Raw genomic sequence first — 72,089 nt, 5'->3', positions numbered from 1 at the left:
TCAACATCATAAAATAATATTTTTTAGGACTCTTTTCACAGAGGTGCTTCACAAAAGAAGAAGAGGAAATTAAATGATTGGGAAAATTAAATCCTGCCCTGTGATGTGAACTGCAACAATTTATTTTTACTTTTAAATAGCATTTTGGTAACTGTTTTATGTTATATTTATTTATTTATAATAGTATAATTATGTTACATATATTTGAGTAGCCTATTTATTATAATGATTGTGAATGAATTATTTGAATAATTGAATAATTTTCACTATGGATTCTATTTTCGGGACATTTTTATGTTGATGAGGATGGCGTCTTTTTTCTATGTCATTATACTGCATGCCGACTACTTTCAATTAATCAATTCATAATATGTTATATGAATTGATAATAGCTATTATCTTACATAAAACTAAATTAACATGAACTCGTATTTTATGCAAAACGACATCAAGAACAATTCATCACACCAGTCTGTATGTACAAGTAAGTAATAATAATATATATATATATATTTTTAAGTTCAATTTGAATAGTTTCCTTTTTTAGGAAAAAGCACCCATTAGGTTATTAACCGAAGGGCGTAAATTACACAAACTTACGCGATTATTCTTTTGTCTTCTTGGAGGCCAGATGATGTGCTTCTCTTACACATCTCCTCATGTGTAAGTATCTGCTACGGATGGCAAAGCCCTCCTGCTTGTTTTTCAACGATTAGCTGTTCATCAGAATTACCAGCTCAAATCCAGCAGTTTCACTTCCCGCATTAAAGGGGATGAATATTGATCTGCTAAAGAGGATTTATTTATTTTCATGCTCTATCCAAAGATCAACTGCTACCAGCTTTCGGGGGATCTGCGCGGCTCTTGCGCGATAAAGCTACTGCACACATGACTTTGGACTTGACATTTGGGTGCTGGAAGGAAACCAAACAGTAAATTCACTGCAATAATCCCAGATAAATGGACTGATCACTGCAGAAGCTTAGACAGTTAAGTGGCCTACACTTAAGTCCAGAGACGATGAGAAAAGACTCGACGCAGAGCGATGGAGAGGAAACTCGTGTGATTCGGGAAGCCGCGCAACGGATGCTGTGCTTTAACGAAATATAAATTCAAATCAGCCGGTGCTTAATGCCTAGTTCACACTACACAACTTTAAACGTCGGCAGATCGCTGTGCTGTTCAGACTACATGACTTGCTCTGGAGTCTTTGAAGTCGTTGTGGTGTTCAGACTATGTGACACTACGTAAATCTTCTGCAACAGGGGCTTACACACTACAGGAGCTGACAACAAGTCTTGGCGCATTCCAATGGCAAATGGACGGCGGGACAAAATTGTTGGTATACATATATATATATATATATATATATATATATATATATATATATATATATATATATATATATATATATATATATACACATATATATAGTTGAGCACCGTCATTAGAACTCTATAACCGCAAAAAAAACGTGTTATTAAAATATTTTTAAATTTCTATCTTTTCTATTATAGAGAATGTTTAAATACTAATTAAAAACAATTGTTGACAGTCTGTGTTATTATTGGTCTATACGTTTCCAACTGTAATTGATTCTTTCAATCATTTGAGATAGAAATAAAAGCTATGACTATGATATAGTGATGTGCCATCATTATGAGATTTATTAAACAAATGAAAAACATTTCCAATAATAAACATTAGCAATAAACATTTGCAATAATAAACAATATCATTACCGATAACTGATCGTGCAGTTTAATTACCCCTTGACTGGCCCCAAACATGTTTGATAAAAGAAACATATACAGTGTGTATATATGATGTGTATTACATTTTAGCTCAAAAACAATTGTAACAAAAGATAGGATCATAAGATGCTATATATTGGGTTTTTACCACTTAATGAAGTTTTGTTTTGTAAATCGTGAGACATGATTTTTACCACTTTGCTTTGTAGAAATAATTTATTTAAAACGAATTTCGTTTTGTACAAATTGTATCTTAATTTTAATAAATGTTTCATCAACCAATTGCATGTAGGCCTATTTATAAAATAAAAAGGAAATAGGCAATATAATAACCGATGAGTAATGTCATTTGACTCACGTCATAACCGTCACACCAATTCTGAAACCGGCACACGCACACCCCATATATATATATATATAGGCCTATATTGTTTGTGCAATGATCTGTTTAGAACCCCGAAAGAAAAAAAAGAAAAAAAAGAATATGGGTGAACGGATGGATAAGCACACGCGGGCAGCAGGGATTGTCTGTCAGATAGAGATTTGGAAGTGAGTAAAACATTATAATGAAAAAGCAGCTGCCTGTTGTGGTTTGGCAACGATGGTTACAAATACAAAGGGCTTTTGTAATATCATAACAAGATGATCATTGGCTGTTGCTCGTCGCGACACGTGACACCACAGGCTATCGAGTCGGCCGACAATTCCAGATATTTGGCATGCTAGATATTTTTCTGGCGTCGGCGACGCGTCGGCGATGTGTCAGCGAGGGGTTTTGATGCGTCGTTAAGTATTTCACACTCAAAGATTGGCGAGCGCGGATCACCCGCAGATTTGCACGCGATTACAGCCCGACCTGTCGGCGAGCTCGTTAACTTGCAAATCGGGCTTAAATCGGGCTTAAAATCATGTAGTGTGAACTAGGCATTACTGACACCTGTCCGTTAAGATGGAACTATGTGACTGGTAAGAATTATTTAACAGAGCAAAACGTAATTAAACACAGCAGATGTCCATAATAGGCCTTCATTACAAAACAGACGATTTATATGGTTTGAAAATGGGATAGCTTCTGTTAAAAAAAAGTATAGTAAGGGACGACTATCTATCTATCTATCTATCTATCTATCTATCTATCTATCTATCTATCTATCTATCTATCTATCTATCTATCTATCTATCTATCTATCTATCATTATTTGCATGCTATCGCACTTGTTAATCTGGTCGCAAATTTAATGCGGCAATTACGCGGTACTTCCTGCGCGACATGTGTTGTGTTTATTTAATTTATGATGATGTTCTGGAGAGCACTTCTGTCCGATGTTTCATCAGACAATTAGAGATGAGAGGTTATAGCGTGTGGTCATTTGTCCAGCAGAGGGCACATCACGCCTTCTGAAACGGTCTCACACAGATAGGCTTATTATAGGCTACCCTGTGTATTTTCATCTTAGTATAGAGTAAATCAAACATCAGCCTATTGGACTGTCTGCAAATTACAGTATCATACCAAATGATCAGGTACTTTGACAAGACTATATTATTGATAGTGATATTATTCGGAGTAAACCAAGAGTTAATTTAACGTTATGCATCGGAGGACAACATGAGGTTTAAAATTGTAGAGTTGCCATAACCTTGGTGTATTTTTGCATAGGTTATTTTTTACACTCCTCATGATTTATAGATTTATCACTGAAAATATTTTTTTGCAAATGTAATTTTTTATTCTTTAATTGCACATCGAAAAAAATAAATAAGGCAACAATTACATGCTCAGCATTTAATGTTTGAGCTAAACCATCTGACAACTTAATTTTATATTTAAATGTGCATACAAAAATATTACGTAAATATTTTGTTATTTTTGGTTAGACAAATCTGAAACATTTTAAATGTTAATTTATTACATATATACATTTATTAAAATGCATTTAGAAAATTGATTTTAAACTAAAGGTTTTCAATCTGTTATTGTTCAGTTTAAATATAGTTCTCATTAAAATAAAGTATAAAAAGGGGCAAATACATTTGTTTATGGTCCACTCTAGAAATTTGCAATACAAAATATCTCAATTCACAGAACCTTAATTATATTTCTGGGAATGGATATTTTGAGAACTGAATTATTTTCATCCTAAAACATCTTGGCTCTCTGTCCTACAATAAATCTTAATATTGTGTGCCACTGCACTCTGTCTGAAAGCCAGAAATGTGTCAGTGGCTGTTTTAGAGTATAAGCATGACCTGGAAAAGGCTTAGGCTATTCCCTATTTGTGTCTCCCTGCAGCCAGAGCAACCAGTTTTAACAAATAATTTAGACAGAAGCCACCAAGCTTGCTTGTGAATAACAACAATCATTGCGAATTATAGCAAAACTGCAAAATACATTTTCAGAATCGATTAATAAAAGCATCTGGAGAGTCGAGTTTACATATGCTATGAGGAAGGTTGTCTTGCCGTCTAGGCAAACAAAGGCCACAAGTGATGCAACATTCCAACTGTTGAAACAATGAACAGCTCAAATCTCACCCACACCCTAAAGCTGGGCTTGCCAAGTGTCTGCAGGTCCATTAGGGGTAATTATGGACAATCAGACAGGTAAGCTGTATAGACAATGCAGCTTAAGGGAACCTAAAGCCACCGATGCACAAATACAAAGATGCTAGAGAAAAGGCCGTCTGAACGACATTTGTATCTACTCAAGCGAGTTGGCTATACATCCATTATACCTTTTGATAATTTCAGTCTGAATCAGTGTATCCTTTTGTGGATTTTTTGTTGTTGTTGTTGTTGTTGTTGTTATATAAAATCTTGATCCATGTTAGCGAGCGAGTTTCCCATGCATATTAAAGACCACAGCTCCTGAATTTTGCAGACCCACATACTATGTGCCAGGGATTCACCAAAACAACTAAAGCGTGTGCTTTTGAATCCTTTGGCAGGCAGGCACTTAAAATAAGGAAGTAATATTTTTCACTAAAAGCCAAGCACAACGCCAGCTTGCCTCACCACATGTTAGGTGAAATAAATTACCCCTCAGACTACGTGAAACCACTCACTCATGACTGACATTTGCCCCTGGCCAATACTAGCAACAGAAATAGAGCTAAAGTATTTGAGTGTGACAGTGGAACAGAGCAATTCACAGGTATATGAGATAGAGGACGTTATAATGCGGCTTAAACTGACCCAGACTAATCCGCACCAATCCACCTCAATATGTATGGCTCAGTTTCCTTTGCTCGCACCATTCATTTGATTTCAGAGCGAGTAGCAAGGGAGACATATTACAGTGAAATTGGTTTGACATGACATAGAATGTTAAAGTGGTGTTTTTTTTCAGGAGGACTTATTAGCACAAGAGTAAACCATTATATATAAATATATATTATATATATATATATATATATATATATATAGAGAGAGAGAGAGAGAGAGAGAGAGAGAGAGAGAGAGAGAGAGAGAGAGAGAGAGAGGGAGAGATGCACATATCATATACATTCCAGTTCCGTCAACTCACATCTTGCAGAATCTGCAAAATATTAATTTTAACAAAATAAGAGGGAACAGAACACGAACCTCACTTAAACTAAATCAACAATTAGTAAAAACTTTTATCCTCCTCACAAAACTATAATAGCACAATTTAGTAAACCAGATTTCTTTACCATCAGTCTATAAAGTTAAATGAAGGCCTCCTTTCCTAAAGTACAGAACAGATTTTCAACCATGCATGTTATGTCAGCTTCCCACACCAGGAAAAATACAACCTTTACAAGGAGACAGTCTAAATAACGGCTGATGAAAGATTAATGAAAAGGTTTTGGTCTGAAGGGTAGATCTGCCCATGCAGCAAAAAAAGAAAAAATAGTATGATGTCAGGGAAGCTGCAAAGTTTCTTAAGTGTGGCATATATATATGATATGTTTGCCATATCACACACACGCAAAATCCATACAGCTCAGAATAAGAATAATAAAATAATAATATAAAAAAAAAATTATTACATTAAATGTAATGGAAGACACATAGGACATCTTGATTTAACACTGCACTTAATTCAAAACAAATAAAAATATACATATACATTTCTTTTGACTTTCTGAAGCCTAATTAACACACTACAGTTTCATCCAAAGGCTTGGTTCTTATTCTCCAGTAATCTTTCAGTTCCTAGAAGTAATTGTCTGAGAAAATAATTACTGTGAGGGCTAGTGCTTTTAGAGACGTGGTGACGCCCAAACCTGCCTTGTACACGCCTCAGTCGCGTAATGAGAGAGAGAGAAGAAGAAGAAGAATGAGTCTGTATTAGTGTGTGTACGTATGTGGAGTTTGGCAAGCTGATTGGGAAGGCATTTGAAACAATAGGCCTCCCTGGTGGTTTAAGAGTATATCCATGGATTTGAAGGCTCAGGAGTCTTTAAAGTTGTACGGCAAAGCCATAAAGCTCACCACACCCTAGAGAGAAGAACTACCCTGCCGTCTTTTCTCTTTCAATGCATAGACACACTCACAGTCATTTGTATGTAACCTAAATCACCTTTTAGGTAGTTCTATTTCAACATATCCAAAGGCAGAAACATAATTATATTCTATTATAATCGCATTGTTTATTTTATTTATAATCATATTTGATTTTTCTTTTATACCATGGGCTATAATGAAATCTGTTGACCTATAATTGTAGACGGTCTTAACTTTTCAATAATGCATTTGATTGCATTTCGTAACAAGGATCTTACAGTAAAAGACGTTTGCTAATTTAGGTGTGTGTGTATGCATAAGACTGTACGGGATATCTGCAATTGATTAAAGCAGTGCGAAATGTGTATACTGGGGCTGATTTTCGAACCCAAGCCTGCCATTTGTAAGTCAGCCACAGCAAGGCGAATTATCCTATCTCTCCGCACTGCTGAGGCGCTGGAACGCATCTGAATAACACCGCAGCCTAAGAAAACATCTGCTGGCACATGTAACACTGGACACACCACTGAGTGTTTTCTATTATCACGTCACATAATCTGACATATCCAGAGACCGTCTCTCTCTGCGTCTCACTCCCTCTCTCCCACTCTCATCTGTAGTCTTCCTTTGTCAACATGCTTTCAATATCTTTTCATTTCCATCTTTTGAAATAGCCTATGCACTTAGCCACAGGGATTTTAGGTTTCGTGCTAAATCTGACAAATAATGTCTCCATAGTGCAATATTCCACAGACGATATGCAGAGACGGACCTGACGTACACTGTGATAACTCAGGAGAGTTTGTACAAGCATAATGAATTTATGAGAGGAGCTTGTTTTATGTGTAGTTTCGCTTAGCCGGCCGCTATCGGAGTTTGAAAGAGTTCGGTGTGTAGGAGAACCGAATTGGTTATACAGTGGGGCAGATCACTTAGAATAATGTGCCTTTGTGTCTGAGATTCTGCAGACTATATTTGTTGAGGAGGAAACAAAACAAATGTCACAATTTTTCCTCAGGACAAACTGCTTTATCATGTCGCCTAATTTCACAAGATGCGTTCCCTTTCGAGCTAGCTGGGAAACCGAGGTCTTTTATGTGAGCAGAGAGGCAGATGGAAGGAGCCAGAAAAACACACCGCCACGGGTCGACAGGGACGGATAGGACTCCATGGTAACACAGTTGTCACAGGGCTCTTCCGAGGGTCACGCACTTCATCATGGCTACAGATGCGCGTTCACGCACGTTATAAGTCCCATCTCCCTCCTGTCGACCTCCTCAATCCACTACGAGCTTAGATTCATTTGCATCCGGGCTGGTCAGGGTAGAGAGAGTTGGTTTAAAGGAGGCTATTTGTTGTGCTCTCGGTTAATACCATGCAGAGCTTTAAATACCCATATCAAATCTTTGCGGCTCAACAGATTCAGTTTTGCAAACCTGTATCGAACAGAGGTTCAATCCGGCAGCTTAGAAGAGTACACTCCTTTAAGTTCTGTGATAAGGTAAAACCAATCGCTGGATTAGAGACTGTCTCAGAATGAGTGAGTGTGTGTGTGTGTGCCTCTGTGTGTAAGGTATTATTCCTTTTGTGGTGCTTGTAACGGATCATTTTGCAAATTGATTTAATGTAGCTTTATGACTTATGTACTTTAAGAAAATCTAAATACGTTACATTCTTCTCAATGTGATGCATATCAACTGAACATGAATGGCTGACATGAGAATCACTGACGGAGGGAAAAAAAGGAAAAAGGCAGACTGCTTTAAAAAATGGGTATTGGTCTGCCAGTCCTTGAGACGTTGGAATTAATTTCAGTGTGTTTTTGAAGTTGGAAATGGTCAAAATGTTTATTCTGATGGAAGCATTAGACAACAGACCACAACACGAGTCCCACAAGGGTAGCTTTACATGCCATATGGCTGGCTAGAAACCGCAGAAAAGGAGGATTTCATTCATCCGAGGCAAGAATGCCTTGTGGTCCTCAAGCAGCGTTCCAGAGCCAGAGCTTTCCTCTGAGCAGTGGGAGGTTTTGACAAAGGAGGAGTGGATATCAAAAGTCCTGACAGGTCCATAAATAAACTTTCAGCTTGAATCAGCTTTGAAATATCGCAGTATGCCGATTATGTTATTGCAGAATTAAACCTATTCAACCGCAGTGCAGTGTGGGACTGCGGTAGTCTGACTGAGCCGTTCCATCCTAGCCTCTCGCAATGCGTCTTCCTGTCCGCTCTCGGGCCGGCTTGTTGGCATTGACGAGACACTGTGGTGGGGAAAAAGATTTCGGTGAAATCTCAAGGAGGAGCCATGTGGTTTAAGACTAGTACAATATCACGTGGTTCCCATGATGGTTTGTCTCAAAGAAATAATCATGTGACCCAGAAAAAACATGATGCAAAAGAGCAGCAATTTATGCTTCTCCTTTCAAGTCAGAGTTTGATCCGGTTCTCAATGTCATAGGGTTCTCATTATTGCAGAGGTAACCAGTCATTGTGGCAGGTGACGGTTCAGCATCCTTTAATAAGGTCTTGTGACTAGTTCAGGCATCAATATTGCTTTGAACTACGAGGCTGCAGCAATGCGGTGGAGGAGATCAGAGGCGAGGCCAGTGGCAGCTCCAGCAGCACGAAGGAGACCTTACGTCAGCTCCTGCATCGACATCCAGCTCGGCTTTGATATGCTTATCCGGCGCAATTCCCAATAGTGTGGCCGCATCCCAAGGTGACCCTCCCTGGCTAGGATTCCTCCCATGCCTGCTGCAGTCTGTAGTCACATTCATACTCTTCAATCCTCTCTGCTTCCAAGAGCTTTTATTCTGGCTTATTGATCTCTAAAAGACCCTTAATGTAAGCCTCCATTTTCCACAAAGGCCCTCATCATAATCCCCGTTTGGAAAATGAACAGTGCAATTATTCATGTGATTCGGGACAGAAGCTGAACTAAGGCTTCTTGTATTTGAGACATCATGCGAGATGCTTTCGCACTAAATATTTGGGTGCTCAACTGAGGCCGGGATTGAACCGAACACAACCAATATCTTCAGCACTGTGCAAAATGATTGCCCAAATGTGATTTTCACAACTCCCACTACCATGACTAATGCAAACTTTGAATAGAACGTTTACGAGAAAAGTGAACTCCATTTTAAGTTCCACTTTATGTAAATCACCTGACACACAGATACAAAATACAAGATTTACATATAATTGAGCAACAGTCTTCATCTGTCTAATCAAAAAATGTAACAACGAAAATGATGCTGCTATCATTTACTCACCCTTATGTTGTTTCAAGCCTATGATTTGCAGAATACAAATTTGGGTGAACTGTTCCTTTAAAAAAAAAAAGTGTTGCATGTCACCTCTGTCTTTTGCAAGCATAGATGTACACAATTTATATGTACACAAAGCTGCATTATCACGCAATACCGTCAGTAATTTGCAAAAAACAAACTAGTACAGACTAAAACATTTATTTATAAATAATTGCTTTAGTCCGACTGAAATCAAACTTTTAAAGTGCATGTACAATCTTATTTTTAACAACTCAGGAGTCCCTACCTAAAGCCACTCAACCTCAAACTTTCTCTCTCTTTAACAGCCTCAGAGTTTGTGAGACAGGTGAAACGCACTCAGAATTTTCATTTGTCATTTTCAATTGTGTCGTCGAGTGGGAGTTCAACAGTATATACCACATAGCTTCATATCTCCCTGTAAAAAATGTTCACGCCAAGGTCATGTGATTCCAGTCAAGCAAAACGAGTTTATTTAAGAGAAGATTTTTTTTAATGTAAAAAGATTGGCACTAACTCGGCTTCTCATAGCAAGTGGCAATGACTGAATGTAGACCAAATAAATATCAATTAAAGCGCAGTCAAGGAGTCTCGCCACCAGACACCATAATAAATTATAATACAGTTTAATATAGTAAGCCTCTTTTCTGGTTATCTTAAGTTCATGCATCAGTATCTTCATTTTACAAATAGTGGACAACTGGAGTTCATATGACCATCTCTGTGCAGCTTATATGCGAAATAGTCTTTCTTCCATCATAGCAATTTTGCAAAATACATGAAGAAATCTGAGCTTGTGATACCATCAGAAATATTGTAAGCCTAAGAAAAACCAAAGGAGACTTGAGGGAAAGAGGACAGACTTAATAATTTAAAAAGCTGCCATGACAAGATTTGTCAAGACAAATCCAGGCTTGTTTGGTACTTTTAGTGCCATGGCAAAGAACAATAGGTTTTAAAAAGACATTGGTTCAGCATAGGGGGAAACAGACCTCCCTCAAACTAAATGCATATGGCCTATTGACCAAGCAGCTTTTGGACTTTCGCTAAAAAGCTGTCTTACTCACTGGGTGCCATTAGATGGGTGAGTACTTAATCCATGGATTACCTAAGATAGCATCTCCAGCACTCTGCCTTTTGGACTGAAAGCCAAGATTACTGACCACACGTCAGGTCATATTCTGAGTGTACTTTAATCTTTTATGCTGAACACACCCTTCCACGTTCATAATGGCTAGAGGAAGCATATAACGGACTCATTTGTGATGTTCAGTTTTGGTTTCCTCTTTCTATGGCTGTTGAAGATCATCCACTGGCCTAACATAGGTGACTTTGTTTTTTTAAAATTGCTATACAATTGCTATTACATCAATCAATTGTACTGCTGATGAAATATAACAGTGGTTCTCACACCAAGTACTAAGTCTGCTCAGATCAGATTTGTCATATTTTATATATAAGTAATTTGAATACATTTTATTTTATTAAATGCATTTTTAGTATTGTATATTTCCATTGTCAAAGAAAGAAAGAATGTAAAATATCTGTGTACATATATAAATAAAACAAGTGGTAGAAAAATGGAGAAAAATAATAGTCTATAAAATCTATTATAATTTGATATAATAATTGGTTTGCTGCATCTATGAAAAACATTATAAGCCACAAATATGTGGTGACTGTTGACCATCCAGTTCAGGGATAATATTTACGGAATACACATTGATTTGTGAGGCGGGCCGGTCCGGTGTGTGCCGTCGATGTTGACATGTGGCGAGATGAGGGCGAAACTGTCTGACTGTATGTTGAGGGACAGACACCTGCACAGGAGCACAGAGCTAAACATTTACAATTTACTTCTGACAAACACAGTAGTCCATCTGTCACACGGCTGCCCAAAAGATGGCAGGCAAAGGAAGCCATCAACAGGACCAGAGAACTCTTTTCAGGTCAGATATACCCCGCAGAGACTTGATTTATATAACATTTGCACTCTTGAATCATTATCTTAAATAATTAAAACTACAGTACAGATATAAAATACATAGTTTGATTACTATAGGCTATTCTTTCCAAATAAATATAATGATATTATTTCTGCATTACTTCTACAACTAAACTGTTAAATCATGAATGCATTATGGAGTGCTGTCAAATCTATGCTGTATTTTAAAAAATGCACAAAATTTCTTTGATGCCTAGAAACTAAAAATAAAAGAATATGCGAAGACTAGACGACTGCTGTTTTATGTACAGTATGTATGTATGTATGGGGTCATATTCTCAAGTATAATATGAATACAACAAAATGTCAACATTAATGTGTGACAGATTGTATCAACAGTTCCTTGTGGAGAAGAGATAATGGGGTTGTGCCATGCCCGTGGTATGGCGGGTGGGGAGGTGCTCACGTCCTGCGCAGATCCGCGACACGAATCAATCACTGAGGCTCAATTTTACAGTCATCGTCCATCTAATGCCTAAACATAAGCTTGCTGATAGTGACGGCGGGAAGGGAGGAGGGCATCTCGATTATGAGCATATATGCTCTTCCGTAGGAAGACAATAATATTGGCATTAAACACCTTCGAGAGGTGGAAAGATGCCTGCGCCGTTTTTTTAATATATCTTAAATTATGTCAGGAAAAACACTGGGACATCACACAAAAGCCACACTCAGTGTATAATGCTCTCTCATAAAGCTGCAGAGCTCTCCAACAATATTGACACAAGGTGCAGGCAAGCAAATGTCAGCCGCTATAACATATGAAATACTTAACGTAACCAATTTTCAGCTGTCAATCAGGCCAGGGGAATAATGACAGACGGGGCACAAATCGATACAGCACAATTGAATTGCAGCACACAGACATGTTTCGTTCTGTGCTATAAAAGACTGTCAAATGTCACAGCCCCCAGCTCGATGGCAGGACGAGACTGATTTATCTGTCTCAGCTGCTTAAGGGCATTAGCACGCGGGCTAGCGCCACGACCAGAAGAGGAGGCACTTCTGAACGAGACATCCTGGTCTAATGAGGGGTGAGAATCATGCAGATTTACTGCCAGTTCCCGCTCCCCTGATGAGGGTCTGATTTGTGTTTGTGAATAATAGACTCTTTATGCATACTATTTCTTTTCAAACTATGTTTCCACAGATCATGGAGACATCTGGGTTTACACAACCTCCCTATTTGCCCTGTGTGAGACTTCCACTAACAACACTCCGGCAAGCTACTGTAACTCCTGAATGCGTATTTGAGTCTTTGACTGTCACCTCATTTACAATACCTAGCCCTCGTCCGCACTTAATCAGTTAGACTCCTGCAGTTCAGACTGAGGCTAGTGAGGAAACAATCCCAGAAGTTCACTTCAAAAGAAGGAGGCTCTTTTGAAGAACACAGACTCAATTTTGAACCAGGGACTGTTCTGAGATCTTCAGACGCTGATAGAAGTGGTTTTTGGATGATGTCCAAAGACGAGCATCTCACCAATATCGGATAACAAGGATAGTTTTTGCTCTGTAAATGTGATAATTACCAGTTCAAAAACTAAACATGATGGAAGAGGGTGAAGGGTCAAAAGTTAAAGTTGTGGATTTCATTTGTTTAATATTCAGAAAATAAATAAAGCCTTGACTTTGGGCACTCTCCCAGGAGTTGATATAGGCTATAAAAGATTATCAACCTATTTTTCCTTTGACTATATAAAGGTCACGTCTGTAAAACGTTTTAGCTACTTTTCAAATGCCTTTTATTTATAGAGAGATTATTATAAAACTATAATAATCTAAGTGATTTAATCATATTTCTTTTCTTTTTTTTTTAATAATGAATTTAAATGAAATTTAAATAAATCACAAAATATTTTGGTGTAATTTCCAAACAAAATAGGCAAAATGTTTGAAAATATTTTTTAATTGTGTGTATTTAGTGTGTATTATGTGATTGATAGAATGCTAGCTATTAGCCTATAGCAAGACAGCCACTGTATTCCTAAGATGTTCTAAATGTTATTATATCAGTGTCTTTTGCACCAGTATTAAAACAATATATAATTTGAGATTTGGTGAAAATGACACTGTGATGGAAATGTTAACCAATCAAAATAAAGTGAAACCGTATTCTCTAGTTACAAGACTTGAGCTCAGTCCTGACTAACTGATGTATGATGATGTGTATCACAGAGCATGGGATCCTGGGAACTGTAGTTGCACAATGCCTGCCAAAAGTAACGTCCTGTCCCTTCTTTATGACTCCACAGCTGTGCTGTAGGTATTGATTACCAGAAGAACACAATGAGCCTTGGATGCATTTTTTACGAAGTGCGGAATTCTGAACTAGAGCGGCTGGCGCCGCGAGGGATGCGACCGCAGGATGTTTCTGCATCGACATGAAGGTATAATCATAGCTGAACTCATTTCATCCAAACAATGCGCACAGTGCCTTCTCATACTGTTCCGAAAACTGTAACTGGATATATTTTAACTGGCTTTCTGAGTAGGTGAAGTACACAGGTTGGAAAGAGCTGCCAAAAGCAACTCCCATGGAATAACTGATAACTCTCAGAGAACATTGTTTGGATTCTGATATCGTTAACGTCAGACAGCGCTGCAGCTGTGCATGGCAAACTCTGTGTTCATAATTTATGAGCGCCCTGGCAGAGATGTGAGGATTGTTACCATGGACACATCAAACCCATAAAAACAGGTGGCCAGAGGTTGATGTTGGATTGAAGACAACAGAGGACAGGCTGTGGAACAAGAAAGCATGGACGCAACTTAATCCGGCTTAATCTGGGCGGATAATGAAAGTTTTAAAGAGTATCTTTACTTTGTCAAGTTGTTGAACATAGAATTAAGCAATGAAAAACCCTAAAACGTTACTGATGGAAACATTGTGGCAACGTATAAGTGCGGAAAAATCAAACGGGTCCAAAACAAACATTGGCTATACACTATACTGCTCTTACTATTTCTGTACTACGCTGTGGACGCTAGTATGCAAATTTTATGCATGCATGGAACAAAAGCACACAACAGAGCACAATGTGTAAAACTGTATCCCACAATGCAGTGCGTTCGACATGACCTATCATTTCCAGTGACAAATTACCAGTGGTGTGAAGTATTTGAGTAAATGTAATTAGTTACTGTACTTAAGTATCTTATTTTACTGTACTTAAGTATAGTATTATCAAGATGTTAGGTCTGGCAACTCACCATAGACACGGCACAATCCGAGGGGCGGGATAAACGGCTGTCTTTCAAATTCCCTCTGCACGCAATAGGACAGCGCTTCAACCAACCAGAGTGTTTTCCCAACAGCGGAGCTAGTTGATAGATTCAACTTTTGCCATATCTGGCCGGCAAAACTACGAACACATCTTCCTTTTTTTAAGAATGACTTAAGTGCCGTTCTATGCTCTTTTCTCAAAGAAAAACCTAACTTTAAGTCCTCCAGAGTCGCGGACAAAGCCGATTCGAAAGATGTTCGCCAGCAGCAGCCGTCATTCTTTGTTTTCAAGTAGGAACCGTCGCAACTCTGTCGTCATTATGTTAAGCCCGCCCCGTCTACTCTATACACGACGTGATTGGCCTGACCCAATTTAGGTTTTTGCAGCTCGAAAGTCAATGGAGAGTTGCTAGAACACCCTGGCTGCAAAATACATTTTGCTGCCGCTAGGGTGCGTCTAGATTTCTAGGCTAGTATAGTATAGTAAGTATCAATGATATTATAGCAACATTTCCTCTCTTGACTACATTTTTGAATAAGTATATGCTCTTTACTCCAATACATTTGTAATGAGAGATGCAATTGAACATTACATTTTAGATGGCTCCTAACTTTTTCTGCAGAAGTTTATTTCTGCTACAAAAGAAAGGATATCACCATCTACAGGGCACTGAAGGTACTATAGATTTGTGTATTTTGCCCTTACTCACCCAGACTTACGTGAATGTGAGTGCATTAGCAGGTAGTTGCTGAATCGCAGGTGTTTCATATATGAAATGAGGACATGGCTGAAGCCGGCGATGAGGCCAAAACCAGCACGTCCCAGTGCAGGTAGGCTTTTGACTATTTCATTTTACTTAACATTATTTTATTTTTCTGTTATACTATAGAGACATTTTTGAAGGGTTTTGGTTTTTGAACACGCTTAACTTACACTTGAGTGTTGTAGACATTTAAGAGGCTGTGTTGAGTGCAATATTGAGGTGTTCAGTTTTATTTCGATTTTAGAAAATAAAATTATGAGATTGCTCTCCTTACAAATCAACGGTTTCTTGTTTTTCACTGGCATGTCTCTTAGGACTTGTGCATATTTGAGCCTACATAGAGTACGACTTAGGTACTGTTCTAAGACTTTTACTCAAGTCATACTGCAGGAGTTGGTGATTTGTAATTTTTAATTGAGTAATTTTCGCTACATGGATGCCATGAATTAATGCCTCCTGTTTCATCCGTTTCTATTAAAAACCATATTGCATGATTCAGTAAGTACTATTCAATTACAAACATATAGCCAATCTGTTTTCTATGTGTATTACATTGAGAAAGAAAAAGAAAGGTATGTGAGATCACTTGGCATTTTACAGGATGCACTCTGTTTGCTTCTCATGGTGACATGATTCTTCAAGCAGAAACAACCAAAAGTATCCCTGATTTGAACTATGAGAGAGATCTGGGAAAGCTGTGCACAGCTCAATATGTACAGTAAGCACTTGATCTCCAACTGTGATCTCCAATTCAAAGGAACTAAATTGACATGCTATATGGCTTACATTCTGAAAGCTATAAAATATAATGTAATGTCTCATAAGTTATAACAGAACTTAAAAGTACATCTTGAGAAAACTTAAATTCATATTTCTAACAATGTGCCGTCCACTTTAGTTATTTTGAGTGAACAGTTCTTGTGTATGTTACAGTTTTCAATACAGAAGGACAGTGCAAGAGAAAATTAAACATTTAAAAGTAGTGTGCTTTTTCTAAACTTATGCAATATGACTTCAATGTTATCCTCTAGGCCCTATCCATTTCTATGCATGTATGCAATGAAAATGAAAATAAATGATCATCAAAAGAACACATTGTCATCGTAGCTTCAATGCAAACTGATATATATCATTTACAATATAATTTCAAAGACTGTCAGGCAATTTTTCATAAAGAATGTGGTTATTTTGGATTGTCTGGCATACATACAAATTATTAGCCACACAAATGGGAAAAATCTGTTAATCTGTCTAGTCACTGTTCTGCGATCAGGTGAGTTTCCAGTACTGTGCCAACCATTTGCTTTAACTTAAATACATCTGGTTTGAGTGAGCCTCCACAAGCTGCAGTCTAAAAAGGGAGGCACTGGCAACAAATTTGGGACTTGAATTATTTGTTTTTATTTACCACATATGGAATAAGTTATTGTAAAGTTTCTGCCTGGTTCATTTTCAAACACAGGTATATAGGGCACAAAGTTTTCAGATGCTTACTCATGCATATTCACTCACGCGCACACGCACACGCGCACACACACACACACACACACACACAGAGAGAGAGAGAGAGAGAGAGTCAAATGGCAGCCAAGCAAGGCTGTTAGATGAGTAATGGGAAAGAACTACAAGGCATAAGCCTTGATCCCCCTGCTATCTAACCCCCCCCACCCCCCCCCCCCCCACCCCCACCCCCCTTAGCCCGAACACAGACATGCTTAAAAATACTCATACATAGATGCATAGTGTTGACAGATTCAGATGCAGATAAACACATGTAGTGAAACTGTTTAGAGAGAGGAGGGATCTGACAGCCGTTGCTTCAGTGTTTCTTGTTGCACACAAGAATTCAAAATCTACACTAAACTTTCATTGGTTCGAAGCCTAGCTTTCCTTTTCTACTCTAAGCCCCAAACACACTTTGAAAATACTTTCCACGACTCAGTTCATGTCAGTTACCCTGTGCTGCCAGCACCATAATTTGTCTCTCTCATTATTGGACAGCGATCTGTTTTAATTAAAGAAATACGTCCGCACAAACAACACCATCAATAATCCCCCATTCCCTACCATGACAAAGGAATTTCTTCAGATCTTATTTGGTGTCATTGTGGTAGGGCATACAACATTAATTAAATCACTTCGAGTCCTTTAGCTGAGGATGGATGACGCTCATTCTTTTCACTGGTTCTTTTTCACTGATGTGAAAGTAGAGGAAGTTAACGTTGATACTATATACATTTTTATAGGTTTAAATAATTTGTGATGACAGGAGAGATTATATCTATATGTTATATGAAGCTGGGGCAAATCTATTTGATGGGTTTCCTGTGAAAAAAAAAAAAAAAAACCCAGAGTAACTTTTTGCACTGGGTAAATAGCACTGGCAACACAACACCGTTATTTATATATTTTATGTAGATGTATAACATAAAAACTGCAGAAAACATAACAGCACAAATCTGGGGTAAAACTGACTGCCACTACCACTATTTTGTTTGGGCTTTATAAATGCATATATTTTTTCATCACAGGAATTAATGACATTTTAGCATGCTGTATGTTTTAATAGAAAAATGTTATTTTAAATAGTAATAATATTTTTCAAGATTATTGCTTTTGCTGTATTTATGATCAAATAAAAGGAGCCTTGGTGAGCATGAGACTTCTTTCAAAAAACAAAATTGGTAGTATACATTTTTTTTTCTTATGATAATTCTGAAATGAGAATTGAGCTACAGTTTGTAAGGTTTAATTAGATATTTTTTTGTAATCATACATTTTGAAACTTTGCAGTTCTAACTTTTTAAAACATCACAAGGTACAGTTATCACAAAAAAAAATGGGGGTCTACAGTGAGTAATTGGAGTAAAATAAAGAGTGAGAGATACGGAGAGGGAGCAGAGACTGTTGGAAAGCATTGACTAGACAGAGGACAATGAAGATGCAGAATGACTAAGGAAAGCATACAGAAACAAACAATTGAGGCACACACACAGAGAGAGAGAGAGAATGAAGATGTTGGCTGGGGGGGGGGGGGGGGGGGGGGTTAGAAGAAACCTTCCTCTCTTCCGTCTATATTTCTTCTCATCCCTCCTTCCAGCCCCCACCCATCTAAACCCAGCCTTGGACAAAGAACACTACTTTCTGCCAAGTCATTTTTCATAAGCTCATGAAATTGTGCCAATCCTGCACCCCCTCCCATTTTCACTCTATTTCGCAGTAGGACTTCTATGTAACCTATGGGGAATGAACGTGGACACACACCCATACACATACACACACACACACACCAGCTGCCCCTCTCCAAAACCACACACTCCTCAAGGGAGTCCTCCCGTACACGCATAGGCTTTTCATCTGAAGCACTGAGACGGGTGGACATATGAATCCATCTTACTCTACAGAATAATCACCCTCTGTGTAAAACTAATGGAGAAAGATGTAATCAGAACCATATTGTTATTTCCTCCACACAGGGAAAGCGATCACGCGGAACACAATAAGCCACTTTAAAAACCATTCCAAATCGATTAGGTATGACTGAGATTGAATGTGTTATGTTTTCAAAGTGTGAATTGTTTACAAATACCCGTTCTATATGCAACCTTTTTTTAGATAAAAAAATAAATAAAAATGAACTGATTTATTGAGATTTGCATGACACGCCACTGAAAACAAATAAGTAGAAAGACTATAGTATTCCAAAATCTTTGTTTTATTTACAACTTAAAAAAAAAAAAATGGTAACACTTTAAAATGTTTCATTAGTTAATATTATTTAACTTTTGGTAATATGAACTAAGAATGAACAATACCTCTACAGCATTTATTAATCTGAGTTAGTTAATTTCAACATTTATTAATACATTATTAAAATCAGATGTTGTATTTGTTAACATTAGTTAATAATGCACTGTGAACTAACATGAAAAAACAATGAACAACTGTATTTTTGGCCACACTTTAAATTACGGTCAAATTCTCACTATATACTAACTAAATATTAACTACCACTTTTGCCTCAATAAACTCTAATTACTGCTTATTAGTTAGTAAGATAGTTGTTCAGGAAGGATGAAGGGATGTAGAATATGGTCGTGCAGAATAAGGCATTAATATGTGCTTTATAAGGACTAATAAACAGCCAATATCCTAGTAATATGCATGCTAACTAGTTAATAGTGAGAAATGGATTGTTACTGTACTAACTAACGTTAACAAAGATTAATAGATAAGGTGAAACAATAAACAAATTCGCATTGTTCATTGTTAGTTTGTGTTAATATATTAACTAAGATTTACAAATGAGAGCTTATTGTAAAGTGTTACCATAATTTCCATAGTGGAGTTCACCAGTCTCACACATGCAGTTCACATTGAATCTAGGAATCAAAATCTAATTTAAACCTGGAAATTAAGTTTTAGGATTCTGTCAAATTCAAAATAGAATGGCATACAATGGACAAGTACTGTAATATTTATTGAAGATTCTGCACTATTTCTGGGTCATATAAGCAAATCAGTGACATTCTTCATGTGAACTCATAAAGTTCAAGAGGTCAGATTTTCTTGCCTCCATTAAACCACAAGATCAAAAAAAATCAAATCTCATTCTCAAATCATGCTGAAGAACATGATTATCAGGTTTTACACAAACTTCACGCAGCTCGAGTCCTGCTGTCATTAAAAAAAGTGGGGCATAAATACTAAAATTCAACAAGAACAGAAAGACAATATATTATAATCCTTCATTCTCTCCTTTCTGTCATTTACAAGATGTATCAAGTCCTTTTTTTTTAGCAGTGACGCAATTTATTTCTGTCTAAAAATGTATGCATATGTCAGAATGAGTGTTTGTTAGCATTTATATTCCTGTCAGGTGTGTGTGAGAGAGGCTGAGAGGTCAGCAGTGAGTAATTCTCTTGCCACTCCCTGATTACGTATGTAATGGAGCACTTATTGGCATGACTCCCTCATCACAGAAAACAAGCCTCTTGAAGAGAAAAATCCATACACATTCCCTCAGAAGGGCCTGCGCTGAGCCGATAGGGACCAGGTCTTGTAAGAAAAAAACAGAAAAAAACAGAAAAAAAAACAGCACTACCAGCTTGAAGAATGAATCTAATATGCAATTTAAAATCTATATCTAAAAAAAACCCAGCCCAATGTGATGATATTATCGAAATATCAATAGGAACTCTCGTTCGCTTGTATACTTCAAAATGTGTGTGTGTGTTCCTATGCGCTCAGGTAAACCTAGGTGCGGGCTGAGGGGAAACTCTCGGTTGCTTTGACCAGCCTGGGATTTGGTCTCAGTCTCTGGACTCAAATAACTCTCCCCTGCTTCTATTTCAATTTTAATACAGCACCAGTCTGTGTAGCACTAGCTTTAATAAAGTAACGCTGTGTCTGTCAAGCCAGGTGTAGCTCCAATCCCCTCATCTTCTACATAAATCCTTCAGAAAGGTGTTGGGGGATAGAGAGAGCGAGGAAGGCCGTGCCTTTTTTTGAGCCGCCGTTGGAATTTGCCTTTTTTTTTTTCTCCGTCCATTCCTTCCTTTTTTGCCTTTTTTCCTACATTCATAGATATTTATAGTAATTTTTCACATACATGGAAATATTCAAGGATGTGACTTATTTTCTTCCACTAGATGCATTGCAGTTTAGTCAAAGATAATAATATAATAAGTCTACAATAATAATAATAATAATAATAATACATTAACTACTTCTACATATAGATTACATTGAGTATTTTAATTTTGAACCTGCTACTAGGTGTGTTATTATAATAATTATATTATGTAATAATAATAATTATTATTATTATAAGAAATATAACATTTAACATATACATACATAAGCACATTATGTTGTGTTTTCATTATTAATATTATCCTATACAGTTTTTATGATATTATGATTTATTATTATGTGGGATCATGTTAGTGACATTAAATGTTAAATCTAAATTTGTGTGATTGCAAACAAAAATGAATGACTTGTGTATCAGACTGAAGGTCAATTCAATTTCAGTCAGTTCAGAAAATGGTGTGAAAATCCATTCATGAATTATTTACTCAGCATAGATAAATTATATTCTAATTCCATTTCTCTTACCACTATTCAGATTTCAATTTCTGTACTTAATCTTTAAGTAAAGGCAGGACTGTGTTCAACATTCATAGTTCAATGTTTGGTGTTAATTTAAATGTGAGCTTGCTCAATTTTATTTCCACTTACATAGCGACAATTTTACTCTTCCAAGAAGTATATCTTTAGTTCACCTTGAAATGATCTACAGACTATATGCATGCTATTTATATATATATATAATTTCCACTTCCACTTTTTCTGATCATCACACACTTTTCAAACGCTATCATTCATTTACACAACACGGAGGAGTAAGGCTGGATTGAGTTGAAAATAAATTTTCCCCTCATCTAAGCAAGCATATATCTTGCAGATAATAAAGAGTCTATACATCAAACATGTTCATTCTAGATCAGGGCCAGTAGTCATGGAACATATTATCATAAGACATTTGTTCATAGCGTGACAATGCTTGGCCCCAGGCCACCGACATGTTTTATTTAATAACGCGGGAATTTTGCAATGTTTGCCTTTCATTACACAAAGTTGAAAACAGAGTCCAAAAGCCACTTGCTTTAAAGCACGAACTTTGCCGCCCAATGACTGTCAAAAGAGATATGAGCATCTGGATTGGAGAAAAGGATTTTGCAGGATGTCCATCTAATGCAACAGTGTTTAGTTTTCCAACTTTTCTCCCCCGTGAGTTCTTTTCTTTTAAGGAGGTGTTGGGGGCTGACTGGATGACCACCCGTTGGAGAGGGCCTGTACTACGGCTGGAGGCGGGGGGTTAAAGTGGCAGAGCGGATTAAGCCTTTCGCCGCAGGGAGACGTACACAGGGACCGGGATGAGAGCCCCCTCCGCCTGGGAGCCATGAGAAAACCCGAGGAAAGAGCAATATGTGTGTGGAGAGTAAACTTATTTTTTGTACACTGCTGACCAACGCTGGCATATCAAAGGTTCACCATTCTTGTTGTTATCAATCACAATCAAAGCAAAGACTGACAATAGTTACAGTCATCATAGATCTCGTTAATCTGGTTAATCTTTCAATTATTTGACAAAAATGCAAAAGAACTCTTGACAAAGTATGCAACGTTAAATGTCTGAGTTTCAAAGTTGATGCCGATGCATTTAATCCTAGTTCAATCTGCTGTTTAAACTGCATTTTGTGCTGCTTGTGAGATTATAGGGTTCATTTAAGTTTAAATAATAGTGAATAAAATAAATAATAAATAAAATAATCTTTTAAATGCACAGTAATGTTTCTAGTGTTAGGGAGTACGTGTTACAAAATCTGATTATGTTATTTAAATGTAATGTTTTTTTTTACACAAGTCGTAAACTGTATATGTGTCGAATAAATCAACTTTACATTTGCATTATAAAACTTAACCCTTAGTATTTTTTTGATATTGATAATTTCAATAACAATAACCACATTCACTTTTAAAAATAACATAATATTTTTTAATTACTCCAAATAAAAGTAACCAGTGCTACATAATTACTAGTTTTAATTACTTTAATTACCACTGTATGTGCATCAATTATAATGTTGGTAATAAACTGAATAAATAGAAAAGTAATGTATGTTATGTTTTTAAAAAAGCAACTGGGGTATTATGGTTTAAACTGCACTGTAAAAAATTTATCAATAGGTTATGACAACATATATTTTTACATTGCAAGAAATTTTCTACTTTTTATGTTATACAAGATTCAACACATTTTTTAAGTCAGTTGAAATTACTTAAACATCCAAGTTGATTGTACTGAAAAATTTAAGGCAGCAACATTTTTTTTTACAGTGTTTTAAGCAAATAAATAAATAAAATAAAAGTAACATGCATGTCCCCCAACACTGACAAAAACAATCAATGTTCATTTATAATCTGCTCCATAAAATAAATGCATATCAAGTAAAGTTATTTATGTGCGCTACTTCCTTTCTCACTTATTCCTTTCATTGTACAAATATGCAATGTGACCCAATGTTGTGAAAGCTACTGTACAACTAGGACACATTACACTCATGTACTCTAGATGGTAAAACATGGAACGTTAATTGGTTAAGTATCTCACAGTGCATCGTGCGTGACAAGAATTACCAACAAATACATCATGACTATCATACAAGTCGTGTAGCGCGAAAGGTACTTTGAGATTTTAAAGAGTCGCACTGTGATGTCTAAGATACTGAAATAAAACAGATTATCTGGATTAAATGATAGAGCTGTCAGCCTGTAGTTCCTCCTCTATATCCGTATTTGCGTATCTTAACAGCTTAAAAGTGCGTGTGTGTGTGTGTAGGATGTGGAACAACATGAAAAAGAGGGATAAACAGAATTGAGGCATAGGGGAGTACAGATCTGTGAGGAAAGCAGAGTGCCTGGTTAAAGGTGAAAGTCAGGGTTCCTGCGAGTGTTAAGGTTAAGTTTAGGGTCGAAGGTCAAAAGAACGCTGAGGTTGTGGTAAGGTTAGGGTCAGTTTAGGGTCAGGATGTCTACTTCCCCTCAGGGTAGAGCAAATGGTCAAGCAAAGATCTATTCTTACCAATTAGTGATATACTATGAAAATACAATTTTCAATTGTTTCCATTTATATTAAATGTGAATTTAGAAATTGTCATTAATATTCACCCTACTGTACAAAACTTTGGGTTCGGTAAGATTTTTTTGAATGAATGTTCATTAATCATGTTTTTATGTTAAAACGAATGGTAGTGTTTTTGCTGTATTTCTTTGCTGTCCGTGTGTTGACTCATGGGTGACAGTTGTCGTGTCAGGTTTGCAGAGGGTCGGTGAGAGGACTGGATCGTCTGAGACCGTGATGATATCTCAGCTTAGCTATGAGTTACAGGCCTTCTGATCTGATTTATTTCGAACGTCAACAAAAATATTATTTATTCTAGGATGGTATCTCATTGCAGTTGTTGGTGATGTCATCCCAGCCTGTCACCACCAGACCTGGGAGGTAGTGCTCCCTTTCTCTGACCATTGCATTCTGGGAAATTTTACACCACCGCCGCAGCTTAATGGTCGTGTCTCCCACTGTGAGCCGCGCTGAGGAAAACACAGACAATATGTCATGTCAAAAAAGCTTACCACTGTCTCCCACCGCACAGACAGCAAAGACTCCTGTGATGTATAATCATGTACTGAAGGCAAATATTAGTGTTGCTTTAAAAACCAAGTCTAACAATGCAACTGATATGCTTTGGTCGCATAAAAAAAAAAAAAATTAATATTCATGAATTTCTGTGAGGAAATAGAACTTGTGCTCTGAGCCTATGCATGAATAAAACCCTAGTGTAATATCTCATTATGTCGTATGATTGGGTATTATGGTGTTTTCACAGTTGCTCCAAATATTGTACTGCTTGTGATGGCTCGTTTATCTTTAGAATTAAGATTTCCATCACGTTGTGCAAACAAAGTATTAAATAGCCTATTTTACCTTAGTTTCACTCGCCAGGATGACTTCAGTTCCTTGGCTGTTGGTGTTCACAATGCTCTTGCTGCATGACATGGAAAAGCCAAAATATTTACAAATGATCCGCAATGCAAAAACGCTAATATCTCAGCAGATGGCTCAGAACTTTCTGAACTTTTTTGCATCATCTGGAGCTTTTAGAAGTTGGACAAGCTGGTGAGATTGGCTGGAGGAATTAAAGATCTTTGCTCTTTTTACCCTTCCTTCAGTTTCCCGTTTCTTTTTCTCAATATGCTGATTTATTCCCCGAGGTCTGCAGTTCGTTATGAGGCTTCAAAATTCCTCTTGCGCCGTGACAAACCGGAGAATGACATAGAGTGTGCGGAGGGGAGCGAGACATGTGTTGTCGTTTAAAATGATATTGTCTGAAGTTAATGACTTACACAGGCTTATAGGTATAAATATCTGATCCTTCGTGCTAATTTCATTGGCTGAGCAGGCCCCATAAAAAGGTCATTATGCCTGGTTTGTGTTTAACTCGCATTTAATTCTGAGGAGCAAGAGGTGCGAGAAACCGTATTGATTAAATGACAGCTTAACAACCAGCTGTTTAATAAATCGGCCCACTGCATTGGACCGGAGGGCAGAGAGAAAGAACGAGAAAAACTGCAAGAGGAAAAGGGAGAGGAAATCAAAGACGGAAGGGAGTCACAGATAGACGGAGCGCGAGAGATGGGGGAGAGAAGACAGAAACCGAAGGGGGGGAGGAGGAGGGGAGCGCTAGGGGGTCGCTGAAGCTTCATTGCAGGCAGTTGTGATGGAAACCCTTTCCCCTCGCTGCTGACAAATTTATGTTAACAAGCAAATTAGCCACACCGTGGAGAGGCAGCGCCAGATCAATAGTGACAATAAAAAGGGAGAGAGACGGAGTGAGAGAAAAGTTGTTGCTGACCACATACCGTCTGCGAACGTAAACGGCCAGGGCCTGTCCCAAAGGTCCATCAACAATAACCCACCGCTGAGAGACACAAAAGCTATCGACACGCTGCTCGCTTCAATTTCCCTCGGCGGTGGCTGCTGTCACATCAAAACGCCCATTAGTCACAAATTCAGCAGGCCATGGATTTTGCCCTGCTCTCTAGGGGCACGCTGTCATCTTGAAAGTTGTGCCACCGGCGAAAAAAAGGACATCTGGTTTGAGTGTAGTGTTTGGAATACCAGAGGACCAGGAGGCTTGTTTCTGATAAAAGGGTAAAAACACAGGCACTTGAGAGCTGTCAGTGTTTGTTAAAAAGAGCAAGCTGAGGAAAGAGAGAGTCGAGGTGAAACTAAACCTGAGGGAATATCACAAGACATGAAATAGATGCTTGATTTAGTTTAATATTGCATGTGTTATTCAGAAATAATTAAAAACAGACATGGTGTGAATGATACTTACAATTTTTCCAATAATTAATTGCTGTAATTAAAGTAATCAGCAAGATAAACTGAGATGTAATAACATTATACAGTTTACAATATTACAATATGCATCTTTTTACAATACATTTGTTTATTTTACAATTAAATGCATATTAATACTATTTATTAATAATTTTCATGGAGTAATATTGAAGTGTGTGTGTGTATATAAATATGTAATTATTGATAAATAAACAGTACTAATATGCATTTAATGGTAAAATAAACATTTTCACTATTTTTCAGAAAGTGAAAATGCATTTGAATGTGTGTGAAGTTTCAGACAATTTGCCAAAAATTATTTACCCTAATAGGACAAATCAGTTGTAGAAGAAATGTATGTCAGTATAGGTAACAAATGACATTGAACACAATTGTAGGTACTTCCCTAAAGTGGGAACACACACAGTGTTGTGTACATGTTCAGACATGCCTACAAAAGTATGCCTTTAAAAGAAAGTGTCCAAACACATGCATTTACAAAGAAAAATAAGGCTTTTATGTATATGCTGTATTTATTAGGTTCATAACACATCTATATTTATGAGAACCCAGTGTTTTCATGGTTCTATGAGAATAATGTAGCTCTGAGCGGTTGGTTGGCTGATTGGATGAATGAGCAGTCAGTTTACATATAATATCTATTTCATGGCCCTTGTATTTGCACAGTCTCTGTGGGAGCCGAGCTTGTCAGCGGCTGTCGTAGCGCAGGCACATAGTCTAGTATAGACCTCTCAGCAGGGTGCCAGCGACCCTCTGTATCCTTCAATATCTAAACAGGTGCCGCTTGTCTCTCTCTCTCTGTCTGTCTTTGGCCATCAATCAGAACGTTCTAAGGGTCCTGTCCTCCTTCATTACGGCTCTATTAATCGGCTGACTGTGTGAGAACAGCCCAGCGCCAGCCCGTTAATGTTTAATGGCTCATCTCACGAGATCAATGAGCCAGTTAGTGAAGACAACATTACACTTATGGCTGAACAGCCCCTAGTTATTGGACACACTAGTTAGGAAGTGACCCATCGCTCTTGAAGAAGGCTGGCTGGAATAATGGAGACTGACAAACACATGTCATTCTGTTAATGAAGTGAGGCACACTAGTGTTACACATTGTCCACACACTAATTACAATAATGACTGCATGTGCAACAGAAAACAAGGGTCAGCTGTGGTGTGAGGGAAGAATAGGTCAATTAGGATGTAAAGAAAAAGGAAAAATAAACCTGACATCACTAATTGGGTTTCTGAACACTTAAAAAAAACAGGACTAAAAAATCTGATTTGTTAGCAAGATAAACATGCATAATCAGATTTGTAATAATAATATGAAATATCAAATTGTGATAATCCATTTTTTTTATTTGAAGGCTATAGGTTAAATTTCGCTCTGACAGAATTTGTGTGAACAGGCCTTAATTCTTACATTAAAATTTTTAACTGGGACTGATTTTATGTCAAAAATAGGATTTAATAATAAGAGTCAATCTGCATACAGACGTTTTTTTTAAGTATGTAAAATCAAGTAAAAGTAGTTCCTTAAGGAATGTTTTGTAAATAAATAAATAAAATGGCCACATTTTGGCTTTTGGCTTGCTTAATTGGGGACATTTATTTTAATATTCAACAATATTATTGATCTGCCTGCATTGACACCATGATGAGAACTGAACTGAGCTGGACGATGACATCACAGTTTTCTCCAGCGCGGCTATATATATATATAAATTAACTAAATTAATAACTTTTTTACACAAAAATGAAACTTCACTGAACTTACTTAAAAGCTGGACTGTGACGCTATTTTCTTCTGGAAACAAACTTTGTTGCATTATGTTCCTGTTATCTCTGTAAAGCTGCTTTGAAACAATCTGTATTGTAAAAAGTGCTATATAAATAAAGGTGACTTGACAAGAATAAACACTCAACGACATTTTTACAACACGCATAGCACGCAACAATTACTATTAATAAAGAGTACCAACTGATGTGATAGTAATTAATTTTCTTATACACTTCATTTTAAACAGAACTGACTGTGGGACAAAAGGACAGCGGGAATACTTCTACCAAGAATAAGAGATAACTATCTAAGAAGGTTAGCAGATGTACAGTATTGTGGGTGAATAGTAATCAATATGGCAGATTCTCAAGGACAGTCCAATTAGTGGGTTACTCTGTGCATAAAAGAGCTTAATTTTGGCCTAGAATGTGCAGTGCATCATTGTGAATATGTATGCCGACAGTGGGCCCATCTTTGAAATCTGGGCTTTTTTGGACATGCCTGCATATCAAAGGCTGAAGCAATAAAGCTGGTGTGGTGCAGCAGAGACTTGACTTATTAATCAGCCACTGAATCATCTGGGGCCTAACAGAGAATTTAAATGAGTCAGTGAGCAACGGGATAAAAACAGGGTGAAAAGTCACGATCAATTTCAGCGGCCAGTCACTTGCACAACTAAAGAGTGTATGTCTCTTCATGTCTGTTTCTCCTCGCCGTCTCCTTTTCTGACATTTACACTCCCCCCTCATCCTCACCCTCTCAGAGGAAAAGAAAGATGAAAAGACAACTCTTGAACAAGTGACCATCAGGGAGAAACTGCCCAGGCAATCAATGAGCCATCAGTCATTGAGAATGCTTGTTGTGCTCTTTATTAGTTTCTGATACAGATCCCACTAGCACTTAATGATACCACAGCACAAAAGCTATTGACACTCATCACATGATCTTTTTCTAATTATTAAATTTAAAATTTCTTTCTTTTTTTTTTTTTTTTTGCAAGTGTTAGAATTGGATTCCAATCTATTAAAGGGTTAGTTCACCCAAAAAAAGAAAATTCTGTCATCATTTACTCATCCTCATGTCGTTCAAAATGTGCAAGACTTTCGTTCATCCTCAGAACACAAATGAAGATATTTTTAATGAAATCTGAGAGCTTTCTGTATTCTCCATTGACAGTCTAACTGACACAAGAGATCGTAAAACTAATCCATATGAATAGAGCAGTTTAGTCCAAATTTTCTGAAGAGACTCGATCGCTTTATATGATAAACAGATTTTATTTTTATTCACATATAAACATTGATCAGTGAACACAAACAGAAAATCAACCATAACTGCATGACACGCGAGAACAAACCTCATTGGTTCTTGCAGAAGCTCAAACGTGCTGTGTAACAAGAGAAAGAACCTCATTGGTTCTTGCAGAAGCTCAAACGTGCTGTGTAACAAGAGAAAGAACCTCATTGGTTCTTGCAGAAGCTCAAACGTGCTGCGTAACAAGAGAAAGAACCTCATTGGTTCTTGTACATCAAGCAAGCATGCTTGAGCTTCAGATTACTATAACTGATGTGAATAAAAGCCTAAATCAAATCTGTTCATCATATAAAGCGATCAAGTCTCTTCAGAAAATTTGGACTAAGCCGCTCAATTCATATGGATCAGTTTATGATCTCTTCATGAACTTTTAAAAGTTTTTAATAAAAATATCTTCGTTTGCGTTCTGAAGATGAACGAAAGTGTGTATATTGTAGTTTTTTATTCGTGAAATACATTGAAATATACTTATAAATATTATAAATTATAGTATATTTATAACAAATGATTATTAGATAGCACTTTAGTCTAAACACATAAATAACTTTAGTTGATTGGAAAAACAAGATACACACACACACACACACACACACACACGGCAGAAAATCTCTGTGAACTTTAGAGGCTTAAGTTAATCTTGTAGGTTGATATTAGCCTCTCTGCAGAAATCAAAGAACATTTATCAATGCAGTAATACAAATGTCAATGAATATAAAAATCATCTTTAAAATAATTAAAAAAATAAACCTGAAACCCCAGCAGATTGGTGTGATATAAACACAATAAACAAAATAAAAATAAAAAAAAAATCCTGTTCTGTAGGTAACATCAACAGCTTTCACACTTTTTACCCACATCTAATCTAAGAGATGCATCTATAATCTAGGAAATCACAAAACTTAAAATACCCTGTGTCCGCCCTCTCACACACGCACACACAAGAAAAAAGCAACAAAAAAAGGAAAAAGTAGCCATACACAAGATATCCCGCAATTGATGAGCTGCGTTTGTGGAATACCCTATTAGGAATGAGGCAGACCGGCCAGGCAAGAGAGGGCTTTACTTTAAATTGAGTAGTGCCAACGCACATTTATTGGCTCTAATGTGCTACAGCTTGGTCCTGAGCTCGCCTACTTCGAGGCCGGGAATGGGCCGGCACTGCCACAACCAGAGAACATAATAAGCTTTTTAAGGGGGCTGCTTGTGCAGCTTGATGTCAAAATAAAGACCTCCCTTCAGCTACTGCTCCACAACCTGCAGAATACCAGCCAAATCTTTTCTTATTACACTGTTAATATGATTTTTCTTCCCCTTTGAACTTTGATCTTTTTTCTTTTCCTTTCTTTCTTTTTTTTTTTTTTTTGCAAGACACCAGTCAGCATTGTGGCCAATGAACAGCACCTGGTGTGGCTCTCTCTGATTTTTTTTATTTTATTTCAGAAAATAAATAAAATAATAATCACTCCACATCAATTGTTGCCATCAATTGTTTGTATAAAATATCTTTTTTTCAGAATAACATATAGCCAGCTGAACACTCAGTAATGTTTTAAAATAACAAGCATGTAAAAATCCAACACTGTAAAAACTGCCACCTGATCCAGAGAGCCACTGTGGGCCCATAATCCCACTGGGGCACCATGCTGACAGTTTGGGGGGACCCGGTCGGTCTCCCCTCACCCTACCATCCATCGATCAGCTCATTGATTAACAGATTGGAAATATTAACTGGAGGATGATCCGTCTCAGGTGGGCCATGTCATTCTCATTAAGCCACAGAGTGAAGATGGGGCTGGGCAGAATAGACCAGTCTCTCATTAGCATCCTAATGACAAGGCCATCAGATAATGCTCAATCATTATCTCGTCAGCAATTACACATTCTGACTTATGCCAGCATGCATAATGTGTGTTAAATAAAATGAATCCACTAAAGTATTGAAGCACAAAATTGAAATACTGACTTCTTAGTACTAAGTCAGTGTATATTTTTAACTTGCTAAAGTTCAAGTTATAAAAGCTGATTTTTATAAAATTCTTATAGGCTACTTATTGTAAATCTCATCAGCAGATCTAAAAGGCAGTCTGCTTGAATTTCTTCTACATTGAATGTGCTTTAAAAAGCAACCTACAGTAGCTGGGCTTTCATCTTGGAAAATCTATATAGATAACTTTTCATTAAAAATACTTTCTTTTTTGCAGTCCTAGATAGGATATGTAAAATAGAACTGCAATAAATATTTATACAGAATGTGGTTGGCAATGCATATACTATTAGGTTTAAAATAAATAATTGTGGTGGAAAAAATGTGGTGTGCATTATCTCAAGGAAAATGAGTAGCAAGACAAAATCAGTCTTGCCTGCATATATACCTATATATAAATATATGTGACCCTGGACCACAAAACCAGTCTTATGGGTTTTTTTTTTTTTAAATTGAGATTTATAAATCATCTGAAAGCTGAATAAATAAGCTTTCCATTGATGTATGGTATGTTAGGATAGGACAATATTTGGCCAAAATACAACTATTTGAAAATCTGGAATCTGCAAATCTAAATATTGGGAAAATTGCTCTTAAAGTTGTCCATTTATGTTGGCGATTTTGCTGCATTCACACACAAAAATAAATTTTTGATATATTTAAGGTAGGAAATTTACAAAATATCTTCATAGATCATGATCTTTACTTAATATCCTAATGATTTTTGGCATAAAATAAAAATCGATAATTTTGACCCATACAATGTTTTGTTGGCTATTGCCACTAATATACCCGTGCGACTTATGACTGGTTTTATGGTCCAGGGTCACATATACTATAAGGCAAAGCACTTTTATGCCAGAGGTGGGCAGAAAACGTGGTAACAATTCACATTTTATTGTCAATGTTACACATAAATATAAATTAAATTCAATAGCACATATCAATATTAACTCTGTAATATAACGTGCGACAAAACACGCAGCTCCAAACTGACCCTCAACGGCCTTATTTTATGAGGCCGCTTTAAACAGCAATTCACATTAGCTCAATAACTCCCGGGCCAGAACGCAGACAGCACACATCAGATCTGCGCCACCATGCAATTATGCAGAATCCTCCTGCCTGTGATTTAAGAACTCGCATAGGCAGCACAACATCTGCAGGGGCAGACACAAAGAGCACCTCATTGATTGAATTTTATATTGTTGTTGTCTGAGATCTTAACATGCCAGGAATTTACAACCCTGAGAATAATAATGTCATATAAAACTGACAGGACAAAAGACATGTGACTCCCTCCATTCAGCTCGCTCTCAGAGGAGGGAGGCTCATTTTCCATCGTTTTCAATTTTCCATCAGAACTGCTTTTGTGACATTTTATGGAGAATTATGCTTGTTGATTTGTGACATATATGGGGATCAGTGAAAATATACGTTATGGGCATGAACGCATGCAGAGAATTTTTGCCTTAATGTTTTTCCATTCAAAAAGCATTTCAGGCTTTAATAACCTAAGTATCATAACATTTAAAATTGCCACATTTAAAAATAACTTGCCATATGTACCCTACCTCAGACAATCTCCCTTGCCAGATGCAGTGCATTTAGATTGTGTGGGTTATTGCAGAGAGTCATGTGGGCTGAAACTTGGAGAACTTGTGAAGGTTACAGTTCTATCAAAGTTCAGGTGCACCTCCTCATCAATCCAATAACCCCTCACCCCCTTCGCCATGTTAGTGCAGCATAATTACTCACCCCCATCCCCAAAAAATGACAGGACTCTGACCCCGGCCGAATTATTGAATTTTTATCGCCCGCCTTGGGCCATGTCGGGGCTATTCAATTTTAGCCGGAGGAGGACAACCTATTAAGGAGGATGAGTCCAAAACGTCGTCGCTCAAATTGCCACCCAGAAACCATTACAGACACATGGGTTTCGATACAAGCAGAGCGTCCACAGTTTGGCTGGACAGAGAAAACCCCTCCTGCACACACAAACACCCAATCCCCCCACCCTTTTTTCCGTACCAGTGCTAGAGTAGCAGACACAATTTACATGAGTTGAAGAGAAGGTGACAGGCGGCAATCAGGCAGTGGAATAGGGTCAGAGCCAGAGACGAAGAGACCACATTACAGTCTACCGGCGAATCACTTATGCCGGCCACGACCTCCGACCTGCACTCATATCAACCAATTGCCCTTTAGTATAATTATATGGGGTAATCTTTGGCCATTTGATTGGACAGAGATGGGCTGCAAGCCGACGTTAATTTATTTTTCTGATAATTTTTTTTTTTCTCCTACCCTCCCTTTGCTTGTTAATAAACAGTTTAGGTAGAGCCATTTCAGTGTGTAAGTGAAAGTCACAAGGAGCACCGGGGTCAAAGTTATCTATTTATCAATCTATCTGTCTATCTATCTGTCAAACTCTGTGACTGTCACTCTTCCAGATGAGATGTAATTAACCCCCGAAAGCCTGCATGTCCCTGTTTTATACCTACATTAGAATATTACACCTTAGGCGTAGAGTTGATTACGGCTGACATCTTGAGTTAATCCATTGGGCAGGTCTATATCAAAATGTAGGCCGACTGATGGAATGAAACAGTGTACAGATTAATGATGAGCTTGAACCTTCATGTCTCCGTAAGTAATACAAATGGCATATGACTGAAATGGTCAAACCAACATTTTCCAAACATGATCAGTGGGCAATAAGGAACAAGATGAGTGAATAAGAAACAATAGGATGGCTATACATGCAAAGAAGGATTGTGGTATGATTGTGGGCTCTTTTTACTGTGGAAAAGTCTAAAAACTACGAAATTGTTACAATCCATATTCCAGAAGGTTTCTGTACACTAGAAAGTTCTGACACCAATTTACGTTTTTTGCGATGTGAGGCGGTCAAGCTCACTGCATTCAAAAATAAGCAACAGAGATACGAATTCACCAGTATTAATACTATACTATACTATATGAATACTATACTATACTGTATTAATACAGTATACTATACTATACTATACTATACTATAATAAAGTAAACACATTTAAAAACATTTAAATATATAAACAATTATATATACCTTTTCAAATATATTATACAACTAAAAATATCTAAAATATTGGAAATATAATAATTGAACATACTATTAATAAATTATTACAAATAAATACAATAAAAATAACACAATCATTTCCTCTAACACTCCCTATAGCTGTTATAATCTCATATACAGACCAAAAACCAATGGCATTTCTACCTGAACTGTAACTATAACATTAGGGCTGAAAAGCACACAACCATATGTTTAACCCCAACCCTACAATAAATTTGCCCAGTCCCTCTGATGATTATGCCCACCCTGACCCTAATCACAATCGTCTACTGACTGATCCTTTCCCCAGAGAGTCAAGCTCATTGAAAAACTCATTCTCACCCCCCTTCACTTCCTATCTCCTTCTTCCTATTTAGTACTGTAATTTAGGGAGTTTCCACCAATATCTCTACCTCACTCACCCATCTCATTGTCATGGAGGCTGGGAGCTACAGCAATCTACCTGGTGCCTGTCAGTCAAAACCCAACAAAGGGTGGTCTTACATGTCAATTTCTGTTACTAAACTAATACACAATGCAGTGTAAACCATTAACCAAAGTTCAGATTCAGTAGTGTTTAAAAAATTGTGAAACCATGTAGTGAACGGAACAAGATCAATCCTATCCTGTCAAATCTAAATAAGAAAATCCGTTCTTCCATTGACCCACTGCTAAAGTGATGTTCCACTCACTTGGCTGCCCTTTAAAACATTACCACGTCAATCCAGCATATTGTGCCCTGAGGTAAAGGCTTCGAGCTTGCCTCAAATCATATGCATAAATATACCAGTGAGTGTGTGATTACATCAGGTTTGCTGGTACTTTTCCCTTGAAATTAAATGCTCTTAGATATGCATATATGTGGATGTGCATTTGAAATTGTGTGCATGTGAATGAACTTTTGCACCTGCTTGTCGATAACACCACTTACCACATACTGAAATGAGCCGTTTACATGTCTGAGTGTGTGTGTATATATACGTGCATTTGCTGAATTGTGTGTGTGTGTGTGTGTGTGGAGGGTTCCATCCGTGCCCCGGTACCCCACGTCTATCGACTGGCTGGGATTAAGCCAGCCGGTGGAGGCAGTCTCCCAGTGGGCCAGTGGCTGACCCTCTCAGGGCTAAAGTTCAACCCAGGGCGAGGGCTCACGGGGCCAGATTAGGGGCCCTGCTAGTCCCTGCGGACGGATGAAAGAGTGAAATTACATCTCGCCCAATATGCTCCCTCCACACACTTACAAACACACACATTAATTAGAACTATTGCAATAATGCATGTCAGGTGAATAAATAAACAAATCTGATGCTATTTGATGCCAGCAAACTGCTCGCTGAATGTCCAATTTTATCATTGTTATTGACCACAGCTGTGTTATTATTTTAAACGAAATACCAAATTCTTGTGAGATGAACACCACACCTGCGGATCTAAGATACTTTGATTTCTCTGCCTTTGAAGCCATAATGTGGGAGCTGCCGGCCCTGAACTAAGGCTTTTAATTGCAGTGCTGGAATACGGGTTTATGCTCTGACACAATCTCACCAATTAACGTTTCCGTAAATAAAACCGTGAAGTTATAATTAAGGTTTTCAGACTAAATTAGCCCTTTGTCTAACTGTAATGCCCTCTGTCTTTGAAGTCACAGAATAAGCAAGGATGTTTGACTTTTTATCATCGGTTATTACTTACTGTGAGAGAATAAGAGATTAAGGCAAAGGGAAAATTAATGAATAATTAAGAAATCATTTTGGAATATTGCATAAAGAGTACCTCCAATAATCCAAAAAAATAAAAATAAAAATAATTCTCCATGACATCCTTACTTGCAAATGAGGAAAATAACTCTATGTAATGAATGGCCCATGCAGATGAACAATGAAGATCTTAAGAGAAGTGAAGTGGCCATCTCATCTCCAAGTGACATCCTGACTCTCTCATTCTCTCCCTCTCTCGCTTTCTCTCTCTGGGTAGAAAGGAGAAATAATTGGATTTTTTCCCACAAATAATGCTTCACCCTTGAGTTTAATTAACTTGCCTGGTGCAGGCCATTCTCTGGCCGTTTGAGAAAGAAAAAAGAGAAACCTTCACTGTTTGTAATGGCAGAATCATTACACACGCAGTGGACGGACTCGCTTTTCATTGGTGTTAGTGCTGCACAGCGAGACATCGTGGCGTGTTATTTTCACAGGCCTATTTTGTATTGATGAAGTCAGGGATGGCCTTTCTGGAGGGGATTACACCATAATGAGATATAGTTCAAACTGTCAGTCACCAGTTTGAGCACTGTAAGCATCTAAACCTTACCACCATGTCTTTGGCACAGTGGAAACACCAAAATAGACAGATCAATTGAATAGAAATGGATTACAGGTGGTAAGAATATTTATCTTTATGCTGCAATGCGATCTAACTGCAATGTGACTGGAGAGAGCTACAGTAAAAGATCAACATTTTAAACCAATGTAGGAGCTTTTCAACTGAAGTCTGAATTGCAACTCATCCATCACCATGGCAAAAGCCTTGAAGGCTTTTGGCTTGCGCATTAACAAGGTAAAAAACCTGTGTGACCACCCGCATCCCATATCCCACTGGTCACTCAAGCTAGATTTAAGGCTTTCCTTTTATTACAGTGCGTGGTTTTTTATGACTATATGCCACAAAAACCAAACGCAGCAACACTAGAAATAAAAAATCATTGCAACAATGCCTTGCGACCACATTATAACTCTTCCCAGGGTCCAAAGGGCCACTCTGGATGAAGGGTTGCCATTTTTGCTGTCACTGTCCTTCTCTTGGGTACTCTCTTTCTCTTTTTACACACACACACACACACACACACACACACACACTAAAGCTGGGTGTTTGTTGTTCCATTCCCCTCAATGTCTCCCTCAGGAGAAGCCCCTCATTTTAATATAAATAGAACGCTTCATCATGCAGTGGCACAAACTTCCCCACGATGCATTGCTCTGACAGCATTACCCATGCTGCATTAGACCAGCAGAAGGGAGAGTGGACATGCCAACGGTTTTAGCCTTGCCAGAGCAAACAAGCATTTTCTAGATTTTGGGATGATCTGACATGTTTGGTCTTGTGAGTCTGGGAGCGTAAGGCCACCATTGAGCTCAGCTGCTGTGCTGAATTTCATTTGGCCCTAAAATGGATAAAGAAATCATAAGCGGATCATTTAAAAACCTTTTATCATCATCATTTTAAAGGCTGATTTTATTGTAATATTTCATTTAGTATTTCTCATTTAAAAAAAACACAAAAAAAAACGGATAACCACAACAGATATTATACTATATGTGAAGATTGATTATTAGCTGCTTGTGATGGCTTCTCAGCAAAACCGTGCTGACCGAAGGAATATTCTAGGTTCAATACAAGTTAAGATCAATCAACAGCATGTTTGGCACAATGCCAAACACACACACACACACACACACACACACACACACACACACACACACACAACTGTACTAACCTTTTCTATTTAAGTTATATCTAATTTACACCAACTGCTGAAAAACTTAAAATTATCGTAAAAGAGAACAACTTTACAGCTCACACAACACTGTAAAAAAGTTGCTGACTTAAATTTTTAAGTACAATCAACTTGGATGTTTAAGTCATTTCAACTGAAAAATGAGTAGATTCTTGTATAACTTATAAAAGAAAGTTGAAAATTGCTTAACTTATTCTGATGAGTTAAAACACTGTATGTAAAAATATATGTTGTCTTAACTTACTGATCATATATTTTTTTACAGTGAATATGCAAAAAGTTAGAGAAAAGGATATGTAAATGCTTTTATAAAAATTGTAAGTGACACATTTCTACTTTTAAGTCCAGCATATAGTTTACTTTTATTATTTATTTAATAAAACAAGTCCATGTTATTTTCAGGCAATACACATTATGCCACAGATGCTGTCAATTTGAGCTTAACTTGTATTGAACTTTCAATATTTCTTTAGAGCTCAATGTAATCAGATGTTCCCAGCTGTGCCAGAAATACAAAGGGGATCACTTATGCTCAACTTCTCATCGTGATTCTCTCTCCTTTACCTTTTTTCTTACTCTCCCTGTCTTGCATTTTCTCTGTCCAGGATTTCAAGTGAACTTCTTTGTGGCAGTACAAAGCTCTCACACTAGGGAGAAATGAAGAGTGAAGGAGACAGACAGCAAAGAGATGCTGATAGGACCAGCACCACTCTCTGCCCTCGGGCGCTAGACCCCGATACCCCACAGCGTCCCGAGACCACTGCTTTGTGGCTGCATACTGAGCACACACAGAGATCCTGCTTCATTATTTGTGCTTTAACTAATTGTGCTTTATTTGGAAGGTGGATCCACGGTGGCTAACAAGAAAGCACTAGAGGTCTTCATTTAGCGATCAAGCCGCTGTCCCCAGAGACAAACTCACATACAGCTGTCCTTCAGCACATCTCCTTCTCCTTCTGCCAATCAACACATCAAACGCCAGTCAATTCATCTCCCTCTCCTGCTTAGAAATGAGAGGGAATTAGAGGGACAGAGAGACGGGGAGAGAAAGCGGGAGAGAGAGAGAAGCGAAACACAGCAGTGAATACTGAGCGTAAGATTTAGCTGGCCTGGCAAGCACTCTGGATTTAGCAGGATATTTATTCTTTTATATCCAGACAAAAGAGATTGCACATGCCCTCTCCTGCGAGCACCCCTCCTTCAGTCACTACTCTGAGCCTCGGCAAGGGAATCCGAGTGAATATAATGAGACTCCATCAAGGCTATCAGGTGTAAGATCACATCACATCAAAGCTGGATCAAACGTTGCCTAGCAAGATATATTTGGACATATGTTAAGAGAATTATCAAATTCCCCTGCTTAAAGAGAAAATTTGTAAACCTATAAACAAGTAACTTCAAGGTTTGGGAATTTGTTTTTTCATGTTGACAAAAAATATAATAATTTACCAATAGAAAAAAAGTATAAATGTTCCATATTTCAATGAAAATAGAGAACATCTATGCAATAAAAATTGTATAAGAAATGTTGATTAAATAGTCTATAATCATTTTTAGAATTGAGTCAAATGAGTTCTTTAATACAATCAAAATGAGTAGAAGCAAATGGATCATATAAATACAAAAATATTTAGATTATATATAATCAGTTCTATAATATTAAAAGAACCACCATGCTTATAATTATTATTTAAATGATCATTTGGAATTGTAGTAATTACCTATTTAGTATATTTTAGTACACATAACTTATTATTATGTCTTCCATTAGAAATGCACGTCAAAGTATGTGTTGCATAAAACTATTAACAATATCACATGAACACTAATGAGACAAAAACAGCACACATAGACCCCAAGACTTGGTACTTAGCAATAAACTTAACAATTTAAAGTAAAGTAACAAACTAATTCTGACATCACACAACAATACACGACAACAATTACGATTATGTTCGCGATTGTTCTGCATTCATTTACAAAAATAATGTTTATATTTACAGTAGGACATTTACAAAATATCTTCAAGGAACATTTTTGGCATAAAATAAAAATCGATAATTTTGACCCATACAATGTATTGTTGGCTATTGCCACAAATATACCCGTGCTACTTGTGACTGGTTTTGTGATCCAGGGTCACATATCGAAATAACATTTCAGTTTATTAATATTAGTTTGGTTATCTTTGATAACCGTATTTGTATACCACAGAGAGAAGTCAGACACGGATTAGACATTTACAAAAATGATTTGCAAATTAAGATTAGCATTTACAGTATAAGCTATTTACGGTTCATAAACAGACGTATACATTTATTATATCAAATTATACATTATATGCATAATGCTTTATAGAGTTTAACCTAAATCACATTTACCATCCAAACTTCCCAGATTTTTCCAGAAGCTCTCTTTCATGCTCCCACCACATTTCATCCAGTCACACAGCAGACTAAGGCTCGTTTAAACACCATTCTAATAACCTCTCTCAAATGGCATAATGAAGAGGCACACTATCGGGTCACATTCACGCCGATCAATATGGCAGTACAAAATGGTCAATAAACATATGCGTGGATTGATTTCATCATGTTATTACCATATAAAGCAACCTAGTAAATATGCAGATAATTGCTGGTGAACCGTTGTTGGTACCAGCCAAATTACAAGGGAGTACTAAACACATGGAGCTGTGCCCTAAAAATGGATTTCTAAAAGCGTTAACATCTGGTCAAAGAGGTGATTGTTATTTACCTTAGAGCGGATTTAAAAGTTTACAAGCAGACAGAGATCAAGCAAGTCAGCCATGCATTGAAATGCTCATCTAAACTGAAGAAATGGTTCAAGGGTGCACTATGTAAAGATGACTGTAGCATCTTTTTGCCATGTTTCAACACAAAAGGAATGATTGAAAAAACAGCTCAAAGTCTCGTGCGAATCAGTCAGATGACAGAAAGCGAACAAAGAGCTCAGAACCTTCTCTTTTTGAGACCTTGGAAAGATGGCCGTCACGCTGGAGGCCAGCCAACTCCGCTCCATCCCTGAGCTCTCAGAGCAAAGCCATGCAGATTTCTCCAGCCTAATCCCCCTGCAATGACACAGGAGCCCTGGGATAGGATATTGAATCCTCCATCTCTCTCTCACCCTCGCTCTAACTCTTTCTCGCTCTGCCTTTCTCACTCTCTAACAAGTGGAGCTGTTTTCCATGTGGACCATAATGGCACTCAGCACTCTACAATACATGATCCTTCCCCATGTGCCCCGTTGAAATCACACCCCCATGGCCACTGTACAGGCACATGATCTCCGGATTGCTGACTGACAGCGGGTTTCCACGCAGCTTTGCCTAGACACCACAAAATAAGTACTGTACGTCTCTCTCTGACTAGCTCCTCAAACAATTAGCGTGCAGTGTACCGATATTGAGATGTTTTCATCCAATTCTTCCCGCCTCTCTATAGTCTTACACACACAAAAGAGCTTTTCTGGCAACTGTGGAGACAGCGGGCCACTAAGCATGCTTTAAGACTGGTCCCAGTCAAACGGCCTTCTCCTGCAGCCCTCCCATTTTAAGTGATCATCCTTGTATCATAACAGATTAAGGGCTGCAGCGTGGCTGGATTAGACCTAAGCTAACCTTTATCCGCCCCCATCCTCACCTGAAACTTACAAGGAGTGAGGAGTCAATTGCCCTGTCCTGATTTACAATGACACTGAGCCCTACTCTGGGCCCCTCATTATTTGGATTAAGAGAAACACTTTTGAGTAATTATTTTCATGTCGGAACGTTAAGCTTCCACCAGATTTAGACAAGCTCTAGTCCAACACTACAGAAAAGAAGGGCGATATAAACGTGCTTATCATGCGCTATGGGTGCTATATCGGTAATCACCAACAAACAGAGAACTGGAGAGAGAGAGAGAGATATAGAGATTCAAGAAATGACCGCTCTTTTGTTTTAAACACAAGGGATTTGAGAGTGTGTACCCGATTAAGGGTCTTTAAATGCTTGGCTAGGCATGAAGAAGATACTATTTATGTTTCAGATTAGACTTTGGGTGAATGGATTTCAATATGAATATACAGAGAAATTTGCTATTGTTATTGTTTTTATTTTAGGGCAGGGAATAAAATTAATAATAAAGTTGATTAATGATGATTACTGTAGGTAAAAAAAAAAAAAACTGTAGCAATTTTTTCACATATCTACATTTAGTCCAGAGTCCAGATAAGTCTCACCTTCTGCAGATGATTTGCTTTAAAATAAAAATTGTGTCATCACACACACACACACACACACACACACATACACACACACACACACATAGAGAGAGAGAAAGAGAAAGAGAGAGAGAGAGAGAGAGAGAGAGAGAGAGAGAGAGAGAGAGAGAGAGAGAGAGAGAGAGAGAGAGAGAGAGAGAGAGAGAGAGAGAGAGAGAGGTACCTCATGATGTCTTTTCCTGGTAAGACAGGAGTTAAAAATGTCAAAGGCACTTTGACACTTTTGAAAGGTGCTTTTTGTTCTCTTTGTTCATGAAAATAAATTCTATTCACTCCTGTCACTTATTTTGATTGTTTATTTTGACTGTTTATCTTTGTGAAGGTAAAGGTGTGTGACACTGTGCAAGTTTGTTTTTCTTATCAAAAAGAGAAGGGTGGGAAAAGCGCTGGCTCAGCCTGTGTTTGATTTCATATATTATTTCAATCATACACAATTACAGGGCGAGATCACATCAGAGGGCCCAATTGAGGGCCAGATAACCTTTTAAGGAGAGTATTCCCACAGAGGTGTGACCTTTAACCTTAATGCTGCTAGCAATCTCCAGCTATACTGCACAGCCAGAGTGACAGAGGTCAAACACACACACACACACACACACACACACACACACAGAAATGCTGCATCTCTCAATCTTCCTCAAGTGACAAACACTTGATTTTGTGTGTTTAAATTTCTAATGTTGTCACAAAATTACATTATTGTCTTTGCTATCCCATGAAATAACAGAATTGCAGTAATGTACGATATTGAGTATATGCAACACAATATCATAATGCCCAGTTTCACTGACAGCCACTAAATGTATACTATTCCTTGGTTGGCATGAAACGTAAGTTGCGTTAGTTCTTTTTTCCCTGAGTGAAACGGCTTCTGAAACGAGAAAAAAAAAAATGCATTGGATGGTTGTGGTTTGCTATTGGTCGATTTCATGTGAGAGAGAGGTGTTCCCGCCCTCGCGCCAGTAAACGCATCATCAGAGAAGAGATGTCGTTTAAAGAGAGAGGGAAAGGTATTTTGATTAAAGATTATGAGGGCACACGAATTTAAAATAAAATAATGATGTGCACGGATAAATTATTCATAATAAATATTCCATTTTAATTTCATGGTGACTTTAAGATCTCAATTCATTCTTTAAATATTTACTTGACACCGAGTAAATCTCAATCAAATTTTTTTAGGCTTTAAAATATATATTTTTTCAAAACCCATTCATGACATTAAGTGATTTATGCACAGCGCTAATTTTTCAACACACTCCAGGAAGTGTCACAATATTTCTCCTTCCTGTAGTCTCATCCATCCTGCTGCGCTGGTAATTGTGTACCCTGTTTAAACCTCTCCTCCCTTTCCCCCAAGACCACATGTGTTTCCTCTTTGATGTGGACTGGGTCACTGGGCCCTGGTAGCCACTTCATCCCACCAGCACATGCCTGACAAAGAACCCAGAGCGGCCCTGGAACGCTACGCTTTTCAATGCAGCTGCCGACTACCACTGATAAATGGAGCACGGTTTGTCTTGTCTTGACCACACCTTGTAGAAGGCAGATTCTAGAAACCAGACTCTGTCTGTGCTTTGAGACAAATGTGGCTAGAGGACTTCACAGGGGGTTTGAACTTGAGCCTCTCAATAATGGGTGGCCAATTATAAGCATCTGTTGAGGCAGAAACAATCTTCACCACGCTGAAGCGTTGTGTGGTGATTTATCACAAGGTCGTAGACAGCTTTCTTTCTCGTAGTCTTTTGAAGAGATCTGTCTTTTATATATCTGAACATGTTTCTGAGTGAGAGGCATAAATCTACTTTCTGAAATATTTGTAATAAAACAGTGATTGAATACTGTCTTTTTTAAAAGTGTTTGAACATTGTTCAATGAGGAGAAAAGTAATACAATAATAAAATAAAGGCCATGGTGTTTCTACAGTCAATTTACTGCAGAAATGCCTTGATCTGTTGTATTTTATATGCACGTGCTCTATTTATAAACAAAAATATATTTAAAAAATAAATATGAAGAACATAAACTGATACAATAAATCTAATATAATATATACAGTACCATCTAAAAGCTTTGTTTAATAAGTCTCTTATGCTTACTAAGGCTGCATTTATTTGATCAAAAATGCAGAGAACAGTAACTATGTGAAATACAATTTAAAATAACTGTTTTCTATTATAATATATTGTAATTGTTTTTACATTTTTATTCCTGTGATGGTAAATCTGAATTTTCAGCATCATTACTCCAGTCTTCAGTGTCACTTGATCCTTCAGAAATCATTCTAATATGTTGATTTGGTGCTCAAGAAACATTTATTATTATTTTAATTGTTTTATATTTTTGTGGCATAAAAAAAAAAAAAAATCAATAAAAAAAAAATCAAGGATTACTTGATTAACAGATAGACAACAACAGCAAAAAACTGTTTTAGAAAAACTAAAAAAAAATATATCATTTTTGCATCCTTGCTGAATAAAGTATTTTCTGAATAAAATACCTTTGAATGGAAGTGTAAAATTTGTACATTATATTTGTTTCGTGTAAAACTCACACTCATACTTTAAATATTCAGCATTCAATAGTGCTTGAAATTATACCCTTCAATTACCCTAATGAGATCAATAAAATAATCAAAAGATCTAATTAGACTCCATGAATGAACAATGTCATATGTATTCTTGCAGATTTTCTGCACAAATTCTTCCTATATATAATTTGAGATTGAGAACAGGCTGCTACTGTGTGTTGCTTCTATTCAATTTTCCTCTCCCCATCTCTTGCTCTCTCTCTCTGATGGCAACTGCCCTGACTTTCATTTGATTTAGGTAGCGTGATAAATTTAGTGTCTTCTTCCTTTTCCTCTTTCTCCATCCATGGTTTCAACAAGAGCCATCTGTGCTTGATAAAGTCACAAAAATAACTGGTCAGGGTAAACTAATATTTAATGTGCCTTTCAAAACATTGCCTTCTGCCTGACCTTCTGAAATGTGTGACAAGAGCCTGGGTAAACTGCACTTATGTTCTTAAGGTTAAGAGAGTTTAAAAATGTTGCATGCATGCTGATTGTTGCCTTTGTAAATCAGGCCCAGGCTGAAACAACAAACTGTTTTTGGTTAGGCTGCTTTAGATTTGAAAGAGAATGAGAAAGCGACAGATAAAAAGAAAGACACCGAGACAAAATGTCAGAGAATTTACCACTTCATGAAATACTTTATAATTATTAGTATTATTTTGTAATGTCCATAATTGAAATGTATGCAGTGGGTCCAAAATCCTGAGACTACAATGAAAACCTTTGATGGAGTTTAAGTTAAAGCTGAAAAGATTATGAGCAGTTATGCTGATCAAGTCATTTGCAATAAAAAAAAACAAATAAAAAACATACTGTTTAAAATCTTTTGGGTTGGTAAGATGTTTTGTTTGTTTGTTTTCTGATAAGTCTCTTATCATCACCAAGGCTGCATTTATTTTATATTTATTAAAAATACATCAAATATATCACACACACACACAAAAATACAATATACAATTTAGTATTACCATTTTCTATTTACGTATTTGACTGTGATGTCAAAGCTGAATTTTCAGCATCATTACTCCAGTCCTCAGTGTCACATGATCCTTCAGAAATCATTCTAATATGCTGATTTGGTTTCAAGAAACATTTATTATTATTATGAATGTTGAAAAAAAGTTGTGCTGCTTAATATTTTGTGGAAATCATAATACATTTCACTCCTTGTTTCAGCCTGTCATAATTAGATTCCATAGTTAGAAAGAACAGCAATTATACTGTATGAAATAGAAATCTTTTGTAAAAATGTTTAATTTAATGCATCCTTGCTGAATAAAAGTATATATATATATTTTTTTTTAAAATCTCACTGACCCCAGACTTTTGAAAGATAGTGTCTATTTGAAAATTGCTAAATAGAAGCATTTTCACAATTTTTTCCAGGCCTTAATGTCAGTAATTTTACATTTTCTACCCCTTTTTTTCCCCATTTTGTTTGACTTATTTGGGTTTTCTGTGAACGCTCTGGAGAGCAGTAAACATTTATAAATCACATGTTCTGAATTTCATACTGAATACAACAGTAAAAAGAACATGGCAAAGGTTTTACAATGTAAAATAAAACTACAGACATTTATTGTGAATGGGTCGCTGAACAAGAAATGAACTGTGCATCAGTGAATAGAACAGCCCTACAGAGAGAGCGACTGACCACGTTTCTGTTTCCACCCCAGGTAAACGGCTCAGTCAGACAGACGTGTGGCTGCTTGCCCTCAGGCTTTCTGATGCTTTACTTTGGGGCGAGAAGAACATCAGAAAAGCAGAGCCGTCTGATCAGCTCCAATCGTAATTAAGCTGACACTTTAATCAATCGAGATACCAGCTTGGTCTTAAAGGTCAAATTCTCTCTAGCTGCATCATCTAACAGTAAATTAGACGCTGACACATGAATAAGAGATTTACCACAAAAAAAAAATACAGTTGTAAAGAGAGAGAGAATCTAATTCACTTCAGTTTCTCCAAACACAAGTTTCAAATGTTTTCTGAATCACTTAGAGCAGCAGCCATGAGGAATTACAATCCCAGCATGAATATTCGAAATCGAATTATGACAGGCTGAAACAAGGAGTGATTTTAGCATGTCACTTCCTGAACTTTATTAGGCATCTCTGCGGTGGCCTCCTTAAACAAAGCTACACTCACATGCTGAATGTGTGCAGTGTCTTTCTTTTACCTGTTCCTTATTTACACAGGAAGCACCAGACTGCCACACCTTGTCAATCTACCTCTCCGAGGAATGTGGGTATTTACGGTCAACAGTATGACGTAAATCTTTAACTATCAGCCTCACTTCAGGGGGATCTTTCAAGCGCCATTGACATTGACATACACGCTAAGCCCAACAAAGTAGCAGAGAGCTTACTCTTTCCTGCATGTATAATCCAGTAATTTCTTGCTACTTTTTTCTTGTGTACAATTGCATGTCTAGACTGAGCTTCTTTCTGTTGTTGCCTCCAACAAAGCTCTGGGAAAACTTTAAACTCGCCTTCTCATGCCTTCCTTCCCCCTTCAGCTACACATCTGTAGCCAGAGATTTTAGACAAAATGTCTCGCTGCGCCCACGCAAACATACAGTCACAAACCAGCCCACCGATCTCCACCCCCCACTAAGAAACACGAGCACCGTGGACTAACCTTTATCAGCGCGATACGCTTCTTTACAGTAAAGATTGGACCTTCCACTCTTTGTTGTTGTTGCCTATCAACCTGTGTTTTTTCTGAAAATTTCTGTATATGATTAAAAAAACAAAAACAAATTAATTAATAAAAAATATATAAAAGTAAAATAAATAAATAAAAATATATAAAGAAAAAATATAAAAAATAAATATATAAGATAAGCAGTTTAGTAACTGCCTGGAAAGCAATAAAAAAAGAGTTATATTTAAAATACACTTACATATACACTTAATATTGGAGTATAGCATTAGATATTTTAGTCCACTTTTGGCATATTTTCATGTCAGATGTAAAAAAAAGAAACAAAAGTTGACTGAACAATGTTGTTTTACTTCTTTATTCAACAAGAATTTTCCCATGAAATCCATTTAAAAAGGCAACAGGTGAGTGAATCCTGAATCCTCTGGGGAACACGGTCCCCCCCGCAGGCCTGCATCCATCAATATCCTGCCTGGACCTCCATACAGACTCACATACAAACATTTGCCAACCCCCTCCTGCCCCTTAACAGTTCACAGCTCTGATATGTGGGACAACAGTTCTGTGCATGCTGAACAGCCTGAAATAATGGAGAATCATAGCCATAACACTGATGACAATGAACAACACCTTCAGATCCATTAAGCTTGTGGTCCCTGCATTCATTGCGGAATTATTCCTGACAGCCCTTATTGATTAAACGTTTCACTGTTTGCTGTATAGATCAAATGGTAATTAAAATAGCGATAATATGTCATATATTATTGTAAAATGAAAGGTCAAATATGTCATCTCTTGAAATTGGCAGATTAATTAAAAAGCAGGCTTCAACTTCGAGTGTGTGTTTTTTTTCTCCCGAGAATCTCTGCAAAACGATCGATTGACATGTGGCTCGGCATTAAATTTCACCTGTCATTTTAAAAGTTGGCATAAATCAACAGCAATCGGTCTTTTTAAAAACTTCATTAAAGGGTGCAGAGGAAAGAGGCGCTAATATTTCCTCTTCTTGTTTTAGGTACACTCTGACCTTAATTTTGTTCTCATGCTTATATAGGTGAAAAGAGATTTGACAGAGGTGCAGTTCTTGGACAAATGGCCTGACTGTTTCCCCCACTTTTCCTCAACACTTATGTCCGTACAGCAGCTGGTCCCACAACGTCTCCCAGAAGGATAGACGTTTGCGATGGACAATGAGCCTGCAGAGGCGCCGCACTGTGCCACTGGGAACAGCTTCAGAATGGGAATGAAAAATCTTTAATCTAGAATCACAGCTGTCCTCCCCTTGTTACTGAAGAGCCGCACCAGAATTCAGACCCCCTCCCCATCCACGTCAACTCAAAGCCAATGGCTCCCCATGGTACCGTTGCATCCTGATAAAATGGGAACTTTCACACAAATAGTTTATGTGAGTTCCTCTCATAAATCGAGGCATGCGCTCTCTCTCCTATCAATAAAACCCTAGCGTTCAAGGGCTGTTCGACACAGACATTCGCTATGGTGTCATTTAATAGGAATCAAAAAGAGATTCTTCTTTTTATGTCTGACTTTATGAAGTTCCTTTTATATGCACACAGGAGTACACACTCTTTCAAAACACATTGCTGCAGGGTAAACTCCTTCAGAAACTCTTACAAGATACATGCTTTTGCAATGATATAGGTAATCACAAGCTGTTAACCATACATGTCTGCATGCATGGGTTAACAGCTTGTGATTACCTATATCATTGTAATATCATTGTATATCATCCCTGTAAAAGTGAAAAAGAGCACCTCGTTTTGTTCTTATGGCTGGATTCAAGTTTAACCCCAGAATTTTTCTTTATTGTTTTTTACCATTCTACATTTTACAGATCTCTCACTCACAGACTTCTCGCACAGGACTCTCTCATCCTTTTCTTTTCTTCTTAACACAAAAGTTCTTTCTAAACAACTGAGCCTATGTTGAATAACAGTTTCATAATGATGAACCATGAATATTAAATGTAATGACGGAAAGAAAGGATAATTGTAACAGTTTTGGGGTTATGCTCATTTGTTCAGAAAATGTTTAGCCTAAACCTTTGACACTTCTCCTCAGACATCATTTCTCATGACAATTAAATGTATAACTTTTTTTTTTAAATTGAGCTGGACACAATTAAACTAGAAGTACATGATGGCAGATGTTTCATTCATAATACTCATGATGTATATTTGCAATGGTGGTATGTGATGAATCTAGCAGTAAATGAAATGTTTTACAATGTGAATAATTCCATTTTACAATATGCATGCACTCTAACATTAGTCAATACACAACACAAACGCATAATATTATGATGGTCACTATAATAGTGACATCAGACCATATATAGAAAATACATATCTTAGCAAACTTAAAAAGGTTTTGCTTTTATAATATTAAAGGGATAGTTCACCCAAAAATAAAAATTCTGTCATGATTTACTATTTTGAAGAATGTGGGTAACCAAGTTGCTGGGCCCCATTGACTTCCATAGTATTCTTTTCCATACTATGGGAGTCAATGGGGCCTTGGGCCTGTTTGGTTGCCCATATTCTTTAAAATATATTCTTTTGTGTTCAGCCGAAGAAAAAAAATCATACAGGTTTGGAACAACTTCAGGGTGAGTAAATGATGACAGAATTTACATTTTTGGGTGAACAATCCATTTAACTGTTATGGCAAATGGATGCTGGGTACATTATTCATCCATTGGACACATTTCTACTGGCTTGGAAACAGCTGTTATATTCATGACAACACCTTTTTCCAAGACGTTTTTAAAATAAAATTACTACCAAATGAGGCACACAAAAAAAAAAAAAGGTAACTTTTAAAGGATGAATAACTGTTAAGTGAACGATTAATGATTTTATGATGATTGCAACCAATTAAACCATTTGTTTGGTTTGTTTTTACTTAAACTGCTAAAATACGTTTCCATGACCATCTAACTATATTTGGTTTCTGCTCAACCAGATGGCACATATCATTCAGAATGCAGAATTACCCTGTTATTGCTGGTTCCGCAGTGCTTTTAAGCATGGCAGAAAATTCTCCAGAAATGTGTGTATTTGATTATTTTCTTTGCACACGTAGAAGGAAAAAAGGGGAAAACTGAGTAATGAAACAGAGCTGAAACTGTGGTCATTTATAATGTGTGGTTTCATCTTTTGAGTAGCGGTACCACCACCACACTGTGAAAACCAGACCTATAATCAACACCAGGGTTGTGCCAGGGGGATTTTACTCAAGTGTTCTCACATTTGTACCAGTGGGAAAAGCTTCACCAGTAGAGGTGCAGACATCTATCTATCACCATTTCATATTATAAAATCTCATAACACTTATTTCACCTACAATTCACTTCAGTTGGTTCGTTGATAACATCTAAATTGACAAAAATGAACCTTTGAAATTTCTGCACAATTTCTGCACTTCATAATTTAGGACATTCCAAATAAAACATAGCTGTGTACTCAAACATGGAGTCTATTGTCATGGCAACAGTGGACCTCATGAACACGTTGAGGCCCGTGCCAGTATAGGCCAGAGAGGATGAATTAGGTCTCTTTTTTATGTGTGTTTACTTTGGCATGGTGTTGCATGCAGAAGTCAGTCTCCCCCCAAATGACTTAGGTGCGCTCATGTCCCTGAAACGCAAGGCTTACTAGAGCGATGACCTTCACAGAACTTATGTTCAACAGGTTTTGGTCTCTGATGTTATGCTGGTCCAAATGAGAATAGTCATCAGCAATGAATGGAGACAGGCACTTTAGAAGAAAACCACAAAATGATGTGTGTGTGTGTGTGTGTGTGTGTGTGTGTGTGTGTGTGTGTGTGTGTGTGTGTGTGTGTGTGTGTGTGTGTGTGTGTGTGTGTGTGTGTGGTCCATGTTGAATGATAAATGCAAAGTGTACAATGAGACAAAACTTCAAATTTCAAAATGTCTTAGAAGATGAATTGATTCATGAACATCTGACCTTTTAACCTTTAGGAGTTGACAAGATTAATATCACAAATTTTATTTTAGATTGGTGACAGAAATAGCACAGAAGCTTAAATATAGTTAATCCCAAAAAAAGAACTCGTATCATTTACTCACCCTCATGTTGTTCTATTGTTTGTTTGTTTGTTTGTTTTGCCTATACAATGAAAGTCAATGGTAAACAAGCTGTTTGGTTGCTTGGAGTAAATTTCATTTTCAAACTGTCCTTCTTCGAACTGACTTCTTCATTTTCATTTTATTTCTTTGTACCAATATTAAAAACTCCTAAACTCCTTAAGCTTATTTACAGGTTTAAATGACATTTTGATCACAGATTTTCAATGTGGTTACAAACTCTTGGACTGCATATTGACCAAATCCACGCATGTGATCTGAAAAGTTGTACCGCTGACATTTCTCAGAGAGAGATGCATGTGCGTCTGACTGCTGTGATTATGAAACGCTGTCTAAGAGTGCAAAAATAAGACTTAAGGGGATTAAATTACATGACACAGAGCTCAGAGAATTTACGTCTGCTGAATCACTCTGATCAACACTGCTGGGTTTGAGTTACAGCAGAACATGTGGTATTTGTTTTGAACATCAATTAATATTGATGATCCATTCCTGCATGCTCAGAGCAGCTATTTTTAAGATTTCCATTTAGAAGCAGTTTTATCTTATCTGCCTCTGTTGACTTATCATTCATGTTGTAATTATTGCTTCTACGGTAAGTTACTGTGGCATTTTTCAAATTTAATTAGATAAAAAACACTATTAAAATAAATCTTTTTAGGTCTTCCGTGTTATGAAACAAATCAAGCCTATCACAAATTTCACGTTTCAGTTTATAAAATTACGCAAACACTAGAACTGAAATGAAGAACGCTGCACAAAGATGCTGACAAACCTCCCATGTGAACTCTGTATAAATTTAGGGGAATATGGTGAAGTCAAGCACAAGTCATAAAATATTGTCTGATCATAATAAATTAAGGCACCAGACAGAGGACAACCCATGGAAAAGCGAGGAGGCTTCCCGGGAGACAGACAGTTCAGGCCAGATGAATGGAGTGTGTATGTGTGTAGCAGCAGCACAAACCAAACTCCTCAATCAGTCCTGAGCGAGAGGGAATGGGTCATGCATAAGAAAAATCGAAAGAATTAAGGGGGCTGCAGTGAAAGTGTCCCTGAGTGCAGAGCGAGAGTGTGTACATGCGTTTGTGTGTTGTGCTGAGGACTGTATTACCCCTGGGTTGTATGAAGGGGTGTAAATCAGGAGGTCCAACCACACCATAATGGCCCCTTTGGGTCAGTCTGCTGGCCCTTTAAACAGCTAAAAGAGATGGACGTTGCAGAGAGTGATGAGAGAGAGGGGGAAAAGAGAAGAAAAACAAAACAGGTGACCTGAATTATGTTGTTCTGAAAGAGTCTCATTTTTTTATATCAAATTTTACATGCAATTGTTACAATATAGTGTTATAGGCCTCTTATTATCTTATTATATGCCTTCAACAAACTTTAATCATCTCTATATAAATTATATTAAGGTGTTAATATCAACAGCTTCTATACTGGTATAAAACAACAAAACCAACCAAGAGATGCTAATAACATTGCAGACAAGATAACAGGACATTTGTGTCCCATTTTTCCCATTGTTTACGTGAAGTAATTTGACTGTACAAATATAAAATGTGAAAATAATAATAATAATAATAGTACAAATTAAAGCATATATATGTATATGTATATATTATATATATTATATATATAGCCAGTTATTTATATCTTTTGCTGTAGTGTGTCAGTAGAAAATATCAGTTTACATTTAAAAAATGTTTTGCCATTATTGTAATAACCCAGTGAGTTTTTTGTACGCACAAGGAGTCTGACAACAGTCGGTATGATCCACACAGAGATCTGATCTCACCATCATTGAGTCCATCAGTGATTACATGAAGAAAAAAAAAAAAGATGTCTTGAAGAAACCTAGCCTGCAAAGCTACCTGAAAAACTGTGCAAGTACCGAGGACAAAAGCTGTTTTAAACGCAAAGGTCACACCAAATACTGATTTGATTTAGTTAATAGAAGTTAATTGATAAATACAATCTATTAATGACATTATTTTTGAAAGTATCCTCACTTTACAGCATTTTTACACAAGTGCCTAAAACTTTTCTCAGTACTTTAGCTTTGCAGGAAGCTTTGCTTGAAGTTTCTTCAAGTGTCTTGGAGACGTTGCCGCTGTTCTTCTGGATTTAGTCTGTCTCAGTTTTTTCTGTTTCTTCATGTAATCACTGATGGACTCGATGATGGTGAGATCAGATCTCTGTGTGGAGCAGACAGTGTTGATCAGACTTCTTGTGCATACAAATTATTACAATTAATGACAAAAGGAATGTTTGGAAATGTAAACGATATTTCCTACTGACAAACTACAGCAAAATATATAAATAACTGGCTTAAAACCATGTTTTTGTGGTGAGAACACTAACATGCCTAAGACTTTTGTACAGTACTGTATATATATATATATATAAAAAATAGTAAAAATAATAATAATATAAAAATAATATATTATTTCATGTTTTGTGCACTGCTGTGATAAAGATTAACTCTTTTATTTCCTGATATTAACCAACTAAAAATGATTAATGAAAACAACAAAATATATTTATGAGATTTGATTTTGTTTTGCAATGTAGCATGCTTAGCTTCATTTTAGTCATTAACAGAGCCGTATGTTTGCGCACACATGCAGATTTCTCAGCCAACGAGATCATTAGCGTTAGCATTGGTGGGGTGGATAACATCAGCGCTGTGCCATCTTTCTCTTTCTACTCTTCCTGTAACCTCAGAGGTGGAGAAGAAAATGAAGGAGGATTAGTAGAACTCGGAATCATCCAAATTACTCTAAATGACTTCTTCCAGAAGGCACAGCCGCTGTGTGGCATGCTTAAAATGACATTTCAGTTGTAGAGGTAATTTGCATTCTATTTGACTCCGAACGGCACGCCGATATTAGGGATTCCGCCTGCATTTTTTTGATTCACTCAGTTCAAAGATACACGCTAAGCAGCCGGGCTTAATCAGGGTAAGCACGACTCCTGTCAATCTAAGACAAAAGACATGGAGCTTCTCTAAGCTCCCGAGGCATTCGGCCCTGTCCACTCATGACACAGAGCAAATCTCGACTGCATCAATTCATCTTATTAAACAAAGATCTCAAACTGAACACATGTATCGGTAATATCACCGGTGAAATTAAAAGAAAGCGAGGGTGGGGGGTAAAAAGGAAGCAGGAGAAAAAAGATTATGTTCAGGTTATTACATGCGGCTGCACATCATGAGGTGTGAGGTTGCTGTGATCCTGTTGCTAAGATACTTGGCTAATACCACGGAAACAAGCCCATATTGCTAATCTAGAGGAATCCATGCATGCCTCCACATATTTTGGCAGTGTGAGCTTGGACTCCATTACATGTCGTCAGTCCCTCACCTACAGTCTATGGTGTCTCCCTTTTTATCTCCATAAGCCCCCAAGATCTGAAAGAAATATAGAAATGTGACACACTTTTGCCGCTATATTTGGTGGCCATGGGCAATTTAAAAAGGATTACACTTTGGGAGAAGGTTCTGTGAAAGTAGAAAACATGTGCATCCAGCCATAAGAGTCCTTCAAAGAATGCATATCTGGGGGGGGAAAGCACCTGTTTTGATAACACATTTTATAGTCCATTCTATAGAATAAGATCACTCAGGATTTTCAATGCATTAACTATGCTTGTTGAAAATATGGTTATTAGCAATTAAGCATATAATGTTGAGGTGCAACTTAGATGTAAGTTGAACTGATATGGCAACTTTATCTAAAAGTATCTGAAGGTTATTTTAAGTGAAAATGTAAAGGTTTGCAAAATGTAATATATAAATGTAATAATTCTGACCATCTGCTGAAACCTATAATGAATTTGGACTACAATTTCAATAATGAAACCAAAAATATCAACAAAAAAAATTTCAATACTAACAAAAAATATCTTACAGCAATGTCCATGTGCATTGCAAAAATGCTGTAATAAAAATGATAAAATAAAAAGCAAGAGTTTAAAATGTAATCCTTCAAAAAGGTTTACAGCAGCTTCTCAGTGAGTCTGCTTCTCTAATTCCTTAATATTTTGGTATTGTGTTTCAGAGCTTATGTATATAAAAACAGATTACAGCATCACCTGTCTTTTTGTTGGTAACGTTTATGGTATGAAGCCAACATTCGAGAATGTCAGAAGACGCTCCGAGAGATAAAGTTTCAAACGGTCTATTATATATTTAGGTGCAAAGCTATTACAAGCTTTAAAGTAAAAGGACATTAAAATCTAATTTAAAAGACAGCTGTGAACTCTCTTTTTTTGTTTTAGTCAGTGCTTCATGTTGCATTTATGATTATATCTATATACACTTATTTGACAGGTCACTGTGTAGAACAAACAATAAAAAAATATATAGATTTATCTTTGTTTTACACAGCTGAAGAGTTGACATAATAGACAAATTATGTGATAATACTTCAGAAGAGCCATGGGTTGCACCATAAATGTCCAGCACTAGCAATGAACCAGGACCCTGTGGGTTTTGAAGTGAAAGTAAGAAGAGATATTCTGGTTGTCACCTGTGAAATGTCTTAGCAGAAGTCCAGTGGTCTTAAAGACTTGTTAAACCTAGCATTCTGTTCTCTTCAAATCAGACACAGAGATAAATTAGTGGAGTAAGGTTATATTTATTTGACTGAATTATAATATTTATTAGAATAAATTAGCCTATCAAGAGAAGAGAGAGTGAGAAAGAGAGAGTGTGTGCGTGCGTGCGTAAATTACCTGCATCTGTGAAGAGACTGACTTGGAACTACCTGTGCATTAAAGGGTTTTAATGCACACCTTCCAGCCAATCAGAATCGAGTATCCAGACAGACCATGGTAAAAATAATATATAACAAGGTCAAGGTGATATTACTCCCGAATTCTCAGTAGATATTAAAAACCTTCAATAACATTGTCACGCAAGTGTGATATTTACCACTTATGTAAATGGATCTTAATAATGCATTTATTTACAATTATGTTACTAATTCATAATGGGGCAAAATCAGCACCTTAAACTTCCTTATAAAATACTACATGTGTGAACACTGTGGTAAGCATCAATGTGTGTGCATGTCCAAGTAAATGTTACTGTAAACACTTTCTCCAGGCACATATTGTTATTGCTGCTTACGAGTAAACAGAGCAGGTTTGATCGATATGGAGCAGAGCGGTAGAGACGACAAACCCTTTTGCTTTTCTTCTCTACCGCTCCACTCGTTTCTCCCAGTGGCAGGAGAAACAGCCTTGTTTACTGGCAATGGGTCTGGCCGTTGATTGTCATCCCCGCGGTAATGGCAATGCGTGCACCAGATCAATAACCATCTGCACCAATCCTCAAGCAATAACATTCAATGGGGAAAATCCATTTACTTTTACTTACCTTTCATTTCTTTCATTTTACCATAAGGACACCCAGCCTGGGCAGTGGGCTTAGCTAGGAGGACATTTAGCATGGGACCCCAAACACCACAAGTACCTTAAGCCTGTTTTTTCCCACTCAGAATTGGTGGCCGTTTGTGGTAGAGGTAGACTTTTTAAAGAAAGAGAAAGGCAAGCAGAAAGGTAAACACTGCAGTACATCTATCTATTCATGTGCAAAATGTGTGTTTGTGCTATATCAGGTAAGAATTTTCTACTTTATGCCAGAATTTATTTGAACAATATGTATTCATTATGAAGGAAATCTTTTAAAAAATCGAAATCTAAAACACACACACACACACACAAAAGTGATGTCCGAAAGGGATATTTGTTATTATTGAAAACCAATCAAAATATGAGGAAAATATTTTATATTTAAAAATAATAATAATATGAGGGAAGAACACAACACTAAACTTGGTTAAGGTATTTATCTGATAAAATTATTTGGCAAAAAAGGCAAATTACAGCTACATGTTTTCTTTTACTATGCAAAACAAAAATAAAGCTCACAGAAAAAAACACACACACACACACACACACACACACACACACACACACACATACATATACATATATATATATATATATATATATATATATATATATATATATACACACACATATATATATATATAGATTATATATTGAGTATCAAGAGTAAACATATTATTCTTATTGTTATTATTATTATTAATAAAAATAACAATACTCAATAATTCTGACTAAATAAATAAATGTGCAGACAGACATTATAAACAAATATAAAATTATATAAAATGCTCATTGTGTTTTCTGCCATCACTCTCCTGAAGTTGGCCTGTATATCTGTCTCTGCTTTATAACAATGAATCTGGCTGGCCTCCCAATAACCCTGCTCCCATAGTCTAAGTCCACCTCCCCATCGTCACACCAGCAGCCAAATATCCATGCAAAAAAGCAACATTACCCAGCCTGATCCACTGCGAGAGACAGCTAGAGCAATTATTCAAGTAGTCGACTTCTAAGAACAGAGTACCGACAATGCACACTCACCATTAGAACTGTGAGTGTGTTTATTGGGGGCATGCTTGTTTACAAATCTGAATGCTTTATATTTGGCTCCTACTGTCATTGGGAATGGACTGTACCTTTTATGATTTATATTTATGAGGTGTTTTTTGCTAAAGCGTCACCACGCCTGAAAATGAATTCAAAAAAAAAAAAAAAAATCCCATCCACAATATTTTTTAAAGCAATACATATTTACTTTTGAGTGAAACTGCACACATCTTGATTTAAAGAATCTGAAGAGTAAATTTTATAAGGGATTTACATAAATAAATAGGATAAAGGGCACAGAAGTCATGTGCACTTGTGGCATATGTTATCTACAAATATACATGGGAGTATATATGCATATAAATAAACACAAACTCACTCACAGAGAATACATACGGGCAAATCTAGCATTATTATAGGCCTGTGTTTGTGAAGCACAAAAAGCCACTAGTCTTAAGTATTTATCGGATGTGCTCATGTATGTCGCTATTAATATTCTCTGAATACGTGTAAAGATGTGGCTTATGTGAGAATGTTCCTTTGAGTGTTCACACACATCCTCCGGATTACTGAGACTATACCATATACAGAGGCTTGTAAATGCTTTAATAAAGAGTTGTCCACCTATTGTTATCGTCTGATAAATATGGCGCATCATATAGATGCACTTAATCTCTCGGTGAAGGTCACAACCTTACAAATGTAACATACGTGCGCGCTCGGAGTGAGAGATGCCCATACCACGCTCATAATTTGCCTATTGTTCCAGGTTGAGCTTCAAGCGTGCTGGAATGCCAAGAGCGTCTGACAGAAGGCCACTGTACTCCCATCAGTGACAGCAGTGACTCACTGAAGCCTCCATGCCATGCCACATTGTAAAGCTCTGGGCCTGGCATCCTCAAATCCACAGTGAGGCATTAAAGCTGGGCCTGGGATTTTCAAGACTTCAGAAGCCACACACATGCAGATGTGTAAACGTTGGCAAGATCATGTGTTACTTGTACTGTTTCAAGTGTACACAATAAAGTTGGTATATTGGGCTTAAAAACAAACAAACAATAACAAAAGGATATGTTGTATACTTTTTATGACTCCAATAATCACAATTATGATGCAACTCAGGAATAAATGACTGCAAATAAAATGTTACTGTTGTGGAACAGTGCTATTTTTTTAATTAAGTATTACATATTGTAACATTCATTGCTTTTTTAGTTAATTAATCCAATGTTTATTTTATTGGAGTAGTTTGTTATTAAAAACAGCTGTTTATTAATTTAATTGTTTTGGTTCTGAAAGTCGAGTATATACACACAACACAAATAAAAAAGTAAAACTATCTAGAGCCTATACTGTAGGACACTTCTTGAAAAATCTTGCATCATTTTTGTGGGCTTTGTTATTTTAAGTATATATGTTATGATATTTACTGTAAGTTACTTATATTGCATTATCTATTGCAAATATTCATTAATTCCTTCTTTGCAATCCTTGCAATTTGCCCGAGCAATAAGAAATAAATGAATTTGCAGCTGATGAAAATATTTTTTAGGAAGGGTTGCTTTATGAGACATGCTGAAATAATTATCAAGTAAGAACTGCCAAATTTAGGAGGGAAACTAATGCAACGCAATAAGCTGTAAATCTTTACATTGCTCTGCAAATAAATGCCTTTTCATAAAGTGTGAAAATTAAAGACTTGAGAGATGTTACTATTCTGAAAAAAATGACAATATGACAATTCTTTAATACTTAGGTTTAAACCAACTAAACTGGTTGGAAAAAAAAGAAAGAAGAAGAAACAAATCAAGTAAAATATTTTACCTGGAATTTCTAATAACCTAATAATCTAATACCTTGTTTGTAAGTGTCTTATGTATGATTGTTTCTCCCAACCCCTCAGGAGTGCAGTACATGACAATGCACTGCTGTTTTTTTAAATGAGCCGTGAGAATTAAACTACTGCTCTATGAAGCGAAGGTTTACGAGCATAGAGAAAATATAGGAATTATTCCTCTGTATTTGCAAAGGAATGTTAGCGAAATCCCTTAGTTGTAGAACAGATAATCCAGGATCGCTTTCACAGAAAACTCTCTCTCTCAGTCAGGTGCTGATGTTCAAATGCAATTTCAAGAGAAAATCTACATCCAAATGACAGCAAAATAAGGTAAAAAATCATTATGGGTTGAACAAAAAAAAGCATTTCTTCTCTTACATTTCTTTGTTGTGATCCTTTGATTTATCAAACACAATATAAAAGAAGATCTCTCATTAAAATATATCACCAATAATATATGTAGTCAGATTTGTATTCGTTATGTTTCACACAAATCCCATATTCTTTCTCAGAATTACTTTCAAATACAAATAAGTCCAAATACAAATCCTGTTGTCATTCCTTGTAATTTGACTATGTGTCTCAGCTTATCTCTCATGACATGTGACGTGTCCCAGAGGTCTCTGTTCTCAGTGAAGCAGCTCTAACAGTGGCGGCCCGCATCTGTGCTTTTCCGGCTTCGGTGGAAAACGCACGCTAGATCTGCCGCTCTGTTTAATTACCTCATACAGCATGGCAACTTCAAAAAAAGCAAGAGGTTGAACTTTCATATATATATATTGATCTTAATTATTTCGGCCCCAGAGGGTTAAACAAACTCCAGAGTGGAAGCAGAGGGGTAGCTCTGTTTTTTTCAAGCTTTACTGGGATTTGGCTCAATTGGTATAGAGGTGCGCTGCAAAAGGGAGAGACGGGAAAAACAGCCTCGGGCACCTAGCTGAGGATTTGACCTGCTCTCGCAGCCCGGGAGAGAAAGAAACGGAGAGAGGGAGAGCCGGAGAGAGAAAAAAAAGCCTGCTTTCCCACACTCTCCAGGTTGGGTTTTTAAGGCTGGATATAGCGGTGCCCCTATAGGTGTGTGCATTTCCAACACATTGCTAGGCTATAAGTGCGTGAGATGTTGAACAATTCAAACACTGTGCTGCCGTGCCGACCCCAAGGCTCAGCTTACAGCCGCAAAATTAAACAAATAATAATAATTAAGAAAAAAATATCAGCTCATCGTCCCTGCACTCTGAGGCCTCACACGCTCAGCCGAGTCACGCAATGCAGCTCGACGTGGCCCTATATGATAAAAGGGAATTATAAGCCAACACTAGAAGTTCAGAGGAGTAACCAACTTATATCCTGCACCTTTGAAGTTCATCGACTAGTGTGTTTTCAATTGATACTTTTTGAACAAGACGTGAAAATAAACAAAAGAGGATACGTTTTTGGAGAATTTTAAATAGCTCAATCAACAACAATTCTGTATTTACATTTTGTTGTATTGCAACCAGTTCTAAACATTTGACATATACACCGTTTTAAAATCTACCGTTGTTAGTTTAATGTTGTTGTGGTGTCAAATTCAGTATTTTTATTTTTGTATTGCTGTTAAAAGTAGTTTACCCTTACATTACTGTAAAAATATATATAGGCTATAGTTGGTTTTACTTTAAAAAAGTAAGTTACCTGGTTGGCTTAAAATTTTGAGTTCATTGAAATATATATATATCTTTTTTTTGTTAATACAATGAAGGAGATTGGTTTAATCAACAGAAACTCAAAATAGTATTTTATCTGAACCACATATATCTAAGTTGATTTGACAAAAGGGGGGAAACAAGGTTTTTTTTTTTTTTTTTTACAGTATGGATTTAAATATGTTATTTTATATGTTTTGCTGACCAAAATTATAATACCTTAAATTTGGTTTTGTGTCAGACTAGAACAAATTTAAAATCTAATTTTGCCTCTTTCTCCAGAACTAGGTTATAAACCTACATTTTCATCTTGGACTGAAATGCGCATCGCCAAGAACTAAAGAAACAGTGTTGCTTCGTACTTCAAGTTCTGCTACAGAAATCCTCTTTTTTTACTCCATGTATTTTTGCTCTCCCCTATCTTTCTATTTTGCAGGTATTTTTTGAGAAGAGTTCTGCTCTACTATGGTTATGATAATTTGATCGGTGAAGACATAGATATTTGAACTGGAAGAACAGGAAGATGCAAATCCCCCCGTAAATCCCTATGCCATACAAGCCTCAGCCGACGGTGCAGTTTAATATCTGCAGCCATGATTAAAAAGAGAAGGTGAAGCTCCATTGTAGTAATAAGAAGGATGAATGTGCAACACAGGGGCTGGGAAAAGAGGGGTAGGGGGAGTTTTTTTGTTTTTTTTTTTTTGATGACCTTTCATCTTCCCATGTCTATGAATTATAATTCAGAGGATATGAAATCTGACAAGGAACTTTTGTCGTCCCTCAAGGCTGCAAATAATTTAGAATATTGATTCAGGTACAAGCATTTTATACAGGGTCACCTGTAAGTACTCTGCATTCTCACTGGTTCGCAAAATACTGTGTAAATTCTTCATAAAAACAACATAAACTCATATATTAAGAATGTTAAAATTGACTATTATGCTCTGAATCATTACTCATTATTTTATCTAATATCATAATTTTATCAATTTCATTTTGACTGCCAACATTACAATGTGTTTAGACCATATTGTGTTTAATTTATTGTAAATATACAAGAATGAACAATTTCAGCTCATTTTTCAATGTAATCCATTTGAACCCAATTCCTGCAGCTGAAACTAACCCTTTTTCTTGTACACCCACATACAGAAAAAATGTTTTGGCCCTGGATATGATCATACTTAGCAGGCCACAGATCAAGGACTGAATATTTGTACAGCCATCTTTTATACTCGGTGAATGTCTAACACCTATAATGTTGACATGAAGTCTTTCATCATTTGAATTAAGAAAATGATAGTATTAGATTTCAATCTGGCCCTGTCAGGTCTAAATAAACAACTAGATAGAAAGGGCAAGGTAGCAGAATTTTCATGTAGATTTTTCCCTTGTCAATGACACAATTTCACACCAAAAAAAAAATATTTTATTTAATGTGTGTTAGCATGCAAGGTAAGCCAATATAATGGAGTGGAAAAATTGCTCCTTTATGCTTCTATGATAAAATAGTGATGGAGAGCTGTAAATATTTTGGGTCAAGATTGAAATAAGCACTTCCACTGTGGAATTTTACTATCACTGATGCACCACGACATATAATAATTGCATTCACATTAAAAGTTAAATAAAATGTAAAGTGCTGAGTGGAAAAATCTTGTACTCCCAATTGCAATTTGAGTTTTGTAAAATTCAATTATACCTGGATCAAATAAATTAGTCAATTTATTTCATTTTGTCTGTATTGCATATGTTTGAAAAAATTGCAACAGAATAATGTAGCTTCTTCATCTGTTCATTAAACTTTAAGAATTAGTAGGCTACTTCAAAGTCAATGCACCTATGAGAACCTAGGTTAAAAATGTCAAATGTAAAGGAAAAAAATTAAACACAAATGCAAAATAATACAATCATTGTCTATATAGACATATATATAAATGAAAAGAACTGCAAGTTGACTGTGGATGATAGCTGTTCACAGTGCACTTCTTTCACTTTCAGATAGCGTCTAGACTCAGTCTTAACCACCATTCCATTCAATTCAATAGGACATTAAGACATGGATGAGTCTTTGGGTCGATAGTGTCAGCAGAACTATAGCAAACTCTCTAATGGAAACCAAATTGGGTGGCTGTTTTATAGCAGCAAGGCAGAGGCAGACGCACAGAGGTTGAGGGCAATAGACTGAGGTCATACAGGTCAGAGATCAGAGCATTCTCCTATCATAACAGACGTCAGATTTACAATTAGACAGGCAAGTCAGGGGTGCACATATTCACACACATACGTCAGTGAAAATTCATACAAATTTGCAAGCACACTTTATGTTTCATATATGCCTATATGTTAGAATAAGTAAAGTTTAAAGCTCATGCAAACAAAGATATCAATAAGATTATATATTAGTTTATATGCATACAAATATTTAGGATTTATAATGTCGAACATAAATAATATAATATAATATAATATAATATAATATAATATAATATAATATAATATAATATAATATAATATAATATAATATAATATAATATAATATAATATAATAAATTAGTGTTTGTGCAGAAATATTACATGCAGCAAAATATGAGTGATCATGATGTCACTTTGATACAAAAAAAGCAATTTCGCAGTGTTTGAGAATTTGTGTTTGAATGTGTGCGTTTACCAGTGTGAAATGACTTCCTGTCACTCACTGAGATACACTGCGTGCTTCTGTGTTGTTCCTCTGTTTTCTCCTAACACATATGTCAATAAAAAATGCTGTGCGTCCATTTTGGGGACAGCCAGCGAAAACACTAAGTAAATTAGGCCCTTCAAGTGGCATGAATCACCAGTCTAGTCTCAATATCACTGGGGCGGAAGAAAGGGGAGGCTTAATGATCTAAACCATGTGAAGGTCGTCCCTCCTCTGTCACCAGTAACAGTGAAATGTCACTCTAAAATTCCCGCTTCTAACAACATACACATCCTTGGACTTTCCAGGTGTGGTCAAGCCTTTTTATAGTTTTATTTTGAATTATTATTAGTTGGAATGTTGTCCATTTAAAAATATACAAATTATAGCATTTAAAATAAATAAAAAATATATGTAAAAGTTATTATTTATATAGCTTGGAAATCTTAACCTGGAGTTTGGTAAATATTTGTTTAACAGGTTAAACGCTTAAAACGGGACTCAGCAAAAAAACAATTGGAGCTGCTGACATAAAACCTAAATCTCAGGACTGACGTTATGATTCTTGATTACAATCTTCTCCGATTCCACCCTTTGTTGGGCTTTTGGGTGCTTCAAAACCAAGTAAGCTACTTTAGAAAACACCCCTCGCTGGGTCAAGTGAGCACAGACGGTGTTTAATTACAGTGTTATTTTCTAATGCAACTTTTAGTCTTTCAGAGTTTTGCATTCATAAACAAGCAATACTTTTGTGTCAATAAAAACATCTGAGATGTAGCAACCAGGAATGTTTAAAGACTTCTGTAAATCACATTTATACTCATCAGCTGTGTTTTTTACACTGACTCTCTGCTCAACACAAGCTGTCATTGTTGCTGCCCCCTGGAGATAGTGACTATGAAGTACCTAAATTGGTAGTGAAAGATACGCACTCATACTAACGGAAACACAAACATACATTTACAATTGTAATTTTTTCAGACTTTGCCCATTTGAGTTTAGACTTTTCCATAAACAATTATAAACTACCTCAAAGATTTTTTGAAAGGCAGTTGTCTGTCCTGTGCTCACTGTAAAAAAAAAAAGTCGCTGCCTTAAATTTTTTAAGTACAATCAACTTGGATGTTTAAGTCATTTAAACTTAAATTACATTAAATTTACTTAACAATTTGTTGAATCTTGTATAACTTAAAAAAGTTGAAAATTGCTTAACTTATTTTGATGAGTAAAAGCAATGTAAAAACATACTGTCATAACTCATTGATCATATAATATTTTACAGCCGTTTTCTACTGAAAGTAGAAATTTGGACAAGGCCTCGTCCCTTTTTTGAATAACCATTATGCTTTGCTACATTCCAGCTATTTGCATTGCATTGCATCTTCAGATGAATTGCATGAAACTAGAAACATACATTGCACCAGGTTGTGAGTCTGCCTATTTTCTGCAATTAAACATGAAATCTTGACAAAATTTAAGAGATACATACAAATGATGATGTATTACTTTCTCCCTATCTGGTCATCTCTTTCAACTCTCCTATAAGAGGGTCAGAACAGATCTGAGGGCAGCTGAGCTCTGGCTGTCCAGAGACATTTCCTTCACAACAATGTATAAAGAAGTCAAGGTGAAATTCCCAAAGAAGCTGTAACTTTTCAACATGCAGTTGCATAGTCAGATAGATTTACACGCTTCCGTGACTGACTAACAAGGTCAAGAGCAGGAGGCTAATAAAAATGGAAAAAAAGAGAAGAGAGAAACAGAACTCTTCTCTCGCCTCCGAGACATCCACTACAAGCAAATATTAAGCTGAAAATCGTGAGATCAGAAATATAAAGAGTTACAATGACCGACTGTATGCGATCGCATGCAGATTAAATAAAAGTCTTGGTATTCACACAAAGAAAACAGAGTCGGAGAAGAAACAACAAAACACACAGTTGCATGCTTACTCTAAATCCAGCTATTCGTTTCTTTCGGCCCTTCTCTCTTTCTATTTTCTCTCACGCGCTGACCCGCGGCTTCCGATGTCACAGACACATTAAAGGCGAGTTTATTATCAGGCAGGAGAAAGACAACACACTCAGTGCCTGAATTATGACGACAGTTGGAAATCCGTTGTCTCAAGCATGAAGCCAAATGGACTGTATTTCTTCTCTCTGTAAAAACATACATCACTGAGGGCTGAAGGGCAGACTCTCAGGTAAGCGTTCTGTAGTCGTGGCCCTCACTTAACCAGCACTGGGGGCCAGATCACTCTGATAAAGCAACTATTTAACCCCGACTTGAACTCCCACTGAAAATACAACCCTCGTATGGCACTATCTCTGAGGGGTCGAGAATAAAACAGCGACGGGAAAGAAAATATCACGTGCGTCCGATGAGCCAGAGAAAGCAAACATTTGCTCAAATTCATAAGCTTGTTATTTGGGTTTGCCTAAGATCTTATCACCAATCCTGATCCAAAACAGTTACATTTAGTAAATATTGTCTGGGGGACTTAAACATCTCATTCTTGTCACCCAACTTATACAAGTCAACTGTATGATTATTATTATTATTATTTTTTTATTATTATTACTATTATTCTCTAAAAACTAAAAGGATTTTTTTTTTAATCAATTGCACACTTAACATTTCTGATCATCTAAAACCATGGACATAATATTGATGCATTTATGCATGAAACATCCTGTCATTTCCACAACCAACCAAGATACATCTAAAACAAACCTAGACAGCTGTCAATCAGACGTCTGTCACTAGTAACTTTCCCAGGGTTGGGCTGTGTGCTGGCATCCCCACACTGTTTTCAGATAAACAGTTCCTATTACACTGCAAACAGCTCTCCGTGCCCTCCCCTCCTCCTCCGAAAACAGAGTCATAATTCAAAACAAATGATTCCAGGCTTTGATGAGAGCACTTTTATGGGTCACAGAGAGTGAACCTCCCTACCGACATCTGTTTGATTTTATCTACTTGAACTTTATCCTCAGCTGGAGATTTATCGGCCTGCACTGGACCGAGCCTGTTAAAGTCGCTGTAACAGACAGGGTGAGAGAGGGACCGCGGGGTGATCGTGAACGAATGAGCAAGTAAATGAGTGTGGAATAGTGAATGTGTGAATTAATTATTTGCAATGAGCGAACGAGTGATTGATTAGTGTGTGACTGGGGAAAAAATAAATGCCCAATATAGGAATAGTAATATGTGAGAGTGGACCAGAGGGTGAGAATTAGGTTAGTTAGAGTTAGCTGACATGTGCAATGTTACTTATAGTCAACCATGTCTTAAGGGGGTCATCAAAAAAAAAAAAGTGTTACTGAGAATTATTACAAAATATGGTCTTCACAAGAATCAAGGTTTTTAGAAGTGCTCACCAAGGCTGCATTTATTGCATAAAAAATATATAGTAAAAACAGCAACAACGTGAAATATTATTACAATTTAAAATAATGATATTCTATTTTAATATATTTTCAAATGTCATTTATTCCTGTGATGACAAAGCTGAATTTTCAGCATCATTACTCCAGTCTTCAGTGTCCCATGATCCTTCAGAAACCATCATTTTTATTATTATCAATGTTGAAAAGAGTTGTGCTGCTTAAAATTTTTGTGGAAACCGTGATACATCTTTTTCAGTATTCTTTGATGAATAGAAAGCTGAAAAGGAATCTTTTCTATAACATTATAAATGTCTTTACTATCACTTTTTATATTTAATGCATCCTTCTTGAATAAAAGTATTAATATGTGTAAAAAAAGAAAAATCTTACTGACCCAAAACTTTTGATGGTTGTATATATATATAAATTAACACTTATAGTTTAACTAGAGTGGTACATCCATAAATTCTCCCCAAAAAGTGTGGCCAAAATAAAGTGTCTGTAAATTCTCTCTTTTGTTCCTCGTGCTATTAGCGTGTAGGTCATGTACTAGTTGTTCAGTTGCTGTACGTGTGGTTCAGGCAGCAGGTCAAAGCCCTGGTCAGAACGCTGAGATTCCCAGACTCTAAAGGGCCTATAACTCATTCCCAAGCCTGCCTTAGACCCAGTCTCCTCCTGGCTCTTTCCAGCTCTGAAATATCCTTTCAAAGGCCTGGCGCTGGAGACAGATACTGAGGTGTTTGAGATAAGGTTGGAGATGCATTAAGGGATTTTCCCTTTTAAAGTTGTCAAAGATTTTTTTTCTCTCTTTGCAGCCCCTTTTCAGTCATACATTTTTCCCAGAGGCTTGTGAAAGGAAACTAAAAAAATAGGTGAGCCAAAAAAGAGAGAGAAGCAGCATATTAAGCACGGGGGCTTAGGCTTGTGGTCACTTCACAGCTCATAAAGGATATGGAGGGAGACTGTGAAGAGGGCCCAAATGCTGAGACTTAAGGGACAGGCAGAAGAAAAACTCAGCTACATTTAAAAGCACAGAACGTCAGTAGGAGCCAGGTCAGAGAAAACCTCTCCTCAGGTAGATCGCTGAGACTCCAGAAAACAAGTAATACAATCCGCAACAAAGCACACTTTTGTACAGTTAAAGACTGGGGGAGAAAGTCAGACTGAAATTCGACTTTGTTGACATTGCAGAGAGCTTAGTACTTACAAATAAACAGAAATTGCAGAAGGCCTTTATGTAGGAGCTGGATCTGCAGTTATCTTGATTTTACTTGTCTTTTGAAACTTGTATAACTAACCAAACTTTTCAACACAGTCTGTTCTTAAAGGGATAATTCACCCCAAAAAATGATTTACTCACCATCATGTCATTCAAAACTTGTATGACTGACTTTCTTCTGTTAAACACAAAGGAAGATATATTGGACAATTGTATCAGTGTTTGTTTGTTTTGGGTATTTTTTATCAGTGTTGATTGGCCCCTGATATTCTTCAAAATATAATCTTTTGTGTTCTGGAAAAAAATGGCACGAAGGTTCTAATCAAATAACTGCTCTAATTTTACAAAAACACTTTTAATGTGACCTTATAATGTGATATATATGTGATATATATATGTTTGAGCTGTTTTAAAATATGTCAGTGCCATTGTTTTGTCTCATGATGCACACCAGTAATGTTTTTTTTTTGTTTTTTTCTAAGGCACGTTTATAAAAGCTACTTACTGTAGATGAGCTAATTAAACTAAGGCCTAATCCTGGCTTAATCTAAGCCCTGTCTGTGAAACCAGACCTGAAGTGAATCTACTTCCATACCTATACTTCAAAAAGCCACAGATTTCAACAATACCTTCTATTAATGTTTTTACAAAACTAAAGGAGGCCTGGCATAAGTTTGGTGGAGATGGAGGTGGACTGACAATCTGTTAATGCTAAGAAGCTATGGAAAGTAATCAGAATCACACTGAATTAGCATTAAAAACAGCTATGAATTTGCTCCAGGTTTAGCCGTTTACTATCACTCTCAGAAAAAAAAGGTACAAAAGCTCACTGTAAAAAAATTGCTGTAGTTATGCAGCTGTTTGCCAGTAACTTACTGTAGATTTAAATTGATGTTATTTACTGGCAACAGTTTGTTCAAAGTTAAATGAACATTAAACATTAACAAGTCTTTGTCTTTACAGAATAAAACTATAAAATAACAACCTAATGCAAAGCATTCTGGGAACCAGAAATCTTCATCAACCTTTTTCAGTTTTTTTCCTTCAGATTTTGGTTCCCAGAATGCTTTGCATGAGGCTGTTATTTTAGTTTTATTCTGTAAAGATAAAGACTTGTTAATGTTTAATGTTCATTTAACTTTGAACAAACTGTTGCCAGTAAATAACATCAATTTAAATCTACAGTAAGTTACTGGCAAGCAGCTGCCAGTAATACTGTAATTTCTACAGATTTTTTTTACAGTGAGCTGTCACTGTGGCAGTACCTTTTCAAAAGCCTTTTGTACCTAAAGAGTGCATATTAGTCCCTCAAAGGTACATATTGGTACCAAAAGGTACATATTGGTACCAAAAGTGTACATATTAGTACCTAAATGGTACATATTAGAACCCTTTTGAAGGGTACTGTCCCAGCAACAGCTTTTGTACCTTTTTTTCTTATAGTGAGAAGAGATTCAGGATTTGAGTTCAGTGTGATGTTACAGTTAGCATCTTTAGATCTATCAAAAAACAGTGAAAATACATCTTACTCCACATAAACAGCCTCCCCGTTTTTCCTTTGTCTTCTTCACTCTCTCTCTGGAGTGGTTTAGGGGTGGTTGGAGGGGGTTTTGTCCAGCTTGAGCAGAGATTAAAGTTAGACTGTGATTGGGAGCGTAAAGTTGACTCTGAGCATTAAGTGGGATTAAAGTTGGGCTGGCTGTGGCAGGACCTGAACACATTCACTGTTATGCACTGTTGCAGACCCCCTATTCATCTAAAGGTTTTGAAAGCACGAAAGAGAAAGAGAGAGAGAAAAGTGTGTGTTGGAGGGGTTCTGCAGGCCCATTTGTTATTTTAAATGTGGCTGTGGGTGTCTGCATTGAGGGACGAATTAATCCATTAATCCAAAATTAGTATAAAAGATCAGTTCTTGCCACTGGAGCAGAGCAGAGCCGATCATGGGGCAAAGAACAGCATACACTGGGTGACTGAGCATTTGAGTTTCGAGTGCACAGGAATATCATTATATGTGCGGAAGTGTGAATCCAAGTCACGTGTGACAATGCAAAATTAAACAAGGAGTCATTTTAAACTCCGCTTAAACGCAAATGTGATATTGAAAACTTGTATCTTGTCAGTTCACCATTTTCACAATTTTTTTTTTGCGTTTTGGTTTAGCAAATTGGTTTACTTATATTTAGCTTGAAAGACATGAGTTTCAGGGCAAACAATGGATTGCAATGTCATGAATAGCTGTAATCAACTGTGACTAAATGTTCGGAAGTTTTTTAAACCATCTTAAAGAAATAATTAACCTGTCAACATTGACTCATACTTGTGTTGTTCAAAACATATGATTTTATTTCTTCTGTGCAACACTGTAATCCCTAACGCTCAAAATAATTTATTGTTTGAGAAGGGCAAACTCAAATTAAACAAGTTAATTAAATCAAATTAACTTTTATTTAGAACTTTCTTTGGTTCCACTTTATTTCGATAGTCCACTTTAGACATTCTACTAACTATAAGTAACTTTGCAACTACATGTCAACTAACTCTCATTAGAGTATTAGTAGACTGTAGTAGACTGTCAGTATACTCTTAGGTTATGGTTAGGTGTTAAGGTTCGGGTTAAGTTGACTTGTAGTTGCCAAGTTACTTATAGTCAGTAGAATACTGTCAAAATACCATCAAAATAAAGTGTTGGCAGATATTAAACAGACAGTCTACTAATACTCCAATGACAGTTAGTTGACATGTAGTTACTTATACTTATAGTTAGAAGAATGTCTAAAGTGGACTATCAAAATAAAGTGTTACCCTTTCTTTTTCTTTTGAGTTCACGGAACTGACAAATTTTAAGTAATCTCAATTGTTTCGTTGTTTGTTTAAGACAAACTTAAATTTACCTGAAACAGGGCTGGGAGCATGCAATGCCATGGCACTCAAATGGGAGAGTAAATGCTAAAATTAAGTGTTATATAATATAGAATTT

This window comes from Abramis brama (genome assembly GCF_963993115.1).
Source record: "Abramis brama genome assembly, chromosome: 13".
Taxonomy (NCBI): Eukaryota; Metazoa; Chordata; class Actinopteri; order Cypriniformes; family Leuciscidae; genus Abramis; species Abramis brama.
This window is presented reverse-complemented; position numbering follows the sequence as displayed.